The sequence below is a fragment of the Pipistrellus hanaki genome (assembly GCF_964339955.1).
Source record: "Pipistrellus hanaki genome assembly, chromosome: 6".
Classification (NCBI taxonomy): Eukaryota; Metazoa; Chordata; class Mammalia; order Chiroptera; family Vespertilionidae; genus Pipistrellus; species Pipistrellus hanaki.
In genome coordinates this window covers 5,911,137-5,972,084 of record NC_140508.1, presented here as the reverse complement: position 1 = coordinate 5,972,084, position 60,948 = coordinate 5,911,137, and the positions used below count along the sequence as shown (strand labels likewise).

Sequence of the window (60,948 nt, the reverse complement as noted above, 5' to 3'; positions counted from 1 at the left end):
TGCTGCGATCTGGCCTCAGCCACCAGCAGCTGCCACGTCCACTGACCACCCCTAGGGGCCTGATGGTGTGTCCAGAGGAATGCAGAGGCAGGGGCTCCCTGTGGGTGGGGACAGAGAAGAGCTGGAGATGGCGGGTTCCCCAGACCTCTGTGCTGGCCTGGGAGGTGACAGTGGCCACCATGGTTGTCAGCTCCCTCACTGGTCTGGGCTGGGCTGCTTGGTATGGCCACCGGCATGTGGGGGACGAGGGGGAAGCTGGAAGTCTGGGGACAGTGTTCAATACAGAGGTGCTGACAGGACAGCGCCCTGCTTGGCAGCTCACGCTGGCTGCAGGCCTCTCCGGGCTGGAGCTGGGCATCTGTGCACCTGAAATTTTCCACTCTCCTCTGGTTCCTCATTGCTGTCTTGGCAAAGATGGCTTGAACCTGAAAGCTTTCCATCTATTCTATCCTAATAATAAAAGTGTAATACGCAAATCGACCAGATGGCGGAACAGCGGAATGACCACCCGGATGACCATCCCGGACCACGCTATGGCCAGGCCAGCCAATGCGGCCGCGATGTGATTGGCCAGGGGCCCGGCCTTTGCCCACGATTGCCCTGCAGAGGGAGGCCCGGCCACTGGCTGGCGGGCCAGGGCGTGTGGGCGGGGCCTCTGCGAGGGGAGCCCGGGTCCCAGGTGCTGGAGGGAGGCCAAGGCCTACTCTTGCACAAATTTCGTGCAATGGGCCTCTAGTTTTTAAATAAATGGAATTCCTGTCACTTGCATGGAATTCACCCCAACTGAGCATGTTTACGACTTGCTTCACCTGAGCTGCAGGTATGCTGGGGGACACCAGACAGTTGACGATGGACAGGACACAACACTGAAGACGTAGGTGACCAATGTGCCAGCTCACTGGAAGGACATGCAGCAGAGGAGGCAGAGGCTCACACCGGACGCAGGTGGGCCTCCGGAATCTACCAAGTGCCTTTGCAGATGACAGGAGAGAAGGTTCCAGCATTCCCCGCGCCCCCAACTCCCCCCACACACTCAGCCAGTCTTCCTCCGGAGGGGCCTCCATCTCCCCCCTCCCCCAGCATCGCTAGTCTTACAAGGGCTGTCCCGGAAGAGCCTCCCCTGGGAAGGACTGGCCTGTCTCAGGGGACCTTCTGGAGTTTGACATCTCAGTTGCGGTCACTTGGTCCAGCCCTCTGAAGAGTGAGAGTGATGGTCGCCCAGATGCCATCCCTGTGGGCCAGCTGTGCGGGAATGCAGAGCTCCCTCCTCTCCTTTTGGCATCCAGCCCCCCCTCCCCACCCCCATGGACCAGGCTGGCGCCTCCTTCCTCAGCCTGGGCTCTGCAGGGGTGCAGGCCCTGGCACTGGCCACTGGCAAATAGGGGGGAGGGGGGTCAGGATGTGGCCCCTGGGACCTGCCCTATGCACAGTCCAGCCCCAGCATGTTGGATGACTCACAAGTTAGCCCTGTGCATGCAAGGACCACTGTTTTCTGTCGAATTAAAAAGAAAAGCCAGACCACTTGGCTACTAGCTTTGGAGGCCAAAGGGTAGGACTAGAGCTGTTTTTAAGCCAAGTTACCAGTGAGGACAGCGACCCCTGGACAGGCCTTTACTTAGCAGCCCCCGGTGCAGGGCAAATGTGGGAAGAGGTGGGGGCTTCAGCCCCTGCTGCTGCCCTGACCTCTGCCCTTGCCATCACTGCTGCCCCTGCCATGACCTCTGCCCCTGCCATCACCGCTGCCCCTGCCATCACCACTGCCCCTGCCATGACCTCTGCCCCTGCCATAACCGCTGCCCCTGCCATCACTGCTGCCCCTGCCCTGACCGCTGCCCCTGCCATCACCGCTGCCCCTGCCATCACCGCTGCCCCTGCCCTGACCTCTGCCCCTGCCACGGACCTCTGCCCCTGCCCTGACCGCTGCCCCTGCCACGGACCTCTGCCCCTGCCATGACCTCTGCCCCTGCCACCGACCTCTGCCCCTGCCATCACCGCTGCCCCAGCCATGCGCTCCAGCGGGCCTGGGTTCTGGCCCCCCTGACCGGTGGGGTCCTCGCTCTTCAGCCAGGTCTGCAGACACAGCCCAGGCTTCCAGGGACCAGTCTCTCGCTCGGACCACTGTGCCCACGGCCAGCCATCTCCTCCAGGACCCCTCCTCCTAAGAGGTGCAGGCCACCTCTTAGGAATCCTCCCCTGACCTTTCCTGCACTTGCAAGGGTCAGTGTGGTGGGGGTGAGGGTGCCGGTGCAGAGGCGCTAGGCCCGCGCTGGTGTGTGTGCCTGGGCGCCCACCTCCGAGGTGGCCAGGGGTCAGGTGGCCAGGGAGCCGGAGGGGCCGGCACTGGCGCTGGGTCCCCGCCCTCCCGCCCGCGGCTCCGCAGGGGTTAACGGGGCGGGGCGAGGCGGAGGGCGGAGCGCGGCCTCCCCTCCTCCCCGTCTCCCTCCTCCGGCCCCCCGCGAGGCCCGGCCGCCGAGCGGAGCCGCCGCCGCCCCCGCCGCCCTGCCCTGCGGCTCGCGGGCCGGGGGCCTGGGCTCGGGCGCCCCTGGCCGCCCCTGAGCGCGCCGCCGCCCGCACCATGGTGCAGAAGCCGCGCAACGGCGGCGTGTACCCCGGCCCGAGCGCCGAGAAGAAGCTCAAGGTGGGCTTCGTGGGGCTGGACCCCGGCGCGGCCGACAGCACCCGCGATGGCGCGCTGCTCATCGCCGGCGCCGAGGCCTCCAAGCGCGGCAGCATCCTCAGCAAGCCGCGCGCGGGCGCGGGCGCCGGGAAGCCCCCGAAGCGCAACGCCTTCTACCGCAAGCTGCAGAACTTCCTCTACAACGTGCTGGAGCGGCCGCGCGGCTGGGCCTTCGTCTACCACGCCTACGTGTGAGTGCGCCGTCCGGCCTCGGGGGCGCGGGCCGAGAGGTGTCGGGGGCGCCAGGCCGGAAGGAGTTCTGGGGTGCGGGGCGCCTGCCCCCCATCTCCTTCCCCTCCCCCTCCCTCATGCGGCTTGGCTGGGCTGCCTCAGCCCCTCCCCTGCGGGATGGGGTTTGCGTAGCCCAGCCCCCCGCATCGGCCCGGGGAGGCCCCTCCCCACGGCCATTGCACCAAACAAAGGCCTGCGGGGAGGGAGGGCGGCGCTGCCCGCTAGCCTCCGGCCCTGGACTCCGGGGTCCCCCTGGGCTGGGCTCCCCCAAAGAGGGGGATGATGGGGGAAGGTTGGCCTACCTCCCCCAGCCCCCCAAGCACCTCACTCCCTCTGCGGAGAGCTTCTGGGTTGCTGAAATGGGAGGGGTCCTAACATGACTCCCCTCCCCCAACTCGAAGCTCAGAGAAGTTGAGTCCTGCCCCCGGTGCTTGCAGCTGGCCACCCTGCCTGCCACCCTGCCTGCATCCCTGAATCTCCCTCCGCCCTCCCTCCCCCGCCCCCTCCTTCTTATCTCCCCGCCCCCCCCCCCCGGGGGGGGGGTGCTGCTGCAGGGCCTGCCAGCCCTGACCCGGAGGGGTGGCTGGTGCCCAGGCTGGTGCTCAGGGGGTTCCTGCCCTGGGGCAGGGCCAGTGGCCTCTGGCTGGTGTCTGTGCACACGAGTGTCGTGGCGGTGTCTGTGAGAGCGCCTGTGCCTGTGTCCCCGGCAGGGCTCTGGAGCGCAGGCACCTCCATCCCAGCCAGACGGGCCGCTCAGCCATTTTGTGTGAGACGCGTTTTGGGACGGGATGGGGGGCGGTTCTGGGAAGCTGTCTCCACCCGGCCTGGGTGAGGGGGTGTGCTTGTGCGTGAGGCCGAGTGTGACCAGGGGCCTGGCCATGGGAATGGACAATGGACAGACCCTCCGTGGGATGGGACGGTGACCCTGGGAGGGAGGGTGTCCTGGGCACTCTGTCCCAGCCTCAGCACCCAGCTCCTGGGAGTCCCAAGCGTCACGGACTCCTGGCCTGGCGGCTCCCGGCATGGCGAGCGAGCCCAGGGCACAGGCGGCTCTGCTCTTCCTGGGCGGCTGCTCAGAGTGCTCTTCAGCCTCGGGAGGCCCAGGGCCTGCTCCCCAAGGACCTCCGTCTGGCAGGGCCCAGGGCCTCTGGTGGGACAGGCTGTGTTCATCCAGGCCCTGGCCCAGTGGCCTCGGGCCATGCATGGCCCAGCCCCATGCCCGGCAGGTGCCGGAGTTCGCCATGCTTTGGCACAGATGTGCCTGGCTGGCAGCTTTCCTGGGGTCCCCTCCGGGTGGTCTCTCCCTGCTTGGGCCTGAAGTGCAGTGTTCAGAAGGAGGAGCAGGCGTGCGGGGACCCTGGGCCAGGCTCTGCTCCTGCTTCCTCTCTGGGCAGCCCTGGATCAGGACGTGGGGGCCCGCAGCGTGGGGCGTCAGTGGCATTAGCCTCACTGCCAAGGCAGCCCTGCCTGCAGCCTGCTCAGGCCCTCCTCGGCCCCTCCACCGAGGGCACGAGCTTCCGAGCTCCCCTAGCCTCCAGCTCACCAGTGGGGGCTCAGACCAGGGAGAGGCTGCTCAGTGGTAGGCGGTGTCTCCCAGGGAGTGGGATGGCAGGAGGGGTCTGTGGCTGCGGTTGGGGTAGGCGCTGGAGTCTAGTCTTTGTAGGCCTCAGTTATGCTCGCAGTGAAGTGGCCCAGAGGGTCTGGGGGAGAGGAACTCCAGGGCCGGTGCGGTATGCTCTCCCCGCGAGGCCAGGGCCGTTCTGCTGTGGGACTCGTTGCCCATCACCCTGTGCCCAGGTGTGGAATGCCCTCTGCCTGTGCCGCCACCGCAGTCCCAGCCCCCCGACACAGGAGCTTCACTGCCCACTGACCCCGAGGGTGTGGCGCCCGATGCCTGCTCCCTTGCCCAGCTTGGGCTGACAGCCTGACTCATGTTTTGGCTTGTGGATTCCTTAATTAAATGAAGGGCAAGCTCCTCCTCCTCCTCCTCCTCCTCCTCCTCCTCCTTGCCCTCCTCGCTGGTTCTGTGCGGGGGTTCTGCGTCGGGCTTGGAAACTGGTGGAGGGTGGGGACACGGTCTGGGCTGCAGTGCTCCTGGAGTCCCACCTGGGCCTGGGGCAGTACTGAGCCCTCCTTGATCACCCTTTAGCCTTTGGTCTTCACGCCTGGTTTCTGGAAGATGGGAGTGTGAATCTCGGGGGACAGCTGCTGCCAGAGGTGGGAGGGAGGGAGGCGACTGCCCTGTGGACTCTGGGCTTTGTGGGCCTCAGACCAGTTCCCCCTCCCGCCCACCCCCTGCCAAAGGGGCTCTGCAGACGTGCCTCCCTGGCCGCTGAGCTTTGCCAGAGGCACTGAGACAGGAGCCTTCCCTGAGTTGGGGGGGGGGGGGCGGGTATGGGCCAGCCTTGGCAGAAATACTCAGGAGGGTCCTTCCTCTGTGTGCTGGATGGAGAGTGGGCCCCACCCGAGGCGCCCGAGCACACCTGGGCTCGGAGAAGCTGCGGGTCGGGTGGGATTCTGGGAGGGCAGCTTGAGAGTTTCCATGGCTCCCTCAGTGCTGCCTCCCTCAGGTGTGGCCTCAGCAATGACCCCAGCAGTGGCCAGGCCCTCCGTGGGGAGCCAGGAAGTGCTCCGCCCGTGCCCACCTCACACCACGGGCAGGGACTCGGGCCCTGAGTTCTGTGCTCCTGGAAGTGGGGGGTTCTCTCTGTTAGAGGACCTCAGGTCCAGGGTCTGGAGTTTGCAGGGGTTTCCCAAAGGGGGCTCGAGGATGTGCTTGGGAGAGGGCCTGTGAGGGCGGGGACTGCGGGCCCTGGGCCAGCCTGGCCGGGACCCTGCCTCCACTGACGCCCCCAGACTTCAGCCCTGAGTTTCGTCATCTGTAATGTGAGGGTTGATTCTGTGAGTCACTCAGCGCAGTGCTGGGTGCGTGTGACGGGCACGCAGCTCGTCACCTTGACTGGTTCAGCAGGCGAGCCTCGTCCTGAAGGGGTGGAGGGCGCAGCAGGCAGGGCTGGCATGGGCTGACAGCGTCCTCAGCCTCCCGCCCTCGGTCCTGCCTGGGCCAGTTCTCAGCCGGCAGCCAGCACTGGGCCTGAGGGAACGCCTTACTGTGGCACTGTCTTGAAAAAAGAGTCTTTCGTTGTAAGGTCTGCAGGCAAGGAGACAGGAGGGATGCTCACATCCCCCGCCCAGGCCTGCGGCGGATGTGAGGGTTTCAGCACCGGACTTCCTGGACAGCGCACTGCGCTTCTGAAAGGCTCAGGCCCCATCCCGTCCTAGCTCGGTCCTAGCTCGAGGCTCTGGCGCAGCCGCTGAGGTCCGCAGCGTTACCGTGAGGTGTCCGCGGTGTGACTTGTGAGTGGGTTCACAGGTGTGACTCGTGAGTGGTGTAGCCAAGGTTTCACCTTTGGTTTTGGGTTTTGTTGGAAATAGGACAGGGTGGGTTTGAGCTGGCTCTGTGGTTGCCAAGGGGTTCGGGGCTGCTGCTTCCACATGAGGGCGCCCTTGGGCGCGAGGCCTGGGCCTGACCTCGTGCAGGGCCGGGCTGCTCTCCTAAGGAGACTGCGCTCGGCGCTGCCCAGGCCTTGGGAGGCGCTCCTGCTCTGCCGATGGCAGACGTCCTGGCATCCTGAGCCTCCACAGAGGGAAACGCACCGCTGGGGCAGCTTGTTCCGTGACCCCTGGACCGTGAGAAACACCACGGGGGCCCTGGGACACGGGGCTCCCACGAGGCTGTGCTGGGTCGTCGTGTGGGCCGTGAGGCTGAGCCCACTTCGACGGGCCTGTCCCAGGAGCGTGGGAGATGCCGGCCGAGGCTGGCGCTCAGCTGAGCTTTCCGACGACAATCTGCGACGGCGCTGGCAGCCTCTCCCCCGCCTCCTTCGTGGCAGTGCACCGGCACCGCCGGCAGAGGGCGCACCTTCCCGTTGTGACCGCAGGGCCTGTCTAGCCCTCCCTACAGAGCCCAGCAGCGGTTGGGTCCAAGGCAGAAAGAAGAGAAGCAGACCCAAGTTTGTCCCCCAAGAACGCCGCCATCCACGCTGAGAAACCGCGTGCTGCCGCCCGACTCAGGCCCGCCCTGCCCCGGCCCCGCCCCGCCCCCTCTGAGCCCAGACCAGGGTCCGCAGGGTGCGTCCCGCTGACCTGTTCGCTGGCCTCCCTGGCAGCTGGTACGGCAGTGAGCTTGTTCTTGTGAGGTGGGTGCGTGCAGGAGGGGGTCAGTGCAGAGAGAGGACTGTTTCTAAAGCCGGGCATCACTCATGTGAACTGAGAGTCAGGGGGGAGGCTCCGGCCCTCCAGGGAGCACATGGCTGGTCTATTGTTGGGGGGGGGGGGGGGCTGGGGTGTTTGTTATTCGAGCCGGAGACAGACCATGCTGTTTTGTGGTGGTTACTCCTCAGTCGAGGATATCTTCCCATTGATTTTTAGAGAGTGGAAGGGACGGGGAGACAGAGAGAGAAACATCAATGGGAGAGAGACACATCAATTGGTTGCCTCATGCACACGTCCCAACCGGCATCGTGTCCTTGATGGAATCAAGATGCTTCAGTGCATGGGCTGGTGCTCTAACCACTGGGCACGACGACTAGTGTGTAGACCATGCTTTTAATTCCTCCGGGAGAAAATAGGGCTGAAGACCTTGAGGGTCTCGGTGCCCCTGGGATGGGTGCGCCCCGGCCCTGCTCGGGCCTGCACTCCGGAGGTTCTGCTGGACCCCCATGGGAGCTGTGAGGATAACACTGCAGAAGAATAAGGTGCTTCTAACACAGTTTGCCTCGGGAGGTCTGTGTGGCTGTTCCTGCAACCCACTCAGAGTTGTCTCCTGGAGGGCCGGGCTGGTGGCGCCGGAGCCTGCGGAGGAGGGGGCGGAGGAGGAATGCCGGCCCCAGCGGAGGGTTTCCTCCTGGAAAAGCGGGTCTGGGCTCTGGGTAGGTGTGGGTCAGTCCCGGGGTCTGGAAGGCGTTTCTGGCCCCCTGTTCTATAGGGACTGGTGAGAGAGACGTCTCTGGGATGATGGGTGTTGGAGTTGGATGTGATTCCTCAGGCCGCCAGCCCCGAGTCTGAATTTCAGCTCCGGGATGTTGGATGGTGTTCCTTTCTGGATCGTTCTGCAGAGTGTAGACCCCTCCCTCCCCCAGATCCTGTCCACTTGGCTCCAGCTCTACACGGCCCCTCCGTCTTCCCCTAATTAGACAGGACTTCGAGTTTGCTTCCCTATTCTGGTTTGAGAAGAGTACTGGGAGCTTGGTGGGAGGACCAGGCCATTTCCTCCGGGAGCCCAGGTCTGGGGAAGCGGTGAGCAGGTCTGGGGTGTGGTGGTGGGAGAGCCTTTGCCAGCTCCTCCAGAGACGGTGTCTGCTTCCTGTGTGCCGGGCGCTGAGCGGGGCCCTGGTGGGCAGTTTGCCACGGAGCCTGGCTGGGTCCACAGGAGCTGAGAAGTTCGTTCACCCAGAGACCAGCCTTCACGAGGGCGTCCTGAGGGAGAGGCCGAGCCGGGCGCTGGCCGTGGTCCTGAACACGAGCTCATGGCTGTCTCTCCCTCAGACAGCAGCCGCCCTCGCGGAGTGGGCTTGGCCCCCCTCGTGCTGGATCTCATCTGCTCATCTGGATCTCTTGCTCCCATCTCCAGATTCAGCCCTGTGTGCTCACAGGGCCTCCGCTCCCCAGAGGAGACGTGGGCATTTGACAGCTGAGGGCTGAATGACGCCCTGTGGAAGGAGGTCGGTGTTTGGCCCAGGCAGCGGCCCACAGCCACTCTGTCTGAGCAAGGGGATGCTGCGGCCTCTGAACACTTGGTTATGGTTCATTGCCCTTTCTGACCGTAAACATGACAATAACCATCGCAGGAAATTGGAAAGATGCTGGAAAACGCAAGGACGATTGCTGACCCTCCGGAGTGACTCTCAAGCATGTGGGTTGGCTGCACATTTCTTCAACAGGAAAGGACTCAGATTCAGGGACCTGTGTGTTATGGTGTGTGGTGACAGTTTCCTCGAGGAATTCCAGACGGAGGCATATCTGGTGCCTCCTGATGCAGGCGACAAGGTCGCCCTGTCTCCAGCTCCCCTCCATCCTGGGCCCTCCGTCCTGGCCCTCCGTCCTGGCCCCTCCGCCCTGGGCCCTCCGCCCTGGGCCCTCCGTCCTGGCCCTCCGTCCTGGCCCTCCACCCTGGCCCTCCGCCCTGGCCCCTCCATCCTGGCCCTCCGTCCTGGCCCCTCCGTCCTGGCCCCTCCGCCCTGGGCCCTCCGCCCTGGCCCCTCCGCCCTGGGCCCTCCGCCCTGGGCCCTCCGTCCTGGCCCTCCACCCTGGCCCTCCGCCCTGGCCCCTCCACCCTGGCCCTCCACCCTGGCCCCTCCGTCCTGGCCCTCCGTCCTGGCCCCTCCGCCCTGGCCCCTCCGCCCTGGGCCCTCCGCCCTGGGCCCTCCGTCCTGGCCCTCCGTCCTGGCCCTCCGTCCTGGCCCCTCCGCCCTGGGCCCTCCGTCCTGGCCCTCCACCCTGGGCCCTCCGTCCTGGCCCTCCGCCCTGGCCCCTCCATCCTGGCCCTCCGTCCTGGCCCTCCGTCCTGGCCCTCCACCCTGGGCCCTCCGTCCTGGCCCTCCGTCCTGGCCCTCCACCCTGGCCCTCCGCCCTGGCCCCTCCATCCTGGCCCTCCGTCCTGGCCCCTCCGTCCTGGCCCTCCGTCCTGGCCCTCCGTCCTGGCCCTCCGTCCTGGCCCCTCCGTCCTGGCCCCTCCGCCCTGGCCCTCCCTCCTGGGCCCTTCGTCCTGGCCCTCCGCCCTGGCCCTCCACCCTGGCCCTCCACCCTGGCCCTCCACCCTGGCCCCTCCGCCCTGGCCCCTCCGCCCTGGCCCCTCCGTCCTGGCCCCTCCGCCCTGGCCCCTCCGCCCTGGCCCTCCATCCTGGCCCTCCGCCCTGGCCCCTCCGCCCTGGCCCTCCGCCCTGGCCCTCTGTCCTGGCCCTCTGTCCTGGCCCCCCGTTCTGGCCCCCCCGTCCTGGGCGCTTGGTGGCTTAGGGGAGGAGACAGCAGCTGTGGTGCTGTCACAGGATGGATGCTGAGTGGTCACACATCTGGTGCGGATCCAGAAGTCAGGACCAAGGCTGGCCTGGGAGGGCACGTTGAAACGAGGCCTGCTGCCGGAGGCTGCGAGGACACTCACTAGTGACGCTGCAGGGCACGAGGCTGAGGGGCAGCCTGAGAGCTGATTGGAGGGTCTTTAGGATGAGTTTAGGGGAGACTGGCGGAGGGGGGGAGGGAGGCAGGCCTGGCTGTCCTGACAGCCTGGGGGCAGGGGGCAGTGCCCCTCCCACTCCCCCGTCCTGCATGGTGCCTCCGGTGGTGAGGCTGAAGGCTCAGCAGGGCAGGAGTCAGCCTGGTGCCTTCTGCTCAGCCAGCTCCTCGGGCAGAGCAAGGCACTTGCAGGTCCCCAAGGCCAGGCCCGGGGCCACGACGCTGACGGACAGCTCGGGGTAGCGGTGGAAGGAGACACTCCTGTGCAGGGAGCTCCCACACTGGGACGCCACCTCCCTGTGGGTCCCACGCAGTTCGCCCCTCGGCTTCCCCAGCAAGTGTCCTCGGGCTGGTGGCAGGGCTGGGGCCCTTGCCACTGGGTGGGTGCCCATGGCTCTCCCCCCCCAAGTCTGTCCTGTCACAGAGGGAAACTGAGGCACGAGTGGGGAGGGCATGGCCTGGACAGACCAGAGCTTCCCGAGGGCTCAGACCCGCCAGCATGGCCTTGTCTCGCGTTTCCTCTTCGTTTCCTTGCCTCTTTTCTTTAGTTGTGAGATTCACAGAGCACACAAGTAATCATCCCCGACGGAACGATTCCGTGATGTTGAGTGTATTCTCTGGTTTCAGAGTTTCCCATCACCCCATAAAAACGCCAAGCCTGTCCGCTCTGTGTGCCTCCTCAGCCCTCGGGGACAGACTGGCTGCCTGGAGTCACACGTCTGTTCCTCAGGTGGCAGCGCTGTCAGATCATTCCTGTGCGGGGCTGAGAGCATCTGCCCACACGGATGGCCAGCCACCAGTCCCTTCCCACCTGTGAGCCATGTGACATCCATGTGTGTGCCCGCGTGGACACGTGCTGCCATCCCTCAGGAATGGGGCCTTTTTAAAGAGCTGCATTTGCCCCACCGGGGGCTCCTGGGGTAGGCAGTGCCCCTCCCAGACCCCGCCCTCCACCTCGCAGCCTGTCTGAGCGGCTGGGGTGTTGGCTCTCAAGCTGGATCACCACAGTGGGGGCAGTTGTGGGGACCACCCCTGTGTGTGGGTTTTGCGGTGCGCTTAGCCTGGGAGGAGAGCAGTGGACCCCTGCTCACAGGGGTCAGGACCCCGTACCCCTGGAGAGTACACAGGAAAGAGGGTGCTGGGGAGCCTCTTGGAGAAGCTGGTGTTGAAAGGAAGCCTGGGAGACAGGTGGAGGCCCGGGGTGAGGGGTGTGGGGCGGGAGTCCAGGTGGCAGAGGAGAGTGCGCAGGCTCGGGGCAGGGCAGCCCCCGTGAGGCTGAGGATCAGGCGAGGGAGTGGGTGCTTTTCCTCTGGTCTCAGCGGCTGCAGGGGGACTGGAGAGGGGACAGGAGGGCCTCTGGATAGAAGAAGAGCCGAGATGCTGGAGCTCTTGGGAGGGAGAGGGATGTGCAGAAGGCCCCCTGGGGGGCGTTGTCTCTGTGAAGGTGGGGCTGGGAAGGTGAGGAGCCCGGGAGGGTAGGGGAGAGCCGGTGTGTGTGGGCGGTGGGTGGGCTCCGATGTGGATGGGGCGGCGTCAGGTGAGCTGTTGGCCAGCACTGTGGTCTGAGTTTGGACAGTGGCTAATGGGGATCCAGTCTCCGAGGTGCAGCCACGGTCTCTGGGGCCGCCGGGAAGGCGATGGCGGGTGCCCGCCAGGCCGGCTGCCCGGATAGCCTCCACACAACCCGCGGCGCCAGGGCACCTCGCCTCTTCTCAGGCCTCTCTTCCCGAGGCGGGCAGGACGCCCACCTCCACACGTCCGGGACAGAGCCCGCGGCCGAGGCTTGGAGGGATGCTGGCGTCCGGCTGCCCTGAGAGCACTTCCTGCCGCGGCGTAGGAGGGGCTGGCTGAGGGCGGTGTGGAGGCTGTGGACGGAGTGGCTGTCCAGCCAGCTGGCAGGGGCTCCCGGGGGGGCGCCACAGGCCGGCCAGCGCTGCTGGTGGAGGCTTCGAGTGCTGAGGCAGGAGCTGGACTCCCGAGGACCTGGGGCCTCTTGAGCTGTGGTCCGAGTCACTGATTGAGCACGTGCTGTATACAGGGTCCTGGGCGCTTGCCTGCATTCCCTTCCTAGACCCTTAATCTCAGGTGGAAGCTACCAGAACCTCCCACCCTCAGATTAGGTGTCGGGTTGGACAGGAGTGGCCAGGGGGCCACTACTTGTGAGCCTTGGCCCCGAGGCGTGGTCTGTGTGCACTCTCCAGACTCGGCCCCTCCCTCTGACCGTGGCGGGATCACCCAGTGGTTTTTTACGTCCGGTTTCCGCCTGGAGCAGCCGTCAGCGGCTGGGCTCTCCATCACTCCGCAGATTGGAAGTGGCAGCGGGTCCTCCAGGCAGAGCAGTTTATTAGGGGGCAAAATTAGATTCCGGCTGAAGTGCTAGCGAGGTCCTCCCGGCGAGGCGGGCGGGCGGACGGGCGGGGTTCCCCAGGGAGCCTGGCCTCACCCTGGCCCAGTCCCTGCTCTGGCTGGCAGGGACGTCATTCTGGGGAGGGGGCTGGGCTTGGCCCTGCAGCCCCCCCCCCCCCCCCCAGCTCTTCAGAGCGTCCTGTTCTCATCTGTGAAGTGACCAAGGACGCCTTCCAGCCTTCGGGGTTGTCACGTGCCTGGTGCTGCCACCAGTTCCAGCCCGTGGGGAGCTTGATGTTAGGGACCCTCCCATCCGCCTCTTCAGCTCGGCCTGAGAGCAGCCGTCAGGGCTGGGGAGGGGGCTATAATAGCTACCCTGCTATTCACCTGTTAAATGTTTGCTTCACTAAGTGTGTCAAGTGAGGTTACTAACCCAGCCATCTCCCGAGTCCATCTTTGGAGGGAGGGAGGGAGTCTGGGCTGGGGACCCTAGGAGGGGAGTGGGAGGTACTGCACGGAGGTACTGCCCATTGCCCCAGCCCCCCAGTGGAGGAGGGAAGTCAGAAGAGAGGTGGCATTGGCTGTGTCATTTTTTTTTTTTTTTTTAATATTTCCTGCATTCAAATGAGGGATGGGGAGGGGAAAGGAGACAGACGCAGAGGGGCCTCTCTCTGAAGGTAAGGGGGGTCTCCTCCTGAGCATGAGGCAGGCAGAGGCCATGTGCGCCGGGCCTGCAGGCGAGGCCGGGGCCCACCACCTTGCGGGGTGTCCTCAGGCCTTGCCCTGGGCCCTCTGGCTGGTGACTACGCCTCTGTCACCCTGGTGGCTCCCATCGTCCCCACCCGCCCCAGCGCCTCCCTGCACCAGCCTCCCGGCCCTCAGGACTCTGCACCCCCGTTTCATAAGAGGGGTCCTGCCTCTGCTCCGTGCTCAGGCTGCACCTGGAAGTGCCCTGATGTCTGGCTGAGGCGTCTGGAGAATGGCGCCAGCCTCCCTGTGGACGCTTGTGGCTGGGTCACCGCTCGATTCAGGGGGCTGTTCTCCCACCGCCCAGGTGGGCGCTCCCCACCCTGGCCACCCGCCTGCCTTCCATCTTGGCCCCGGAGTCTGGACCAGCTGTTTGAGATGCTTGTCTCCTTGGCAACTGCTGCCAGGATGGACTTTCCACTTCGAATTCATTACCATAATTAGCCTCAGGCGGCGGGAAACAGCTCCCACCTTCCATCTTTTCTTTCCTGCAGCCTGGACCTCACCAGCCGGAGGGCTGGCCCTCCCCGGGCTCCGGGGCCTGGTCCGGGTGTTGGAAAGGCAGCATAGGGCTGTTGGTCGGAAGGGCTGCTCACCTGCCATCTCTCTTGTCTCTGTGTGGGGAGGGGGTGGACCCAGGTCCTCCGGAGCTGCCCTTGGCCTCCGGGACTGGAGGGGGCAGTGCCCTGGGCACACAGGGCTGCTCGGGACACACGGACTCTCCGAGGGCTGGCGGGGGAAGAGGGCGCTTTCTTTCTTCTTTAAGTGTTTTTATTGACTTCAGAGAGGAAGGGAGAGAGGGAGAGAAGTAAAGAAACATCAGTGATGAGAGAGAATCATTGATTGGCTGCCTCCTGCACGCCCCACATTGGGGATCGAGCCCGCAACCCAGGCATGTGCCTTGGTTGGGAATCAAACCGTGACCTCCAGGTTCATAGGTTGATGCTCAACCACTGAGCCACACTGGCCGGGCAAGGGGTGCCTTCTGACTCCAGCTGCCAGCTCCCGGAGCCCAGGGCGCAGGAGCTGGGGAAGGGCTGTGGGAACGGGCGGAAGCACCACCTGCTCCCATCCCGAGCACAGGAGACGCGGCCGCCCACGGGGAGGCCTCCAGCGCACGGCTGCGATGGTCCCACGCCCTCAGCGCAGGAGGGGGAGCTCTGCCTGAGCTCCGGCTCCCAGGGCTGGGCCTCAGCGGAGTGCCCCTCACCGAGGAGGCTGTGCTCAGAGAGCAGGAGGCAGAGGCAGAGCCACCGTCCTCCCAGAGCCTGCTCCTTCCTGGGCCTTCCCTCCGGCCCGGACGCCCTGTGCTGAGTGGGGTGGTGGCGGGTCACCAAGGTGCTCACTGATGGGAAGAGGCCTGCACATAAATGTCTTTTCTCTGCTGCTCAGCTGCTTGGCAGGGGCGGAAGGGGCTTGCAGTCTGCAGGACCGGGCCTGTCTGCAGGACTGGGCCTGTCTGCAGGACCCCGGGCCTGTCTGTAGGACCGGGCCTGTCTGTAGGACCGGGCCTGTCTGTAGGAGCCCGGGCCTGTCTGTAGGAGCCCGGGCCTGTCTGCAGGACCCCGGGCCTGTCTGTAGGACCGGGCCTGTCTGTAGGACCCCGGGCCTGTCTGTAGGACCGGGCCTGTCTGTAGGAGCCCGGGCCTGTCTGCAGGACCCCGGGCCTGTCTGTAGGACCCGGGCCTGTCTGTAGGACCGGGCCTGTCTGCAGGAGCCAGGCCTGTCTGTAGGAGTCCGGGCCTGTGTGTAGGAGCCCGGGCCTGTCTGTAGGACCGGGCCTGTCTGTAGGACCCCGGGCCTGTCTGTAAGAGCCCGGGCCTGTCTGCAGGAGCCAGGCCTGTCTGTAGGAGTCCGGGCCTGTGTGTAGGAGCCCGGGCCTGTCTGTAGGACCGGGCCTGTCTGTAGGACCCCGGGCCTGTCTGTAGGAGCCCGGGCCTGTCTGCAGGAGTCCGGGCCTGTCTGTAGGACTGGGCCTGTCTGTAGGACTGGGCCTGTCTGTAGGAGCCCGGGCCTGTCTGTAGGACTGGGCCTGTCTGTAGGACCGGGCCTGTGGGCATGGCTTGTGGGAATCTGTTGTCTTTGGGGATGTGTCAGGGAGATGCATGAAGATCCCTGTCTGAGCCTCCTTGGGAAGGGTGTCTGGAGCCTCACCCACTGGGTGCCACCTGTACCCGTCTGTTCAAAACTTTAAAAACAAGCCTGGAGCTGTTGCTGGCACTTTCTGGGGTGGGACCACTGGTGAGGCATGGGCTTGTCTTCTCCCTACTCCCTAGCCACTGACGGGACAGGATGTTCTGCAGTGCCCATCGGAGTGACCTCAGGGAGCAGAGCCGAGAGGGCCTGGCCACCTTGGGCCTTCCGAGGAATGGCCTTTGTGGGGGAAGCCCTGCACACGAGGGTGACGGCCGCCTCTCCCTGCCCACTCTCCGCCTGTCAGACCTGCCCGGGCCGGCCTGGCACACACCGTCCTCCCCACATGGCACCTCTTCCCCCTTCAGGAGCACCCTGCCCTTCTCCGCTCTGGGCCCGACAGGAGCACCCTCACGGACGCCTCCACGGGGAAGCCCCTGGGTTATGTGACTCCTGGGCTCCCTCATCCCTGGTGCCCCTTTGTGATGGTGATGCCTCCCGTGCCAAACATCCAGGCCCCAGCCTGGAGCTCCCACCCCACCCCTGGCGGATCCACTCTGGGCACGGGCGCTCCTTTCCCATGGCCAGGTCGGGAGAAAACACCACCAGGCAGACAGATGATTACAATTATAAGACACATGAGATATTTGGACTTTTTTCCAGGGCTCAGTTAATTGAATAAATTGGCTAATGAACGAAGGAAATTAATTGCGGTTTGAAATGTGACTGGTTCTCTTTGGGCACTGTGTCAGCAGGGCTGTCTGTGCCCATCACCCTCTGCCAGTGCCTCTGCCATACTCACCCTCCCAGGGAGGGCTCTGTGTCTCTGGGCATAGTCACCAGGCTGTGTGGCGCATGGGCAGGGCCACCGGGGGCTTCCTGGTGTTAGAAGTATGGTGAGTCATGGGTCCTGGGAGAACACAAAATGCACCCGGGAGCCAGGCAGCAGGCGAATATCTTTACTCCTGCAGGAGGGTGCCACGTGGTCTGGAGGCACCTGCACACCTAGCAGGCGGTCTGCTCAGGATTTATAATCCTGACACACGTGACCTGTCCCTCACTCATGATTGGAGCTCAGATGCACAGTCTTCCGAGATTGGCTAATTCAAAGGGAGGGGTGGGCCTTTGCTGTTTCAAGATGGCGGCCCCCAGGGAGCTATAAGCCAACATGGTGGCTGCCAAGTCACACAGTCCAAAATGGCGGCTGTCTAAACTGTTCTTTGACAGAAAAGATGACTTGTTTCTTCTTACAATTCCCCCCCTTCTCTTTACTTAAACTCTTTTCTTCAATCTCGGCTGACACCCTTGACTCTCCTGCTCTGCAGTGTCCAGGAGGAGACTACTTTGCTGTTTGGTCGCCGCGGTTCCAATTAGCCTTTGGGTAAGACGCCCACACGTGGGGTGAGGTGACACCCCATCACTGTAGCCCCTGATCGAAGGGGTGAGGTGGACACCATCACTCCTTCCACTGTCTGCGGTCCATCCGAATGGGAATGGACCGCTTGGGCCTCTAGCCTTCCTGCTGCACAAGCGTGGAGTCCCTTTTATTCAGGGCGCATATAGAAACTTAATCCATTCCACCCAGGCATTCATTCCCTTATATCCTACTTCTCTTTGCATGGTGGTGGCAGCGGCCTAGGGATCTTGTCCTGTGACATCTACTCCTAAATCTAGTCCTAGCCACTCTTTTGACCTAAAGGCTGAAATATCCAAGTCATTCAAGTTATCTATAACCGATAACTTCACTGGGTGAGCATGATCCGGGTCGTACACATTTCCCCAGCCCACATTGTAAGCCCCTGCAATTTGCCAGATGCCTAAAGCAAAGAGCCCAGTACATGATGGTCATTAAGGCAGCTCACAGTTCTTAGCATCACCGCCAAGGAGACATGTCCTGGTGTGGCTGTTCAAGTTGAGTGTGTCTGCCCTTAACCCGTGTGTGATGGGTCCAACCTCGCTCTGCAGTCCGAACAGCAGCCTCTGTGGTAAGACAGGTAAGAGCCTTCCCAGGAGGGTTCCAACTTGCCTCCCTTCCATGTCTTGATTAGAACAAACATAGTCTTCCGTTCGATGGCGATGAACTGGAAACTCCAGATGGCCTTGGGTCAGGAGGCCTTCTGACCTGAGAGAGACTGAAGTAGAAGAGAGACCCAGTGTACAGTTCTTAAGAAATTGGTCCCTAGTTTCCAGTGTAGGAAGATCTTGAGGCATTCCAGGGCCTATTGGAACCACCTACAGCCAACTCCAGGTAAAAAAAAACTTTTCTTAAAATTCAAACCCTAGGAAGGTTGTCAAACTTGATTTTATCAAAAGATTATATATTAAAGTGTATTAGACAGGAACATAGGCCAGCAAACTTCAGTTCCTACGATTAAAATGTGGTATTTTTATTAAATACCTGGTTAATATAGCATAATTATTTTACTAGAAAAGAACTGACCAAAATAAGGCTTATTTTCTAACTTCATTTGTCCTTGGGTGTGGACAGCAAGCACACTAATTGGATTTCTCCCATCAGTCTTCCTGAGAACTTTGGCATAAGCTATTTGCCTCTGTTTAGGGAGGCAAAATGCAAATCATTGTATTTATCATTGTTTAGGGAAGACAGAGTTTTCTAGATGGCTGCAAACTGCTGTTTAAATATCTCCGTTTCCCTGCTCTGTCCTGGCTTACTGTATCATTTAATCAACTTCCTCTTAACATTTCTCTTTATAAACTTCACGGACATTTTCACAACTTTCAAAAACATTTTTACAATTTCTAGAAATAACCACCTTTAGAAACCACCTTCTTTTTCCTTCAAAATGCATAACCATGCCCCGTTAAGTGTTTCTACTCTGATATTCTTTCTGTCATACCATCAGCAACTTGTAAACCTTAATTTTTCAATGATAACCAAACAGTAAACAGCAGCATTTCTTAGATTGACATTTATGAACACTTTAAATGCACTTTTACTATCAAGAAAGTATACCTTCAATAAAGTACAAGAGACCTTCAGTGATAAAAACTTAGAGCAGGCAAATTAAAATGTGTACTTTTCTGTTAGTTTTCTGTCTTGGCCTTTCTTTATAGGCATTCTGAGCCTCTTAACATCTTTCCTGCACTTCCATCCTTCCAGCTCTCCCTCTGCAGTTTTCTTGAGAGGCCTGGCCATATTGGTGACAAGATGTAATTTTAATATTCCTTGGCCCAACAGGTCCTCAGGGTCCAGCCAGAGCACTTTCTCATTTGGTCTTTTAGTCTTGGTAAATTCGGAAGGCCCTTCTCCCTTGCCCTGCTGAGTATTGAGGGCTTTGTTTAGGTTCCGAGACGGGGAACTGCTCCCCTAACCCCTTTGATTATTATTCCCCGAGAGCTCTCATGTCCCCCATGGGCCTGTTGGTAAGGTCCCACTGGGGCTCCGGGTTTGGAAATTTCACATCTGCTGGAAGCCCACCAGGCAGCCAGGTGCTCCCTTCCCCAGACAGCCACAGCCGACTTCAAATCACTCCCCCTTCTTTTAGTAGCTGGTCAGCTGAGCCACGTGGGTCTTCCAGCAGATTTTAACTTTTTTTTTTACTGCTCCAACTTCTTCCACAGCCTAGAAAAGCTGGTTTCTGATGGCGCAGTGACCTCATGGTGGTTGGAGCCTTATCAAGATAGCTCTCCTCCGAGGGGGAGGCTGGGACTGTAAACTGCCATCGTGGCTGTTCCCTCAGAGCATCCCCGGTCACACAGGGAGGGGAAGGCAGGACAAGGGTCTCATTCCTGTCTGCCCTTGTTCTCTTTTAGGTTTTTACTGAAAAGCTTTATCTAAATTGTTCACATTAGTTACATCTATTTATTATATCTTAACAACTTTAAGATTTTTAAAGCCAATTATTACCTAAAGAATTTTTTTGACTAATTTTGTAACAGGGATAACTCAATATGAAAGTATTATTTTATTTGATATGCTATTAACTATGATTGCCCTTTCTGTTCAGAGAAAGGACACAGTAGTCTGGCTGAGAGTCCCCTGCCTCTAGGACCACCCTTGTGTTCGGTCCATCCTCTTGCTGCCGTGCCCCCAGGTCAACCTTAGTTCCGCCTTGGCTGGCCTGCTCGGGTTTGTGACGTCACAAGCAGGTTTGGGCCACCCACTTCCTGTCTCAGACCAGCCGCTTCCATCCTGGTCCCATCCCGGTTAATACCAACGCTGACAGCTGGATGTTTAAGGACAGGATGCTGGGCAGGGTTTTGCATCTGCCACTGGGAAACCTTGTTTTTTCCTTCCCCTCCCTGCTCGGCCTCAGGTGGGGAAGATAATGGTTCGTTAGGCTTGGAATTAGCTGGCCTTTGTTTTAAATTTCCCTGGGTTGCAATCTTTACAAATTTTACACTTTTAAATTAATCTTAGGATCTTAAAAATTTAAACCAGCACAGCAAAATGATAAATCAGAGAGGAGCAAATTAAAGTCCCTAAAAGTTAGCCAAAATTGCATCACAGACATACAGACAAAAATCTCACTAGCGAAGAGTTTCTGGTGGCCCAACACCCTGCAGGGAGAGCAGGATGAATCCCCAAGAATAGGAATCTTTTTTTTCTTTTTTTAAAAATATATTTTGTTGATTTTCCACAGAGAGGAAAGGAGAGGGATAGAGAGCTAGAAACATCGATGGGAGAGAATCATCGACCAGCTGCCTCCTGCACACCCCCTTCCGGGGATGTGCCTGCAACTCAGGTACATGCCCTTGGCCGGAATCGAACCCGGGACCCTTCAGTCCGCAGGCTGACGCTCTATCCACTGAGCCAACCTGGTTTCGGCAAGAATAAGGATTCTTGGCAGCTGCTGGGACATACTGCAATCTCTATCACAGGTTCAAGCCCACCACACACAACTTGGCTCCCCCAAGGTGGGATTATCTCCATCTTTAAACAAACTAAACAAAAAACAGACATAAAACATCAACACACACGGGTGCACACAACACTAAAAGTTCACACCAAGAGCAATGTCTCTCTCCTGGTTTGGGAACTTGCCTTCTCCCAATGGACTATTCAGGGGAATGTATTTCCTAGGCCTGGAATGTCTGTTTCCCAGCCTCGTCACGTCCCCTGTGACTATGTACGCAACCCCCCATGTTGGAGGCTTCTTGTGCTCCCCGAGATCTGCTTCATCCTTCTCTGTCTGCTTCCCTCCCAAGAGAATGGAACCACAGATCAGAACCCCGCACTTGCTTTATGTCCAAGGCACAACCCAGTCACATATGCCTGACCTCCAAGGACACCCAATCACCAAAGTGGTACTCAGTCCAGTCCCATGATTGCCGCGGGTCTTGCTTGGGCCCTCCTGCATGGCTGGCTGACTCATAGTCGGCCCAGGAGTAATGGCTGTCCCTCCTCACCAAGGCTGCTGCAACTTGGAGCGGAGCGCACCTCTCCGGAGAGGGGTCCAATTTCCCTGTGGCGACAGACTGTATCCTAGACGAGCTTCCAAATGGTTAGAAATAAGGTGAGCCCCTGCAAATCAGGGGTCCTGGTAGAACACAAAACATACTCAGAAGCCAGGCAGCAAGGCAAACATCTTCTGCATAGAAGGGTGTGCACATGGTCTGGAAACCCACACACCAAGCAGGCGTTCTGCTCAGGATTTATAACCCCTGGCGCATGTGTCCTGTCTCTTGCTCTTGATTGGAGCTCAGGTGCAGTCTTTCGTTATTGGCTAATTCAAAGGGAGGGCTTGGCTTTTGCTCTTTCAAGATGGCAGTCTTCAGGGAAATTGCAAGCCATGCGGCCAACATGGCAGCTGCCAAGTCATGCAGTCCAAAATGGCGGCTGTCTAAACTGTTCTTTGACAGAAAAGATGATTTGTTTGTTCTCACATCGGTGCGGAGGGCATGCTGGTGGCAGCCAGGCTTGGGGTCAGGCAGACGCCCAGCAGTAGGGCCCTAGCAGGACCGGGTGAGGCTGGTTCCGGGAGGGTGTTGCTGTGGCCATGCTCAGCTTGGACAATGTAGCATCGGCCCCAGAGGAACACAGCCCTTTCACCCACTGGGACACTCATGGTCTCATCTCCGGGCCTGGGAGCTGGCGCTGGGAAGACGGGGTCTCCAGGTTGTTAGGACATGTGGGAAGGATATGATGTGGGGTCCTGGTCCAGGGTCCCAGGAGCTATGCTTTGTGCCCGTGGAGTGCTGGAGCAGGCCCTCAGCCACCATAGACTCTGCTCTTTGAGCCCCCACCCACCCTCCCTGCCTGCTCTGGCAGGTGCACTGGGTGATCTGGGTGATCTGGGTGCTCTGGGTGCTCTGGGGGCTCTTGGTGCTCTGGGTGCTCTGGGTGCTCTGAGGGCTCTGGGTGCCCTGGGTGCTCTGGGTGCCCTGGGGGCTCTGGGTGCTCTGAGGGCTCTGAGTGCTCTGGGTGCTCTGGGTGCTTTGAGTGCTCTGGGGGCTCTGGGGGCTCTGGGTGCTCTGGGGGCTCTGGGGGCTCTCGGTGCTCTGGGTGCTCTGAGTGCTCTGGGTGCTCTGAGTGCTCTGGGTGCTCTGGGTGCTCTGAGTGCTCTGGATGCTCTGGGTGCTCTGGGTGCTCTGAGGGCTCTGGGTGCTCTGAGTGCTCTGAGTGCTCTGGGTGCTCTGAGTGCTCTGGATGCTCTGGGTGCTCTGAGGGCTCTGGGTGCTCTGGGTGCTCTGAGGGATCTGGGTGCTCTGAGGGCTCTGGGTGCTCTGAGGGATCTGGGTGCTCTGGGTGCTCTGGGTGCTCTGAGGGCTCTGGGTGCTCTGGGGGCTCTCGGTGCTCTGGGTGCTCTGGGTGCTCTGGGTGCTTTGAGGGCTCTGGGTGCTCTGAGGGCTCTGGGTGCTCTGAGGGCTCTGGGTGCTCTGGGGGCTCTGAGGGCTCTGAGGGCTCTGGGTGCTCCGGGGGCTCTGGGTGCTCTGGGTGCTCTGGGGGCTCTGAGGGCTCTGAGGGCTCTGGGTGCTCTGAGGGCTCTGGGTGCTCTGGGGGCTCTGAGGGCTCTGGGTGCTCTGGGGCTCTGAGGACTCTGAGGGCTCTGGGTGCTCTGAGGGCTCTGGGTGCTCTGGGGGCTCTGAGGGCTCTGGGGGCTCTGGGTGCTCTGAGGGCTCTGGGTGCTCTGGGGGCTCTGAGGGCTCTGGGGGCTCTGGGTGCTCTGGGGGCTCTGGGTGCTCTGGGGGCTCTGGGTGCTCTGAGGGCTCTGGGTGCTCTGAGGGCTCTGGGTGCTCTGGGTGCTCTGAGGGCTCTGGGTGCTCTGAGGGCTCTGGGTGCTCTGGGTGCTCTGAGGGCTCTGGGGGCTCTGGGGGCTCTGGGTGCTCTGGGTGCTCTGAGGGCTCTGGGTGCTCTGGGGGCTCTGGGTGCTCTGGGTGCTCTGAGGGCTCTGGGTGCTCTCGGTGCTCTGGGTGCTCTGGGTGCTCTGGGGGCTCTGGGTGCTCTGGGGGCTCTGGGTGCTCTGGGGGCTCTGGGTGCTCCGGGGGCTCTGGCTGGGCTCTGGGCACTCTCGTTGAGGCCCGGGCATCCACACTGCCTGCACAATGGCTCCCGATGCCTGTTAGTCAGGAGCTGGCAGGACAGCCAACACACGGAAGTCCGTGGACAGGACCCCCACTTGGAAGGGCCCCCAGAACAGGAAGGGTCCTGGGCTGGCTGTGCGAGAGGGGCAGTGTTCGCAGGAAGAGAGGAAGGTTTCTGCTCGGCTGGGGGAAGGACACGGGAACAGGGAAGGTGGTGTTTGGAGGCCAGCGGGTCCTGCCGCGGTTCTTCCGTGTCCAGCCAGCAGGGCCTGTCCCCTCTGACTCTGGATTTGAGGCTGGCCAGGCAGATGAGGGGCCGGGGCGAGTGTGGGATGGGGCCTGGGGGCTCCCCCGGGCTTCTGTTTTGTGTCCTGGCTCATGGGCTCCTTCGCTGCCTCTGCTGACCCAGGTTCCTGCTGGTCTTCTCCTGCCTCGTGCTCTCCGTGTTCTCCACCATCAAAGAGTACGAGAAGAGCTCGGAAGGCGCCCTCTACATCCTGGTGAGCCTGCAGGGAAGGGGCTGGCCTCGGACCTGCCTCTCCCCAGCACCCAGCCCCAGCCTGACCTGGCCTGGTCCCCACCCTGTGTCATCACAGTGCCTGGCAACCCCCACTGCCCCTACCTCCCGCTCTCCCAGATCCTGAGGGCCCACCGGGCGCCCTCCACCGTGGAGCAGTGGGCTGTGCCCGGTAGACATGGCTGCGGGTAGGGTGGGGTTTGATGCTCATAGCAGTCCCATGAGGGCCAGAGGCGAAGCTATGGCAACCACTGTAACTGAGGTGCCGCTGTTAGTGACAGAGGGGCCTCCCCAGCCCAGAATGCACCTCTCAGGGCACTCCCACCCCAGCCCTCTCCTGGGGCTGCCCCTAATGACACCAGCTCAGCCAGGCCACCCCGGCCGCTGCCGCAGTCCCTGTGGTGGCTCAGCTGCGCCTCCCCCGCAGGAAATTGTAACCATCGTGGTGTTCGGCGTGGAGTATTTTGTGCGGATCTGGGCCGCGGGCTGCTGCTGCCGGTACCGCGGCTGGAGAGGGCGGCTCAAGTTCGCCCGGAAACCCTTCTGTGTGATCGGTGAGGCCTGGTGGGTACAGGATGGACACGGGCTCTGGAGAGAGTGGGGGAGCCAGGAGAGCGCCCCGCAGAGGTCGTGGTTACCGCGGCCGGGAAGGCGGGCGCAGGCAGCTGTGCCCAGGGCAGGGCTGGCGGATGACAGTCAGGCTCCACACTGGGTGGGTGCTCTGCATGCACGCCTGTCCATCTGTCCATCTTCCTGGAACCCAGGCGGAGGGTCCCGTCCCCCACGCACAGCTGCCTCGAGCCCCCCCTCTCCGCAGACATCATGGTGCTCATTGCCTCCATCGCGGTGCTGGCCGCCGGCTCCCAGGGCAACGTCTTCGCCACGTCCGCGCTCCGCAGCCTGCGCTTCCTGCAGATCCTCAGGATGATCCGCATGGACCGGCGTGGCGGCACCTGGAAGCTCCTGGGCTCTGTGGTCTATGCCCACAGCAAGGTGCGCAGCCTCAGCGAGGGCGCAGGGCTGGCTGGACAGAGCCTGGGAATTCTGGCCGGCTTTCCCGCACAGCCCCAGCCTGCCGGCCCTGCCGGAAGCCACTGGCCCTGAGGCTGGGTGGGAGGGCTGGGATCGATACCTGTCACTGGCTACAGCACTCTGGAGCCGGTGCTGGCCGCCGGCTCCCAAGGTCCCATGTCCCACTACCCACTCTCCCTCCTGTCTGAGCCCTGAGGACCAAGGGTGTTGGTCCCTCAAGGTGCTGAGGTGCTGGACCCCTTAAGGGTGGCAGGCAGTCAGGTGTCTCCCCAGGCTCGGGAAGTTGAGGTAGGATGTCAGGTTCCAACATTCTTGCCTGATGGCCTGTCAGCTGCTTGGGACACTGCCAAACCTGCCTACATGTGTGTGCTGGGCTGTCCTTAGCCACTGTCCTCCCAGGTGTGCAGGGCACAGGTGTGGGGACACCCAGGAAAACAGCCACCCCTGTGTCTGCTCCGAGCCTGGGGCCATGTGGCTGGGAGCTGCTGGCCAGGCCGCTGGGAGCTGTGCACCCACTGCCGGAGCCCTGAGACACGGCCTCCTGGGGGACCAGCCTGGTGCTCTTGGGGGCCGGGTGGCTGACACTGGCCAGGTGCTGTGACGTGGCTGTCTCTTTCAGGAGCTGGTCACCGCCTGGTACATCGGCTTCCTGTGCCTCATCCTGGCCTCGTTTCTGGTATACTTGGCGGAGAAGGGTGAGAACGACCACTTCGACACCTACGCAGACGCGCTCTGGTGGGGCCTGGTGAGTCCCCGCGCTGGGCTCGTCCTTGAATGAGGATGTGCTCCCCGGGGACCCTCGTCTGCACCCTCCTGCGTGCCCTCCATATGGCCACTGCCAGGCTTGGCGTGTGACCTGACTCGCTGTCCTGCAGATCACCCTGACGACCATTGGCTACGGAGACAAGTACCCCCAGACCTGGAACGGGAGGCTCCTGGCGGCAACATTCACCCTCATTGGCGTCTCCTTCTTTGCTCTTCCTGCCGTGAGTCCTCCCCCCTCCTGCCTTTGGTGGAGTGGGTGCTGGGCTCCCAAGGCGGCTATAGGCTGCCGTGGGCACCTGTCCCCTGGGGAGCCTGGGGCAAGAGCGGGGCTCCACGTAGGGCCTCCGGCGCTCTGTGGCAGCTCAGGTGCAAGGAGGCACCCTTCCTGGGAACCCAAGTGGGGCTGCTCGGGCCTGGCCTGGTAGCTTCCAGGACACAGGGTCCCCAAGCTGTGGCTTCTGACCCCATATCTGTTGGTCACTGTCAGCGCCTCCTGGTGGAACTGGCCAGTAGGATCCTCGTGACCAGGATCAGTGCTGTGTGATGTCATGGTTCCCTTGTCGGGTCTCCAGGGGACCAAAGCCCCCTCTCCTCAGAAGGGGCAAGCCTGTTCTGCCCACCTGCCTCCGGGCCAGACAGCCAGCAGGGCAGTGGCAGGCAGCCTCGGAGAGCCTGCCTGCCCTCGCTGCTGTGTGGGCAGACGGGAAGGATGGTTAACCTTTGGCCCAGATGTGCTCAGAGTGGGCACTGCCATGCTCCTGCAGGCCGACGTGTCCTTCACCTCAAGTCCGAGTGTCCCCCAGCCTGGCATCGGGGAATTAGGGACTGAGACGGTGGGAGGTGGAGCCCAAGAGGCAGGTGTGGGGTGGGGTGGGGTGGAGCAGTGCGGTCCAGGGCACTTTCTGACACCAGTGACTTGCAGGGCATTTTGGGGTCTGGCTTTGCCCTGAAAGTTCAGGAGCAACATCGGCAGAAGCACTTTGAGAAGAGGCGGAACCCTGCTGCAGGCCTGATCCAGGTGAGTGCAGTGGCCCCCACTTCGGACCAGTGGAACCCCCCGATCTGGTCCGTTGTGTCCAGGAGCAAAGCCCTGCTTGGAGCGGTCCCTGTCGGTGGACAGGCCTTTGTCCCTCTAGGAGCTGGTTAGCGTGTGCTGAGAACCAGGTAGGAGGCCAAAGGCTGTCCGAGTGCAGCACAGGTGGTGCTGTGCTGGTGGGCTGCTGTCCTGCTTGGCCCCAGGCCCAGGCCAGCTGTCACAGGTGCCATCGAGCTGCTCCTCACAGCGCCCTGGTGGGCAGGGCCACTGTCTCACCGGGCCCGCACACGCGGGGTTCAGAGGCTGCACTCACGCAGCCAGCAGTGCTGAACCACCTCTGTGCTGCCCTCACACAGCCCGCCTGCCGCCAGACACAGCGCCACTCCATGCCCAGCAGCTTCCTGCCTTCGCTTTGTTCACCTGGAAACTCAGAGGCACGTGTGCTCGCTGCAGCACTGGGGCCCGGTGCAGAGGGGTGACCGGCAATGGGCAGACTGAAAAACCAGGTTTGGGAAGGAGACATGGGGAGATTAGGACTCTGGAAAGACCCGTATATGCGGGAACTCGGAGACCACACACAGGTCCAGGGCTGGCTGCAAGTCAGAGGTGACTGGAGAAGACCCCAAGCCTTCCCCGGAGAAGACCCCAAGCCCTCCCCTCAAAGACCGTCGGCTTTGCGAACAGGAAGTACAGGCTAATACAAGTTGTAAGTGGCCTCCCCAAATGTTGAATGAGTGTCCAACACCGATCCAATTGGCAGAGCCTGAGTCTTTGTTTCCTCTTTGGTTCCTTGGGTTTAAGGAAACCTCTGTTAAAGCAGTAGCTGACCACTGAGCGAATGGAGCAGAGACTTGAGTCACTACACACTGCAAAATACTGCGTGTCTGAAATTATTTAGAAAGTCAGTAAACAAACAGCCACAATCAGCAAGCAGTAACGACAAACCCTGAGGAGGGGCAGAATCTGACTTCCAAAAGTTTTTTTGTTACAGCATCCAGAACATCCAGCTTCTTTTTCTTTTCTTTTTAAAAATTTAATATATTTTTATTGATTTCAGAGAGGAAGGGAGAGGGAGAGAGAGAAACATCACTGATGAGAGAGAATCATTGATCACTGCCTCCTGCATACCCCCTACAGAGTCTGCAACTTGGGCATGTGCCCTCACCAGGAATCGAGCCATGACCTCCTGGTCATAGGTTCATGCTCAACCACTAACCCATGCTGGCCAGGCCAGGACATCCTGTTTTCAGCAAAAAGTTATGAGGCATAAGAGGAGAGGGAAAGAAAGGGACAAAAAAAACCACTTTTTTTTTTTTTTTTTTAAGAAATAAGGTTGAAAACTTTCCAACTTTGATGAAAGCTGTGGATCGACACGTCTAAGAAGTTCAATGAACTCCAAGGAGTAAAACAAAGACCCACAAGACACTTTGTGGTCAAACTGCTAAGACCCAAAGACAAAGACAGCATCTGAAGGTAGCAAGAGAAGTGGCTCTTTAGGGGTGAGAATCCCTAAAGCTGTTTTCTCATCAGAAACTATGGAAGCCGAAACCGGTTTGGCTCAGTGGATGGAGCGTCAGCCTGTGGACTGAAGGGTTCCGGGTTCAATTCCGGTCAAGGGCATGTACCTTGGTTGTGGGCACATCCCCAGTGGAGGCAGTGCGGGAGACAGCTGATCGATGTTTCTCATCGATGTTTCTCTCTCATTGATGTTTCTAACTCTCTATCCCTCTCCCACTCTGTAAGAAAAAAAAAAAATCAATAAAATATATTAAAGAAAGAAAGAAACTATGGGAGCCACAAGCAGTGGGATGACATATTTAAAGTCTTGAAGGAGAAATGCTGTCAGACAAGATTCATATTTCTGGCAAAACTATCCTTCAGAAATGAAGGAGAAATGAAGACATTCCCAGGTAAACAAGAGCCGAGGGAGTTTGTCACTGACAGACTTGCCTACAAGAAGTGCTAACAGGCATCCTTCAGACGGGTCAGTACTCAGGCCGTGTGAGCTGGAGAGGTAACCAGAGGCAAGCAGAAGCGAGTAGTATTAAATGTTTGGGCTGTGACTCATTTTTTCCTATATGATTTCAAAGACAAATGCATAAAGCAATAATCACTGATCTCCATTTCTGGGCACACAATGCATGAAGGTGTAATTTGTAACAGTAACAGCATGAGGGGGACTGCAGAGCAGCAGAGTTTTGTATCCTACTGAGGCTGAGTTGGTATACACTTAAGTACACACCCAAAGGGATTGGAAAGGGTGTTTAATGAGGAATGTTCACACCAGTGCTTGCAGCAGCCTTGTTCACAACAGCCAAAAGGTGGAAACAGCCATGTGCTCATCAGCAGATGGAGGATAACGGAACTGCCGTCCCATCACACTGAATGTGATTTATCAGCCTCGAAAGGACGAGGCACGGGGACGGGCCGGGCAGACACGCTGCGTGAAGGACCCAGCGCCAGAGGCCCTGCGCTGCGATTGCAGTGGTGGGACCAGGAGGCTGTGGCGGGGGTTCCGGGGCGGGGATGTGCGGGTGACGGCTAAAGGGGATGGGGCGGTCACCCTGAGGGGATGAGGATGTGGAACCAGAGTGGGGAGGACCACAGGCCATCGTGAGGGCGCTGACTGCTGCTGGTGGGGAGTGTTGTAACTTCCCCACACTTAGGGAAGTTGGGGCCGGAGACCCAGGCCAGGTCAAGGACGATCTAGCCAGCAGGCCAGGACCCCACACTGCTCAGTTTGACGCCCCCACTGTCTGTGGGCCACACGCTGGCAGGATAGAGGCCGGTGTTGCTTGCCCCCCAGCTCCTGAGGTCACACGGGCCATGTATGTCCCTTCAGGACTGGGGAGGCAGGAGGTGACCATGAAACCAGGCTGTAAACTGCCAGGTGTCAGGTAAGACTGACGAGGCGAGGAGCAGTCTGCTGGTGCCCCCACCCCACCGCCGGAGCCCCAGCTGCGGTGGGCAGAGGTGCCCTCCGATCTGCAGGGTGAATCGGGACCTGTGGGGGAGGGACAGGTGCCTGATGCCCTCGGAGAGGTGGCAGGGCTGTGTGGTCCCCACGCCCTGGCCCTGCCCTCGTGGTTGACCGTCGTGTCTCCCGCAGTCTGCCTGGAGGTTCTACGCCACCAACCTGGCGCGCACGGACCTGCACTCCACGTGGCAGTACTACGAGCGCACGGTCACCGTGCCCATGTACAGGTACCGCCCGCCATCACGCTCCTCCGCCTTCATCCATCGTTCCGAAACCCTGCTTTTTATGTTCATTATTTTTATTGATTTTTGTTTCTTTTTTTCTTTAAAATTTATGTACTTTTCAAAATGGAGTTCCGTGTGTGGTTATTTCGCTGTTGATTTTGCTTTGTTTCATAGCTCACAGCTTCTTTCCACCTCTGTCCGCCCACTTGGCCTCTTTGCCAGGTACATGTGTCCTGGGCACTGCGGGGACGGCCCCGAGAGCTCGGCACACGCCCGTGGGGCAGCCCACGCTCCAGGGGACCGGGGTCTGCACGGGAAGAGGGTGACCCCTGACACAGCGAGGCTTTAGGACCGGCAGACACATATCCCCGGGGTCCCAGGCGCCCTTGGCTGGGCCAAAGGGGCGGACGCCCTGTGTAGGCGGCTGGGCGGGGTGCTGCCAGCAGGCCAAGCTTTCCAGGCGAGAGCAGCAAGCAGCCCGGACGAGAGTGGCCGCCCAGGGTTTGTCTGTGCCGGGCTGGGGCTGCCCGGTGCCCGCCCACGCCTCCTGCCCTCTGCCCTGGGCGGTGAAGCTAAGCCTGCCCAGGGCTGGCGCCCATGGATCCCTCACCTGAGAGGCTGGCCTGGCAGGACGGCTGTTCCCGCTGCGCTGGCCTCAGGAGACTTGCCACCTGGGAGCGCCCCGCCGGCAGCGCCAGGCACTGTGCCCCCCGCCGGGCGACAACGCCGCTAATTTTCTCTGTTCTGTTGTTTCCCCACTCTCCTCGACTGTTTTCGTTTTCTTTCCTTACCCCGTTCTTTTAAATGTCCACTCTCTCCCCTTGCGTGTGTGTGAAACACTTGAAAGCTCGCAAGCTCAAACCTACGGGGCCTCCAGGTAGGACATGCATGGGACGAAAGCGTGGTGTGGTCTGTCCCCTGTGTGACTGTCACGGCACCCAGTGTGCAGGCCAGTGGCCGCCCGCCACGCCCCTGCACCCCTCCCAGCCTGGGCCCGGCCGGGCCTGCCCTGTCCCCTGTGTCCACGCCTGGAGTGCACTTTCCTCACCTCCCCATTCCCTCAAAACTGCCCCCCTCCCCAGCTGCTTTCTTGTGTTGGATCTGTCTCCAAGTCTTGTCCTTGTCCTGCTTCTTGCCTGTCTCAGTGGCTGGGTCCCTCCCTGGTCCACCCACCCCACGAGCCTACGTACGCACAGACAGACGTGCTGGAACTGGGCTCCTCGTCCCACTCGGGGCCACCGCACACGTGGTGGCCGGGCAGCTGGCCTGAGCCCTCCCTGTAGATCCCACGCTCCTTCTTCCTGCTGCCACAAGAGGGAGACACAGCCCCGGGAGGACGGCCCGCGTCCGTCCAGTCTGCCGGATCGCTGTGTCTGCGTCTGCACTGGGCTCTCTCCTGCCCGAAGGGAGAGAAATTTCACCCACACAGCACTCCGTGCTTCCCTGCGGAGCGGGTGGGGCAGTGCGGGGTGTCCACAGCCCTGCAGCGCGAGCGGCCGCTCCCCGTGTGGACAGAGCGGGGCCTGGGCAGAAGCTCTCCCGCGCCCTCCAGGGGCCCCTCCTTAGGTGTTAACCGGCAGCCCGCGGGGAGAGCTCGCTGGGCAGGGCAGGGCCAGGCTCCACGGCGGGGGGCCCTGAGCCCCTCGGTCGCATCGCCTCTGTGAGCCCGAGGCTTCACGCTGAGGAGAAGGTGCGGCGGGAGCCGTGTCCTCCCGTCTGGGACCAGGTTCCTGGGGCTCCGGGCCGCCCCGGCATTTCCCCGGTCGCCCTCTGGCCGGCCCGGATCCCCTGGGCTCTGCAGAGCCCCCCACCTCACAGGGGCCTCCGGGCTCCAGTGCCCGGAGCTGGCTGGCCCCCAGACCAGTCGCTGCGCCTCCTGGGAGATGCCCCTGGCATGTGCCCACTCCTGTCCGCACACTGCACCCACCCTCACGGCCACTGCCCTCGGAGATGACCTGTGTGCCTGGCCCTGCGTGCGGTGCCTGCGTGTTCCTGCCCACAGCCTGCCCGCCTGAGTCCCGTCCCCTGTGCTGTGCCCCTCACCCTGGACCTGCATGTGAGGGGGCCGTCCGCTCTCTGCTCCAGGCCTGTGGGCCGTGGCTGGGGCAGCTCTGTCCTGGGGAGGGAAAGGCTCCCAGGGCTTCTCAGCACGCCACGGAACAGGGCTGGGGCCGGGGGGGGGGGGGGGGGGGGCGGACAGAGCTGTGGGCCGGGGGGGCCAGGGGTGTGTGTGTGGGGGGTAGGGCTGTGGGCGGGGGGGGGCGTGCAGGGCTCGGGGGGGAGGGCAGGGCTGGGGGGGAGCGGCAGGCTGCTCCGTGGGCTGTGCCCGGACTGCTGGGCGGTGATGCCGGTGGAGGTATGGCCCCAAACCAGGGTCCTGAGCCCCTGGGAGCGCAGGCCGAGCCCTGAGGGGGGTTCTGGGAGGAGGCCCGCCCAGGTGAGCGGTCCCACAGGGCAGTGCTGGGGGTCGGGGCAGGGCCACTCGGGAGGGTCTTCGCTGCCGAGCGGCAGATCCTGCGCTGAAGTTTCTGGCTGTGCCGTGACTGGCAGGCCGGGAGGAGGGTGACTGGACAGAGGGGCGTGTGAGGGCCAGAGGGAAGCCAGAGATACAGGGCAGCCCTCATAGTCCAGTGTGCAGTGGAATCCATGGCCTTTCTGCTGGTGAGTGACAGGAGCCGTCACCTGGAGGGCTGGCCTCTGAAGGCCTAGGCTGAAGCGTGGGAGGGGAGGAGCAGCCGGGAGGAACGGGCGGAGGGCTGGGTGAGCCCTGTGTGGCTGGACGCCAAGCCAGCTTGCTGAGGTGAGGCTCAGACACAGTCGCAGGGGTGGGGTCAGTGGCCCTGGGGTCCAGAGGGTGGAGGCTGAGGAGAGGGCTGGGCTGGGGCTGGGAGTAGGTCTTGGAGCCTGGTCTTGGGGAAGGACCCGGACTCAGAGGCTGAGGGGTGAGTGGGGTGTCAGTGATGGGGCTGGGGTCACACAGAGTGAGAGGAAATGTGGGGGAGGAGGTGGTGAGGAGCTGAGAGTGGGGTGGGCTGTGGGGCCTGGGACCTCCCCAGGCACCTCCTGGGCCCACAGCGTAGGCCCTGGTGTGAAGCAGGGTGTGTGACCTCTGCTGGACTGCCCTGTGGCCAGCAGGCTGTGGGGGCATGAGCTGTCTGGTGGGCGTGCCTGGGTCTGGGGGAGGGGGCTGGAGGGAGCGAGGCCAGCTGTCCAGGCCTCTCCCTGTCCAAGCAGCCTCTTCACAGCTCACAAAGCTGCCCGAGACCCTGCCTGGCCCGGCTTTGCAGAGGGTTGGGAGCCCAATCTGTCGGGCGCTGTGTTCGTGGCTGTGCTGCCCTGGGGGGTGCAGGGATCGGGAGGGGGCGGGAGGGACCACCTGCCTGAGCCCGGGGCCCTGCTTGACCCGCTCCGTGCGGTCAGGGGTCAGAGTCTCCGGGGATGCGGGCTGGGCTCTGCTCCCTTCCCTCTGAATGCATGCTGGTCACTGGCCGCTTCCAGGGCCACGGCCCCGGGCAGGTGTGGCCAGAGCACGCAGACGGGCTTCTGCCGGCGCCCGCCCGCCACCCCTGCTCCTGTGGTGAGGCGGAGCTGGGCGGTGCCCGGCTCGGGCGAGCTCACTGCCCTCTCTCCCCTCAGACTGATCCCCCCGCTCAACCAGCTGGAGCTGCTGCGGAACCTCAAGAGCAAATCCGGCCTCACGTTCAGGTCAGCAGAGCTGCCGCGCGGCGTGGGGCGGGCTTGGCGTGCCCGTGCTCCTCGCGGGCACTGCTGCCCACGGGCCGGGGACCCCTGGCTGGCCGGCCACAGGGCCTGTGATGTCCGCGGGCCTGACCCAGGGGTGAGGTGGGGAGGAGGGCCCGGGCCCACGTCAAGAGCTCTGAGTGGGCAGAGCAGCTGCAGGTCAGTGCTGCCCCTCCCCCGAGACGGCCGTGGTGGGGCCTGTGAGGGCGGGAGCCGGGGAAAAGCTTGTGGTGAATGAAGGCTGCTCTGGGGCAGCGAGGCCCTGAACCCAGTCACGCGTGTCCTCTTGAGGGACAGGGAAAGGGCCGTGTGTGCAGGTGGAGACAAGCCCGGCCACTGGTCGCTGGCTACAGAATGCGGGGAGAGGCGGATGGGGAGGAGCTGCTGAGCAGAGAAGCCCGCTCCAGAGACGTGGGGGGTCGGCCGGCCAGATTGCGAAGGGCAGTAACCTGGGAGGAAGAACCGCTTCAGGGAGAGGCCGAGTGTGGAGGGGGAGGCCCCGTGGGGGGGTGGGGGGGCTGGGGGGACTGTGGGAGTGGTTCCGGGCCTGGGGGCCCAGCCCGCCCTCCTGCAGGAGCAGTGTGGAGAGGGGCTTCTGGGGGAAGCAAGAGCCCCTGGAGTGGCGACCCCTTTCCCAGGCCCCGCCTCCTCGGGGCTCAGGAGCGGTGGGCTGTGGGCAGGGCACGTGGGGCGTGGTGCCGAGGGAGGCCTCCTGCCCCGGGGGTGTGCCTGGCGGGGTCGGCCTGACAGTCCTCTTGCTTCTGTTTGAAGGAAGGAGCCGCAGCCGGAGCCGTCCCCCAGGTCAGTGTGCGCCCACTCCCGTGTCTGCATGCCGCGCCGGCCAGGGCTGCTCCGTGGGCTGTGCCCGGACTGCTGGGCGGTGATGCCGGTGGAGGTGTGGCCCCAAACCAGGGTCCTGAGCCCCTGGGAGCGCAGGCCGAGCCCTGAGGGGGGTTCTGGGAGGAGGCCCGCCCAGGTGAGCGGTCCCACAGGGCAGTGCTGGGGGTCGGGGCAGGGCCACTCGGGAGGGTCTTCGCTGCCGAGCGGCAGATCCTGGCGTGTTGGAAGCGTCTGGGGAGAATGGGAAGGGTGCCTTCAGCGCAGGCTCTCAGCAGGTGAGAGCCCGGCCCGAGGAGGGCGCGGGGGTGACCTCTGTGCAGGTGGACACGGTGTGGCCCCGTGTCTCCCTCGTGGCCGCGGTGGCTCGCTGGCTGCAGGTGGGGTAGATAGGATTGGCTGAGCTCACCCTCTCCAGCCCAGGGGCAGCCCGTCTGGCCCCGCCGTGCCTGGAGGGAGGGTGGGCGGTGCTTGTCCTGAGCTCCACAGGGCCTCCGCGCAGGGACCCTCCGAGGCTGAGGAAACGCTCTGGACAGGAGCTGGTTCAGCCCGGGTGGGGCCAGTCTGCGCCTCATGGCACCGGTGGGTGGCGGACTCGGTGCCTTGCCCACCGGCCCTCTGCCCCGTGTCTGTGAGGGCTTCCTGTGGGCTCCCACGCTCACAGCTGGCTGTTCTCCCCTCCGGGCACCTCCGGTCTCAGCCTCTCTCTCTCTCTCTCTCTCTCCTCCCTGCCCGCCCCTCCCAATCTGGAACTCTGGCCCCAAGTGCCTTTAGTCTGGCACTGCCCTCTCGGGCCCTTTCCCGCGCTCTGTCTTTGGGGATGAGGCACTGGCCCTGAGAGCAGGACTCCAGGTGAGGACACGGGCACCTCCGGGCTCTGCATATGCTCCCCGCCCTCGCCAGTCCTCGTCCTCCCATGTGTCCTGTGTCCCTGCCTGCCTGCCCAGCAGCTCCCCAGGGCCAGCCCAGCCCCGCCTCCTGGGAACCAAGGGCTTTGCCTCCCCCGAAAGGCACACCTATCCTCCAGGTACTGGCACCGAAGCAGGTGTGTAAGAAACCGCTCTGCACCGCACTTGTCCCCGGGGCCCGGGGCTGTGGGAGCGATCCTGCTCCGTAAGTGCAGGTGGAGGGGTGGACGCAAGGACCCTCGCTCAGCTCAGTGAGCCCAGGCCCGTGGCGGGCACACCGCAGCTGTGGTGGATCAGACAAGGCCGTCTGCACGGGCTGGAGCTGGGGGCCGGGGCAGCCAGGGGCCGCAGGCGGTGCTGCTCTGGGCGTGTCCCTGACTCACCCTCTGACCCTTCCCATTTCTGACTGCCCCCCCATCCATGGAGGAGACCCTGCCCTCACTGCTTCGCCCCGTGTCCACATGGGTCCCTCCTTGTCACAGGCGTGTCTGTCCAGGGCCTTGGTGAGTGTCTGTGGTGGGTCTTCCTCCCTCCTGGGCCTGGCCTCCCTGGAACTGAAGCGGAAGCTGTAAGACAGGAGACAGCCAGGTTGGCTGACGGGCAGGAACACCAGAGCCAGCCTGGACCTCAGAGGGACAGGCAGAGTCGGAGTTCTTGACACCCCAGGCTCAGGATCGGGGTGCCAGCAGCCCACCGTCCTCAGCTCTGGCAGGCTCTGAGGCTGCACGGCCCACAGGAGCCACGGCCACGTGCGCTGTTCAGGTCCCACTGACCTGCATCCAGTGAGCAGCAGCCGCTGCCCGAGTGCTCTGGGCCGGGGGTGGGCGGCCCGCCAGACCGCAGGGAGACGTTTGTGCGGGCGGAGGGGCCTGAAATGCTTGCAGGGCAGCGCTGAGCGGAAGGTTTCCAGCAGCAAACTGGGACCTTCACCGCTGGAAGCTGAGCCACCCCCTGCTCCCACCAGGGGGAGCCCGAGGGGGGCTGCCTGGGCCCCTGGAGGCTCTGGCTGAAGGGGCCCTGCCTCTAGCTGTCAGTGGGCTCTGATGGACTGTGGTGACAGGGAGGGTGCCCTGGGAGAGAATGTTTGCCCCGAATTCAAGGGGCTTCTGGGAGCAGCTGGAGCTGCCAGGTGGGGTCTGGGCCTGGGGAATACTGAGTCACAGGGAGATTTGCCCCGTGTGAGAGCACTTGCCGGACAGCAGGACCCAGCTTCCTCCCACCGGGATAAGTACCTGGCAGGCCCCACAGGGAGGAGGCCGGGGCGCGCAGGTCCTTCTGGGGGGCATGGGGAGGCCCGGGACGCTCTGAGAGCTGGGCTTGCTGGTTCAGAGGCGGTCGGTGGCTGCTCTATGTGGGAGTGGAGAGGGGTGTCGACACCCCCGATGCTTAGACGAACGTGTGTGTGGATGCTGAGCCTCCTCCTGGGAGCGGAGGCCACCAGGCGCAGGTGGGTTCCTCAGGTGCGCAGTTTGAGAACTGCTGTCTCAGGAGCAGCAGCTTTGAAGGTGGAGAAAGAGGGAGAAGCGCTGGGAAAGCCAAGGAGGTCTTGCAGTTCTGGTTTGTTGCTCTCTTGCGCGTTCTGCTGCAGATACCCCCCGGCTTTCAGGAGGTCCTAGGGCGCTGGCCATGGAGGACACCCCAGCTCCCCTCCCCGGCCTGGCGCCCAACCCCCTTCCCCTGAGCCTCCTCCAGGGAGAGGCGGCCTCTGACTGGGCAGCTGGCTTGGCTCGGCAAACCTTACTGATTCATTTGTGAAACCAAACTACACATTTTCCTCCTAAAAACACGTGCCTTCCAGAACCCTGTCTACTAGTGCAAGCCTTTTGCAAAGTCTTAGCCCACGCATTGCTTTTGTTTGTGAATGTAGCAAAAATAACACATCTTCACAAAAGATGTGGCCCCAAGCTCCGACTCCGGAAGGAAAAGGCATTTTGGAGGGAAAAACGGAACTTTTTATTTTCTCCTAAAATAGGGGACTGCTTTCTTCTCCAGGCCAGCAGGATACTTTACGTGCAGCCTCCCTAAGGTCCTTGCTCAGACACAAGCTCTGTGGCTGTGGACCCTGAGCCCAGAGCTACCCTGGGGCGGTCACCTGCCTCAGTTTGCCTGCCAGTTGCCGAGCCCAGGCTCCCTGCCGGGACTAACTGTGCTCTCCTCGTTTCCAGTAAAGGCAGGACGTGCAGAGAGGGCCTGTGCGGATGCTGCCCTGGACGCTCTAGGTACCATGGACGCATGGCACGGACGCCCTGCTGCACGGCTCATCCGCTCCCAGCGCTGCTTGTTAGGATTTCCAGAGGAGCCGGGAGAGGCCCGGCTCCCCAATTCCGATTGGCAGCGAGGCCCACAGCCCGCTAGGGCAGTGCGAGGCGCCCTCTGATTCCAAAACGCTTTCTCCTTAAGCCAAGGAGCCCTGCTCCCAGTAGGAGTGGCCGGCCAGAGGCCTGAGAACCCAGAGAGGGCGCTGGCCCCGGGACCCTGAGGCTCCAGAAGCCCCTCTCCGGGGCCAGTGTACACCCCTGCTCGGCACCTGAGGACAGCCCCCCTCACCGGCCACCTGGCCTCCTGCCGGGCACTCCGTCCCGGGTGTGCCGGCTCCCGTGGTCCTCACACACCAAATACCAGAAAGCCAGAGGCCCATGGCTCCCCTTCCACGCACAGGCCTGGTTGAGGGCAGACTGGACCGGGCCGGCGGAGGGCACACCCGTGACACCATGAGCACCTCAACTGCTCCACGTGCTCCTCGTCTGCTGTCAGGCGGCGGAGCAGACTGTCATCTTTCTGCTTGCTCAGAGTGCACCCCCCGTCTCCCTCCTGCCGGGTGTGGGAGCCACTCACTGGTCGTCCTGTGCGTGTGGTCAGTGCCGAGGGAGCACACAGGGTGCCCAGGCCTCGGAGGGCCGTGCAGCAGGATCAGGCCCGAGGGGCCGCATGCTTGCACCTCTGCATCTGCGCATGCTCCAAACCCTTCTCCACCTGTCCATGCTACCTGTGTGCTCACGGACGTGGGAGCTTGTGGGATGATGTAGCCCCAGGGGAGAGATCTGGGCTGGGCAGAGGCGTCCTGCTTGCCCGGAGCTGGGCCCATGGTGCGTCTAGCCACAGGCTGCTCCCTCAGGCCGGCTGCGTCAGGCAGCGTGGGGACAGAAGGGCCAGGAGGCCAGCGGTGCAGTCCTGCCTTGCACGGAGTCAGAAACCTCCCTCCGTCCTGGGCATCGGGCCCACCACTGTGCGGCCTCTGACCCGCCCATCCCAACTTAACGCTGGCCCCACGACTGAGACTTCCGCCCTGGGTATGGCGGGCAGGGAGGGGCGCTGGGTGCAGTGTTCTCTCCCAGGCTCTCCTGAACGTGCTCAGCCTATGTAAGTGCCAGAGCCTCAAGCCCCTCGCGTGCACGGGGTCTGTCCTTGGCTTGGGAGGGAGGAAGGGAGGGCGGGAGGGAAGGAGGGAGGGAGGGAGGCCACTGGCACTGGGTATCTGGAGTTGGGGCAGGTCCGGGTGGCATCAAGTGGCTGTGGGCGCAGAGCCTCAACGATGGTGGGTCCGGTGTCCATGCTGTGACACTCCCAGCAAGGGACCCTCGGGTCTAAGCAGGCGGACGGGGGGCCAGGCGGGGCCGGGGCGGCTCCTCCCCCCCTCCTTGGGGGGCTGAGTTCCTGGGGCCCATGTGCTGCCTGGGCAGCAGGTCCCGCCAGGGTTCCCCGCTCTCCTGACTGGGGGCCACACTGCTCAGGCTCTCCCTGGACCAGCGGGTAGCCTTGGTTAGGACAGGAACACAGAAGAGTCATGTGTTCAGGGGCCCAGGCTGCCTCGGTCCCCACCTGCCCACTCAGGCCCTGCCTGCCCGCAGTGGCCACCAGCTCGGGGCCAGGGTCCTGAGCAAGCTGACTCCTGGCCTTGTGCTTGCAGGCACTCCGGGGGACTGCCCACAGTGGGCTCCACACCTGGGGCCCTCTGCGCCCTTCTGCCTGCAGAGACCCCTGGCCTAGTGCACGGCCTGCGGGCCAGGGCGAGGAGGGCGCCAGCCAGGCCAGGGGCCAGAGGTGCTGCCTCTCCATGGCCAGTCAGATCGCTGCCTGACCGTGCGTCCAGGCTGTGCGTCTGGTTGGGGCCGAGGGAGGTGGCTACCCCGGGTAGCACGGGGGGGGGGGGGTGTGTGTGTCTGAGGTTAGCAGGCGTGGTGGTTCCCACAGCAGCCCTGGGCAGCAGGGAAATAGTCCCCAGAGCCTGCCGTCCTCTCCAGCGCATGAGGACTGCCAGGGGAAGGAAGGGAGTGGCCGCCAGGCTCCTGGCTGCTGCCCTGGGTATGGGAGCCAGGCACACTCAGTGTCAGACCCATCGCCACGGTTACGAGGTGTGTGGGCAGGGAGGCCTGCGGGGTGCGGCTGGCCGGCCCTGGCCGCCCTCCCTGCCAGCGCTCGACAGCCAAGTGGCCGCAGAGCAGACCGGCCCGCTCCACCCTCTGGGAGCTGACCGTTAGCTCCCGTGCGCCTGGGGTGGGGGGGCCTGGACAGCCCAGGGCGGGGGGAGGTGGACAGGGACCGCCCCCAGGATGCTTGTGTCGTGTCCTCCCTGCTCCCCGGGGCTCTGGGGGAGGGGCAGGCGGAGCCTATGGCTGGTCAGGTCCCACGCTGGTGCCAGGGAGAAGCCGCTGGGGCTGGGCATTGGAGGACTCGTCCGGCTATGCGTGTCACCGTGGGGAGAGAGACCTGGCTGGACAGTGTGGACAGAGCGGGGCCCCTTTTGGTGGTAGACAAAGCAACATACAATCCTGACAAGCCCCTGAGCCAGCCCGGATTCGCTGGTGGAATTGACCTGGTGACCTCCGACCCCCGGGCTCCAGGCCAGGGCAGCGGCCCAGAGGGCACTCCTCTGAGTCTGGGCTGCAGCTGTCCGGTCCACGTAGGAGGATGTCCGCTAAGAGGCGCTGACGGGGGCCAGTGTGCTGTCCAGAGTGACTCCTCCTGTCTCTTTCTGTGTGTCTGTCCGTCTGTCCTGGAGCAGTCAGAAGGTCAGTTTGAAAGACCGTGTCTTCTCCAGCCCCCGAGGTGTGGCTGCCAAGGGGAAGGGGTCCCCGCAGGCTCAGCCCGTCAGGCGGTCGCCCAGCGCGGACCAGAGCCTGGAGGACAGTCCGAGCAAGGTGCCCAAGAGCTGGAGCTTCGGGGACCGCAGCCGCACACGGCAGGCCTTCCGGGTCAAGGGCGCCGCGTCACGGCAGAACTCAGAAGGTGGGTCAGGTCTGCATCGCCCGCCCAGCCCTTCCAGGGCTCGCCCGAGGGCAGCCCGCTCATCGCCGCTGCTTAGCGAGGTGAAAGCACGTCACGTAACATCAGCCATTCTAAAGCGAGCCATGCAGGGGCGCCGGCACGCCCACGCTCTGGCCAGGACACTTCCTCCCCAGAGCCCCCCCCCCGCCGGCGCACCCGCCTCCTCCCGGCGCCCTGTTGGGGTGTCCGGCTCAGTTCCCGGGGTGCCCTCTGGCACACGTTTCTTTTCATGCTGAGCGGTGTCCCCCGATACTGGGTGTGGACATGCCCCACTCTGGCCCTCCATCCGTCCACTCACGGTGATGCCCGCAGGCCGAGGCCGGCAAAGCTGCTGAGAAAGGACAGGTGGCGTCAAGAGCATGTGGGCTGGACGGTGCCCGGGGGTGCCGAGGGGTTCCCTGACGAGGGTGCCAGGCGCCAAGGGGCTGGTCTCTTCGGGGCCTCATGGGCGGCGTCCCCTTCCACCCAGAAGCAAGCCTCCCCGGGGAGGACATCGTGGATGACAACAAGAGCTGTACTTGTGAGTTCGTGACCGAGGACCTGACCCCGGGCCTCAAAGTCAGCATCCGGGCCGTATGGTGAGTGACCCTGGCGTCCGGGGTGAGGATGCCCCCTCACAGGGTCCTGACGGGCAGTCACCGTCCCTGGGATGCAGCTTTGGGGGGGTTGTGTGAGGGCACGCGCTCGGGGCGGGGGAGAGGGAGACACGGCCGACACCCCCTCAGTCCCAGCTCTTGAGGCTCAGAAGGCCCTCGTGTCACGGGGTTTCCTTGCCCACCATCCAGGGGTTAGTGAGCAGCCAGGAGCTGCCCTCGGGGTTCTCGGGTGGGTGCTGGTCTGTCTGAGCAGCTGGGACCAGAGCGGCTGTGTCTTTGGTGGGTGGGCGGCCCAGGAACAGGGACAAGTTGTCCAGAGCACCTTCTCAGAAGCGCTGGGAGGGCCCAGGAAGAGGGCGCTGGGCTGGGCCTGGTGGAGGGGGTCCCGAGGTGGCCTCTGCCCCGGCTCACGGCCCTGCCCAACCCTCAGCGTCATGAGGTTCCTGGTGTCCAAGCGGAAGTTCAAGGAGAGCTTGCGGCCCTACGACGTGATGGACGTGATCGAGCAGTACTCGGCCGGCCACCTGGACATGCTGTCCCGCATCAAAAACCTGCAGTCCAGGCAAGAGCCGCCCTGAGCCCTGGGCCTGAGGCCGGGCCTCCCGGGCCGGGCTGGCACGCCACCAAGTGGGGAGACGGGTGCTGGGGAGGGCTGCCGCGCTCCCGCCAAGCTGGGGGCAGGGACAGGGCTGAGGTGGGCCCCGGCGGCCAGACCTCTGGGCCCTTCCTCTCGGCCCCACATGGACTTTCCGTCATGCTTGTTTAAACACCTCTGTTGTCTGTCCCCTTTCTTCCCCCCGCCCGCTCTATGATGGGAAGCATGCATGTGTGAATGCACGTGTGTGTGAGTGCACAGTACATGCCTATGTGCACGTGTATGGGTGCATGCATGTGTGTGCTCGTGCGTGTGCCATGATGTGCACAGGTGTGTGTGTGTTGAGAGGTGAGGTTGTGGGCATGCCCACCCAGTGTCAGTTATGCACCTTGGCACCTCTTCTGCCGGGACAGAGGGCCTTGTCCCTCCACGCACCTCCTGGGCAGTAAGTGGGGCTAAAGTGCATGTCTGCGGTGCGTGTCTGCGGTGTGGCAATAGCAGGGCACATACTGCTCTCTCCAAGCCCACGTGTATGAGAACTGGCTTACTCACCCAAAAAGGTACCTGTACATGTATGTATTCAGACATGAGCAAGGGCTTGAGGCATACACACACATATGTGAATAGATGTGCACATACTGCACACAAAGGCCTATGCCCATCCTATACGTACACACATGGTAGTGCACACATGTGCACACATATGCTGTTAGTATGGTCCCACGTGTATGTGCCACATAATTCTGCACACAGAAATGCACTGCCAGTACATGTGGGCTCATAGGCACCCACCCTCTACATATAAATGAGCTTGCATACACATGTGTTTGTGGTGCTTGTGAGCAGGTCACAGCTATTGTGGTGGGTCTTTCCTGAGGCGGGTCCCTGCTCCTGCCTGTCAGAGCCCCTGCCCATCCCACCGCAGCCCCTCAAACGGCTGCTGCACTGCCCAGTCCCGGAGGGCAGCCCCGTCCCAGCCCCCGGGCAGCGATGAGTCCTCATTCTGGGAAGTCGGTGCACCCGCTCGGGGGCCTCCCCTGTGCTGCTCCTGGAGGCCAGAAGGGCCTTACCTGCCTCCTGTGGGCGGGGCAGGGTGACACCTCCGTCTGCCTGGGCTCAGGCCTCCTCCCAGAGCACCGACTACGCCTGTGTGTGAGTGTGAACAGATGTGTGTGCACAGGAAGGGAAATGTGTGAGCATGTGAGTGAAAGCATGCGAGTGTGTGCAAACATGTCAGGTGTGTCCCTGTGCAGATGTGCATGCGTGAGCAACACGCGTGATTATGCATATGACTGAGTGTGCATATGTGTGCATAAGCAGATTGTGAATATAAATGAGTGTGAGTCTGCCTGTGTAAACAGACATGTGTAGTGTGCACATGACTGCATGTGCCTGTGTGTGCATAAGCAGGCTGTTAGTATACACATGAGTGTGCGAACCTGTCTTTGTACACATAAGCAGACATGTGTGTGCATGTAGTGTGAGGTGTGTGTGTGTGTGTGTGTGTGTGTGTGTGTGTGTGTTGTGTGCGGGGAGAGAAGAGCCTGCCTGCTGGGCCTCCCGCGCTGCAGCTGTGGTGCTCCCAGTCCTCCTGCCCTGAGCACCCTCTCCTTCCTTCCTGTGGGAAGAGGAAGTGCTCCCCTGGGGAGGGCGAGGGCCACTGGCCACAGCCCCAGTGTTGTCAAAGCGGGCGCTCCCGGTGCTGGGCCGCTGGCCGTCGCCCTGCACACATGCACGCACTCCGACAGGCAGGGCACCACCAGGTGCGGCGGCCGTGCTCCTTGACCGGGGGAGCTTAGACCGGTGGCGCCCGCTGTGTTGGTGCGAGTGGCCGCCTGTGAGAGGTGGCTTCAGCGGCTGCTCCTGTCGGCAAGCCCAGCCGGCCCTCACGTGCTCACGACGCGTTTGCTGGTGTCTCTTCTCTTGTTTACTCGCCAGGATAGATATGATTGTGGGCCCCCCACCCCCTTCAACTCCCCGGCACAAGAAGTACCCCACCAAAGGACCCACGGCCCCTCCGAGAGAGTCACCCCAGTACTCGCCTAGGTCAGGACGCCAGCCCTCTCCTGCCTGTGTCTGTGGAATGGCCAGCCCCCTTCGCTCCAGGCCACATGACGGCAGACCGCACTGCTCTCCGAGGGTGCAGGGACGTTTCTCTGCCGCTGGCCGCCACGCCGGGGGCGGGCGACCCTCTTGGGAGCAGAGGGGCACAGAGCCGGGTGGGCTGTGTCGGGCTCTCCTCTCCGCAGGGCCCATGTGACATCCTCCTGGGGCAGGGCTTCCTGGGCAGAGGCAGAGGCCAGCATCGGGGTGCCCAGATGTGCAGGGAGGACCTCCAGGACTCGGGGACCATGGTGTCCTTGCCACCCAGCCCCCAGCACCCGCACGTCTGCGGGGTTGACCTGTGAGGATCTGAGCAGATCCTGTCACTTCTCTCGCCTTGAGCCTGTGGACCAACTCGGGTCCTCATCACGGGCAGCGTTCCGATGGGCAGAGTGGATGGTGAGTTAGCACATGAGCTCAGGAGCCAGTCCAGACGTTGGAGCCCGCCGGCATCCCTGGGACCCGTCAGCGGATGCTGTGCCCTGTCTGCCCTCTCCGGCAGGTGTGGTCAATCCCAGAGGTGAGGGTGAGGAGAGATGCCCCCGGCAGTGCTGGCAGCTTGGGAGCAGAGGGGCCCAGCGCACCTGGGGGCAAGGTCAGCATGTCAGACATCTCCGCCTGGCATTCTCAGGAGAGCGGGCCTGACCCAGGGCAGCCCCAGACAATATTTTCTGGGTCCCTGCTCTACCATGGCCTCCAGCCCCAAGGATGGGGTACCTGAGACCCAAACCATCCTGGAGCTGCTGCAGGGGCGGAGCTGGAGGCTGAGAGCCAAGAGCTGGGAAAGCCCTGCTGCCTTCAGAGCCCCGGGCTCCAGGCCGCAGCCGGCACTCAGCCACGCAGAGGAGGCAGGAGGACAGTCTTGGCACATGGGGTTAAGGGGCTAAGCCACCTCCTCAGCCTGAGGCCCAGGGCAGGGTGCACAGGCTCCTCAGAGGGCCCCCTCCCAGCCCCCCAGCAGCAGGCCCAGCCCGTGGCCAAGGCTCCCAGGGGACCGGCCAGGCGGGCGGTCATCATGTGGCAGGGGTGAAGGCGCTGAGCCCGGCCTGGCCTGTATGCACATGTGGCAACACCGTGAGCCCCTTCTCCATGTCCATTCCCACGCGCGTGTGCTTGGAGCCCAGTGTCCCTGCCGTCCCTCCCGCCCTGCTGGCCCTTTGGGTGCACGAGTCCAGCATGAAGCCTGTGAGAGCATGGGGAGGCTGCTCCATGGCTGACGCAAGCCTGAACCCCTCTTCTGCTTCCTGCAACAGAAAGAAACCACCCCAATGCCCCACCTGAGGCTGACAGGGTGGTCCTGTGGTCAGGAAGGAAGCCCAGCTGTGACCCCAGCCAGCTCACAAGTTCCCTGCACCCCAAACTTGAGAAGTGAGCTTTGTGCTGGGGGCTCCAGGCCTGAGATGAGGCAGGGACTGTGGGCCTCGGCTTGTCTGCATCCTGGCTCAAGCACCGTTTGCTGGGCAGTTTCGCAGCCGCTGCCCCAGGGCTTGCAGACAGCCAGGCCCTTGATACCAGTCCACGCACTCACCCCCTAAGGCCCCTCCGAGCCCTTCCTGCACAGTGTGGGCAACAAGCCCTCCTCAGCATTCATGGCTGAGGCCTGGTTTGAGAGAAGCTCAGCTGTGATCTGCATCCTGCACATGTGCGCGCACGCGCGCACACACACACACACACACACACACACACACACACACATGTTCTCACCTGTACAAGGCATGTATGATATACATGTGTTCACACAGTGGATACAATGCATACACACACACATGCACAATATACCCCAAACACATGCACACATAGACACACAGTGTACCCTATGCATGCGCATACACGCACATGTGTAAACACACAGACTCCCTCTCTGGTTGTGCGTGGGCAGTTTCCGTGCTGGTCTGTGTCCCCGCTCCCTGTCCTGGTGCATGGAGCCCCAGCTCCCTGTCCCCGCCCTGCTTTGTTGTCCCCCTGCAGACGTTTGACTGCCCGCACCGGACTGGCTGGGCAGAGGGCTGAGGCACATCATGCAGGATGGAAGCTCAGGAGGGGGCAGAGCTTTGGGGTGAATGGCCGCAGGGCCTTCCTGGGCCTCCTCACCGATGTGCCGGCCACCGGGAGGGGTGGACAGGGAGCAGCCCTGGGAGTCCAGAACCAGGCGGGAATAGGTGCCCGGCATCCCTCTGTCCTGGCACCGCTGCCCAGTCAGCTCTGGGTGCGGCCTGGAGCCTGCATCTGGAGGCTGTGGCCTAGCCAGGAAGACAGGGCCACGGCCACCATTCCCACTCGAACCTGTGCCGTGGGCGGGGTCTCTTCCCGGCAGAGTGGACCAGATCGTGGGGCGGGGCCCGGCGATGACGGACAAGGACCGGACCAAGGGCCCGGCGGAAGCAGAGCTGCCGGAGGACCCCAGCATGATGGGCCGGCTGGGCAAGGTGGAGAAGCAGGTGGGCGAAGCCGCGAGAGCCGCCGTGGAGTTAGCCCAGAGCTAGGGACGGACGCTGCAGGAGGGTCCATCACGGCTCAGGCGCTCATGCCCCCTGAGGCCTCCCCAGGCTGGGGCACGTCCCCTCCTTTGGCCAAGGCCCTGGGGACCAGGAGCACCATTTGTGCCCTCCCCCTTGCCTGGGTGGGGGCCTGTGGGTGGCCTCTGTCACCTGGCACTCACCCCAGAGCCCTCTCCTGGACACATAAGGACTTCCACTGGGCTCTGCTCGGGGGGGGGGGGGGGGGGGCATGCGCCCTGTGGGGGCCATGGTGGCAGCCAGGTCAGCAGGAGCGCCCAGGCAGCACTCCGAAGCCTGAGGCCACACAGCAATGGGCTCCGTGGCCGAGCTGGAGGTGGGTCTGCCTCCCTCTGCCTCTGCACCTCTGCAGGGAGCAGCCCGCGCCCCCCCCCCCTTCAGGGAAAAGCTGGGCCTCTTTGCCTTAGGGAGCAGCCTGCCCAGCAGCCCCTCCTGCAGGTCCTGTCCATGGAGAAGAAGCTGGACTTCCTGGTCAGCATCTACACGCAGCGCATGGGGATCCCGCCCTCGGAGACGGAGGCGTACTTCGGGGCCAAGGAGCCCGAGCCCGCCCCGCCCTACCACAGCCCCGAGGACAGCCGCGACCAGGGGGACCGCAGCGGCTGCATCGTCAAGCTCATCCGCTCCACCAGCTCCATCGGCCACAAGAATTTCGCGGCGCCCCCGGCCGCGCCCTCCGCCCAGTGCCCGGCCTCCACTTCGTGGCAGCCTCAGGGCCATCCACGCCAGGGCCACGGAGCCTCGCCCGTGGGGGACCACGGCCCGCTGGTGCGCATCCCGCCGCCGCCCTCCCACGAGCGCTCGCTGTCCGCCCACAACGGCGGCCGGGCGGGCGCCGAGGGCCTGCGGCACGAGGGCGCGCCCGCCGGCAGGCCCCCCGAGGGCGCGCTGCGCGACAGCGACACGTCCATCTCCATCCCGTCCGTGGACCACGAGGAGCTGGAGCGCTCCTTCAGCGGCTTCAGCATCTCCCAGTCCAAGGAGAACCTGGACGGGCTCAACAGCTGCTACGCGGCCGCGGCGCCCTGCGCCAAGGTCAGGCCCTGCATCGCGGAGGGCGAGTCGGACACGGACTCGGACCTCTGCACCCCCTGCGGGCCGCCGCCCCGCTCCGCCACGGGCGAGGGCCCCTTCGGGGACGGGGGCTGGGCCGGGCCCCGGAAATGAGGCCCGTCGCTTCTCCCTGACTCCTGGCCTGGGGGTGCGAGGCGGACCCTCCGCGCCCATGTCTGAAGCGGCGGCGGCAGTGAGGCTCCCGTCTTCACGGTGAAGGTTAACGGAGGTCCTTTCCCAACAACGGCACTCAGGCCGCATGCCCGCTCTGCAGACCCCGGCCCGCGTGTGCGAGGGCGGGTGTCGGCAGAGGACGGCCCCGGTAGAGGCTGGAGGGATGGAGTCAGGGAGCGGGCCAGAGTGAGGGTGCCCGGGCGGGACAGGCCCCTAGCCTCCCAGTGCCACCCGCTGCGCTCTGAGTGCCCGAGAGGAGCGGCCAGGCCTCAGGACACACGGGAGCATGGGGACCGCAGGCCCCCGTCTCGGCTCTGCTCCTCAGGCTTCTGGCAGAGGGTCCTGGGGGCTCTCCCGCCCACGGGAGAACTGGGGGCCGGGCACCCCTTGTCCTCTGGGCTCTGCCCTGTCCGGTGCCGGTCAGCAGGCTGCGGCCAGCACGTTCACAGAGACCCACGAGTGGGCAGTGGCGCTGGCAGGGGAGGCGCCACACGGGGCTGCTGGGTGTGGTGAGCAGACTTCCCTGCCCTTCGCTGCTCCGCCCGTCCCCAGGGCGCCTGGCCCGGCCTGGAAGAGGGTGTCCTGTCGGGGCTGTGCACGTCCTCACAGCCACGAGACAGCAGCTGTGCTGTGGGCTGTCTCTCCGTCCTGCTGGAGCCGCACGCCCCGCCCGCCAGGCTCCACAGCCGGTCCCTTGGCTGTGGCCTGCTGGTGTCACCGTCCCCACCCTGGGCCCCCACACTCTGTGGGCACCCGGCCCGAGAAGCAGCAGCTATGAGCCAGGAGTGGGGCCTCAGCAGGCAGTGTGGGGCACCTGGCATTTGGGGTGATGGGCAGCAAGCCTGGCACCTGGCGCCCTCTGAGGCAGTGACCCTATGGGTGCAGGGCTGAGCCCAGCTAAGGCCACGCGGTAGCGACTGCCCCAAACGCTGGGCGCAGGGAGATGAGCTGTCTCCTCACCCGTGTGAGCACACACTGGCTGGGGGTCTCTGAGGCCGCAGCAGGTGGGGCTCAGGCCATGGCTCTGGGGTCCGGCCTCCTCAGGGCCCCAGGCCCAGTATGAGCAGCACATGTGCCCTCAGCGCCCGCCCACTGTGCGGGGCCCACTTCCCAGAAGCCTTGTGCACTGCCTTGGGCGTGCGAGTGACAAGACAGGAGTGTGGCTGAGGGCAGACGGTCCTGGGACAAGCACACACTCCACGCCACAGGCACATGCCTGTGCTCATCACATGCTCACACGTGGGCACACAAACCACACACACTCACACACACAGAAATTGCACAAGCACACCCACGTACACATGCGTAATACACCTCACGCAGTGCACACACGCACACAGTCACACACACACGCCCTCACGCACACGCGCACATCACATTCTGCCTGGGCTGCCCTTGGCCTCTTGGCTGCTCTCAGGCACGAGGACCCGGGGACTCGGGGAGCCACGGTGGCCTGGATCGGGGAGCGTGGTGCTCTGCCACCCGGGCCCCTGGGAGAAGTGGCAGAAGGTGCCCTGGAGCCACGCAGCCCCATGCTGTCCTCCCACAGAGTGGGTGGGTGGCCAATGGCCTGGGTGGGCCAGGAGGGCCGGCACCTGAGGGGTGTCTGGATGTGATGCTGAGGCTCTGGCCAGCTTCCTGGGCCCCTTGGCCAGGGGCCTGGCCTCATCACCGCCAAGCAGGGTGCCCCTCTCCTTTACTGGCCCAGCATCTCCCTCCTTGGTCCCTGCGGAATTGTGAGCCACAGCCTCACACCAGCCACCTGGGCGGACGGAGGGACCGGGGCTCAGGGGCGCCTGTCCCGACCAGAGACCACAGCTACCCGCTTAGCAACACTGCCCGTCCCGCTCAGTGCGTCTGCAGTGTGAAACTTGTGAGCCCGCTTCTCCTCCGCTAGGCTGTCCCCTCCCTGGCCGTGGATTTGAGATGTGAACACTGGAGAGGGTCATCCTCTTTGTTGCCCCCACATTCAGGGGACACCATATATCAGGTCCCCATCCGCTGTTCTTGGAAAGAAGCCGGTGCCGAGACATTTCGAGATGCTTTCGGAAGCCCAGAGGCGCAGGTCTGGGTGCTCTGGGGCCTCTGGAAACGCTGGTGTTTGTATCTATTCCATGTTTGCCTCGAACTGTAAATAATGTACAGATGACCCTCAGCTGCCCTCTGGGGCGGTGCAGACCTGCCTTGGTGATCCCGCCTTATCACTGACGTGGGCGTGAGCAGAAGGGCGGGGCCTGGCGGGGCCGCCTGCTCCAGAGCGCGGGAGCCTGTGTAGCTGTCCCCGGGCCGCCTCCGCCTGGACCCCACCGAGGACGAAGCAGAAACAACCGAGGAGGGCTTCCTGCAGGGAGAGGGTGGTGCAATCAGGCCTGCGCTTCTTTCTCCCAGGGGCCCGGGGCCTGGGGCTGTGGCCCTGGAGTGGGCAGAGCCCTGGGGTGGCTGCCAGCTGGCCCAGAGCTGCTACGCTGGGGTGGGCGGTAGGAGACAGGGGAAAGGGGGAAAGGAGGCCCTGGGAGGGGAGGGCCCTCTTCACAGCCTTTGAAGCCGTTTGTTGGGCTGGGAGGGGTTGGGTGGTTTGGCTTGGGCACTTGCAAGGGCAACACGCTGACTAGGGCATGAGGACAAGAGGGCAGCCCTGGCCTCTGGGCAGCGAGCGCGGCTGACTGGCTGCAGTCCAGCTCTGACTGGGTCTCAAAGTTGTTGCCTTAATGCACGTTGACCGGAGTCGCTGAGGTCACCCCGTGCCCAGGTGACCTCCAGGCGTCCCTCCCCTCACCCCAGCCCATGGTCCGCAGACCCGCTCCACGGAGGGCACAGAGCAGGCGTCTCGCCGCCTCACGCCCGCTGGCCCGAGGGGCCGCCTGCCTGGGTTCGCTCCACCCGCCGCGCCCATCGGCTGGGCCGCCCGCAGCCCGAGGCGGCTGCCGCTCCCCGCCTGCGCTGTTGCCTTGGCTGCTTGCACTTTGTTCATGCTCCAAAGAATACTTCCGAATGCCTTGGTGTGGCACTACGGGCTCACGTGCGCCGCCCACAGGACGGCCTTCCTCCGTCCGTGTCACCAGCCGCTCTGTCTCGGCCGCACTGACATTCTCCGAGGAGAGATGCCGGGGGTCCAGGATCGCTAGGAGCAGCAGGATGGGTGCTCCGGTGAGAATGGGCTGGCACGGGCTCCCCGGGGACCTTGGTGTGGAATCTGGCGTCAGGGATGCACATGGGAAGTTCTGGAAAGTTCTGTGGCCACAGGGATGAGTCCGGTGCCCAGTGGCCTGCGCACTGAGTAAAACACAGTGATCCAACCTGCCCGGTGCGAGCCTCTTTCCTCTCGCGGTCATCCTCGGGCTGCTGGTGTGGCCCGGACTGCGCTCCCGTGGGAGGGTCTGGCTCTTCGGGGTCAGGGCACTGGGCTCTGTCGGTGCTCTCTGCCACCATCAAGGGCCACAGCGGGTGGCCCACAGAGCAGGCTCCTGCCGGCGGCCTTCGCCACCCAAAGCATCAGCCGGTCCTGGGGCGTGGGCTCTGTGCCCTGTGTCCTCGGAGCCACCTCCCGATGCCCTTGGCACCTCCCCAGTCACTCCCTTCACTCCACTGGCTGACCTTCAGCGACCTGCCAGGCCCCAGCGGGGTGAGGTGCTGGGGCGGGGTGACATCCTATCTCCCACCCGAGGGTCCGGGTGAGGGCCTGGCTGTAAGGGGCTTGTGCTGAGCAGCTATGCTGCCCACCTTCTGGAATGTTCCTCCTGCCAGACCCCCCTGGCCTCTGGGGGTCAGCTGAGCAGGCAGAGCAGGTCAGCAGGGCTCAGGGGCCCAGTGGACTCATGTCTGGCCCCACACAGGTGCCTGGCCCTACTGTGGGGTGGGGTGTGAGGGAGGGTCTGGCAGGTCCAGATGACCAACCAGAGGTTTATCCTGCAAGCCTTGCCTTTTGGCAAACGGGGTTTCCGGGACGCGGCTGGCGGACACCTCTGGGTTCAGTGCCAATGATGGAGGACTGTCCTGTCCGCCAGGCGCGCTCCATCGGGCGAGGCTCTTCGGACCAGCGGGTGGTGCTGCCGGCCAGCTGGGCCGCTGCGCTCACCTGTCCACCCACGGCACTGGCGGCAGCCCTCGGCGGCCCTGCCCATCCCTGCTGGCGGCCAGGACGAGGGCTGCAGCCAGTCACCAGGAGCCGGAGCTGGGCCCCGCACTGGGGGTGCTTGGCCAGCACCGCCCCTGCCCTCGGTTCTCTGCAGCTCCAGGGGCCGGTGAAAACCCGGGCCCCGTGTGCTGGGGTCCCTCGCTGCCCTCGTGTGGGGGCTGCAGTTGGAGGAAGGCGCCCTCGGAGAGACGTTTCCCTGTCTCACCTCGGCGGGGTGACTGCTTGCCTTAGAAAGCTCTGCTTTTCCAGGAACTGTCACAGCATGAGGACGGGCTGTGAAGAACAGAAACTAAAGAACCGAGGGTCCAACAGAAGGGACTCTTATTGTCCTTCACGGTGACCGTCCAGAGGGAGGCTGTCTCGGACTAGTGTGGTGGCCCCTATGGTGCCAGAGGCCCGGTCCCTCCGTCCTGCTTCTCTGTTCTACATGGTTTCTTCCTCAGGATCACCACATGGGCCAGTGTGGCTGCTGGAGGCAAGCCATCACACCTGCATTCCAGCTAGCAGAGGGAGTGTGGGGGAGAAGCACCCTCCCCGACACACACACTAGCACACACACACACACACACACACACACACACTAGCACACACACACACACACACACACTAGCACACACACACTAGCACACACACACTAGCACACACACAAACTAGCACGCACACACACTAGCACACACACACTAGCACACACACACACTAGCACACACACCCCAGTCACGTTCTGTAGGAACGGTTGGGAAATGGGTCTTTAACTGGGTGCCCATGCTTGACTAACGCAGTGGTTTGTCTCTAAGGAAACCGGGGGACAGGCTGCTGGGGACCAGCCCAGCCGAGGCTCTGCTCCCAGCAAGACCGACAGGCCCTGGGTGACACTGGCCGCGGATGACAGAATAAGCAGAGCAGGGCAGGGCAGGTATCTGAGGGTCTGTGTAGTCCTGTGGTCCCCGCTGCTCCCCAACAATGCCCAGAGATTTCGCTGCCCTCTCCGTGCCCGGCCCATGCAGCCACATGCCCACGGGGGCCTGCACCTCATTCTCTGCTCTGTGCATGTAACCCCAATCCCATGAGGGGTACCACCAATCACCCCACTGTGCAGGGGGAGAAACCATGGCACAGAGAGCTCGGGTGCCGCCAGTTTGAGGTAAGAGAGGGGCAGATGTGGCCCCAGATCCTTCCTGGGATGTGGTTGGAGCACACGCCGAGCTGGGCCCCGACTGCCCTCTGGGGTCCCCTGGGGTCCCCTGGACACAGCTGCTTGGTCTCTGGAACATCTGTGCATCCCCCCCCGCCGCCCAGGACCAGAGGGGCCAGCACACCTGGGTCCCATGGGCACCTCGTCCGTACCCGGATGGCGCAGCTGCGCTGTGGAGGTGCAGAGCTGTGATGGCTGGGGCAGCAGGAGCTTGATGGCGGGCAGGTGCATCCCGAACCGTGTCCCCAGCTGCGGGGTGGGGTGCGTGGACAGGGCAGGGGGACTGAGGGCCCCGTGGCTCTGGGCTCAGATGAGGGGCCACTGCAGAGCTCTGGGGGCCGAGCTGTCCCTCCCACAGGTGCTGGCCGAGGGGCACGGATAGAGGGCCTGTTGCCCACCACAGGGGCTGCCTACCACTGAGGCCCCTCCCCCATTCTCTGGACAAGCTCCCCTGAGGGCAGGGAGGTGGTGCTGGTGCATTGCCCACGCTGGTGAGGCTCCCACACAGCAGGGCGCCCCCACGGACACCCTGCCTGCTTGCTGTCACCGCGTCCCACGGCGTTCCACCACGAGGGCAGGTTGCAGGCACCTCTGTGTCCAAGGCTGAGCGGGCACGGGGACGTGTGGGTGCGGTGGCCTCAGGCCTGGAGGGTGTGACTGGACACAGTAGGCAGGAGCCCTGGGCAGGGGCAGGAGGACCAGCTCTGGTCGGGGGGAGGCGAGTACAGAGCCCATACGTGCCGGCTCCTTAGACCCCACCCCAGGTGGACACCCTCCCGCACCCAGAGGAAGCTGCCTGAGGAGCCGGCCCGCGCTCCGAGTGAGCCACCACACCCCCTTTCATCCCGCCGCCCCCTGGAAGGCTGCCTGAGTCCAAGGTTTTCTCTGACTGATGTCCTCAGGCCTGGCCCGGACTCCTGAGCCTGGAAGGGGTCAGAGGAGGACCCCTGTCCGGGGGGAGGGGGCTCCCGCTGGCAGGGGCTGAAGGGGGCTCAGGCCTCAGGCGTGCTGCTCCTGGTGCTCACAGACTTGCCCAGGCCCGTCTTCCAGCTCCTCTTCCTGCTCTGTGCCCTGGGGCTCACATGCCCCCCCAGGACTCTCAGGCCTGCAGCCCCAAATAAAATAAAACCCCCAGGAAACTGCTGTGAGTTCCTGCCAGGAAAGCTCCCCTCTGAGTGGTCATCAGGCCCACACCTACTGTGTGCATGTGTGTGTGTTTGTATAATACATGTATGCACACATGTGTACACACGTGTGCATGTGTGTGCGTGGGGGGGGCCTGGAGCTATCAGCCCATGAAGGAGCTCGCAGGGAGAGGGCCTCGAGGAGGCTGTGGCACGCCAGCGCTGGGTCTCCGGCCGGCCTGGCCAGCACCTGGGAGCTTTTTTCCAGGTAGACCTCCACCCACCTAGGCCAGCATTTCGGGGGAGCCCGGAGGCAAGCCTGGAGCCTGGCTCTCTGGGGTCCACAGTGGGCTGGGACAGTGAGTGCCAGTGCGGGATCCCCTCAAAAAGTAGAAACGCAGGGAGAGAACTGCGGGCAGGAGGCTGGCCGGCCCCAAACTGAAGTTCATCTGGGGGCCTGCGTCCCCGCCCCCCGCCAAGGCCGAAGCTGCCCAAAGCAGCGCCTCTGTGGCATGGTCTCACTTTCTGGAAGCCCGTGCCCCCACCTCCCGACCTCCCCCTGCAGCACAGCCGTCCCTGACCCGCAGTGAGGGCGTGAAGGACGCGGGAGCGGGGGGATTGCTTGCAAACCTTGGCTGCATCCTCTCACCAGGCTCCCCTCGCCCTCCTCTCCGGTGGGCCTTCTCCCAGCCTCCAGCAGGGCTCTGTCCTTCACCCGCTTGTCCCTGCCCGGGCAGCTGTCCTGGAGGACTCCTTGGGGAGGACATCAACAAAGTCCCAGGATCTGGATACCAGTGGGTCCTCAGGAACCCCTACCTGGTTGCAGCCGTCACTACTTTTATAAGATGCGGAAAGGGGGTTTCTTTCCACCTGAAAGTAAATGCTTAGCTCAAGAAGCTGGCGTTACTTCTGCCCACGCAGCAGAGGTGACTGGAGACCCTGGCTCGTGGGTCCTCTGGCACCTTCCTGCCCGCTAGTCTGCAAGGACAGCCGTGAGCGGCGGCGGCTGGGCAGGAGAGCCAGAGACCACGTGGCCAAGTGCATCTATGGAGCACCTGCTGTATACTCCCACTGTGAGAAGCCAGGAGAAGGCATGGCCACGCCCTTGAGCCCTCAGAGCCTGCTGGACAAGGGACAGTGGGGCTCTGGAGGGCTGAGGGGCCGCTCTCTGCTGCCCTGGCTACAGTCTCTGTCACCCTCCCTCCGATGTCCCCTAGCTCTTCCCTGACCAGTGCGTGGGCAGTCCTGAAGCCCCATGACGATGGTCACTCAACCTTGGTTTGCCCCAGCCTGTCCACTGCCCTCAGATGGCCTGTGTCACACCTGCTGCGGCTGCGTGCTGGCAACCCAGGCACCCAGACTCCTCTCTGCATGCAGCCTCAACGGGGCACGGAGCTCAGGGCCCTCTCCCCTCCCACATCCCAGACCAGAGAGCGGTGGAACAGCCAAACTGTGTCCCGGCAGTTTGTGGGCCACTAATGCCTCCGCCTTCCCACGGGGCCCGGACAGAGAAATGCAGGCCTCAGTTTGGCAGCTCCGGGTCCGATATTTCCTCCTGTTCCGTTTCCTCTCCCTCCCCAGCCCTCCTGCCAGAGTCAGAGCCCTGTGCTGCCTCCCTCCTGTGCTCGGCTTCACACCAGCCCGTGGCCAACGTGTGCCCCACGGAGGCCCCACTCCGGCCGCCACCTCCTCCCACAGCTGCAGCCCGGGAGCTGGAGATGGCTGAGCCCTCCCCCAACCCCGCCCCCCCTCCTGCCATTCAGAGCTGCTGAGTTTCAGGCAGGCTTGGCATTTGCATTGGAATCAGTGTACTGACTTCTCCCTGTGCTCACGTGGACTCCAAGGCCTCCTGGCCACTCCGAAGTGAGCCCTCAGTGCCGGGGCAGACCTGGTGTGGGCAATCCCACCAGTGGGCCCTCCCTGGGGCCAGTGCCTCATAATTTTAGTGCCTCACTCCCGTCACCTCCCAGGGGTCAGGGGCTGACGCTTCTTTCAATCTCAGTGCTGACACAGAATGTGTATACACTCAGTGCCCAGTCATCCCGCACAGGGTGTGTATATACTCGGTGCCCAGGCAGGCAGAGAAGCATCGGTGACTACCATGTGCCACTCTGTCCTCTGCCTCCTGGGCTGCAGGGCTAGCTGACACAGATGGCTACAGGTGTTCAGGCTCCCCTCGGCCACAGATAAATGCAGCCTCGAGTGGGAGCTGAGAGGACCCGGGGGAGGCGAGGGGAGGAGGCAGCCCAGCCTGGTCCCTCCCCAGGCTTGTGCTGGTGTGGAGGTTGGGGCTCAGGCTCTGGTGTGTGGGGGCGGGGAGCTGGCTGTGAGCACAGGCCAAGTGGTTAACGGAGGACAAACGCCAGACCGGGTCCTCGTCCCGGGAGAGAATCTTGTGAGTTTGTTAGAGCCAACTGTCAACAATTGCCAGGAAGCAGAACCTCAGTGGATTCAGACAACGCTCCGGAGAAAGGTGGGCTTTACCTATTTTATAAATTACATCAAAGGTGAAGACATGGTGGTGACATGAACTCCATTGGTGGTGGATGGGGAAGGCGGGAGAAAGCAAAGCAGGAGACCTGGGATTGGATAGAAAATAAAATGATGGACACTTGCTTCTTTTACACAGGCCGGTGCAGGACAGTTAAGTCAGCAATTAACACCATAATGATAATGAGGGACTCCGCCCTGCACCCTGGCATATTGGCTGTGCCCTGAGGGTTACCCTGACAGTCCACAGGCATGTTATCTTAGATGCAAACAGACAAGAGGCTGGAAATTAATCTTTGTCAGGAAGTACTGGCCTAGGATGTGACGCTGCTGCACTGCTTTCAGTTGGAAGGCTGTATGTAGCCCGCCCTGTGTGGCTGCAGGCCTCCCCTGAGTTAGGTAGCTGGTGGTCCCCGTCCACACCAGCCAGTCTGGGCCAGCACAGCCCGTTCCCTGGGCGGCTCCTGGTATGCAGCTCCTGTGAGCTCTGCGGTGTGCTTGGTCTTCCCAGGGGCTTCCCAATGGTGCTCCCCACAGGCCAGGCAGAGGTGGGTGGCCAGGTGCTGGGAGAGGGGCCCTTAGACTCAGACCTCCTTGGCCGCTGAGTCAGGGAACACGCGGTGAGAGCTTGGCCCCGTGAACAGGCTGAGAGCCACCTGAGGGTTCAAGGTGCTAGCAGTCCTCACAGCGGAAGGGCGCCGCGCCCACCCCCCCCGCCCCCCGGAAAGGCCGCGGCCAGGTGAGGCCCTGGCTGCTGCCAGCTGCTGCTCTCTGCGTCTGCGCCCTCCACTGTGTCTGTACTTGTGCCCAGGAGGACATGCTGGCCCTGAGCCGTGCTGGCAGCCAGGGCCGTCCTGGGGGAGCCCGCTTCCCAGCATAGGATGGGGGGTAGCTGGTCGGGGCCCACGGACTCAGGGAGGCCGAGGTCCGACAGCACCCAAGCTCGCCCTGCTCCAGTGGAACCCTCACAGAGGCTCAGTGGGGAGCCACCCACCCATGGCCATGTGGCAGCAGGAGCCAGGTGGCTGCAGACCCTGCCCTGCTCTCTGCACCCCCCATTTGTGTTCTGGCCACAGCAGACTATTGGGGTGCAGGTGGGCTCATTTGCCAGGAGCAGCGGTGCCTCAGGAGCCTTGGTGTCTCCCAGTGATGTGGGACACGGGGTGCAGGATGGGGTGGGCAGCGGTGAGAGCGTCTCCTTGATCCAGTTCTCTACGGAAATGGTTACACTCACAGCACATTAGTTTTGTGATTTAAAACATTGAGCCAATCTCCAGTCAGTTCACACTAAGGAAATAAAACAATAGGAAGGTCAAGGTAGATCAGGCAGTGAAACCCGAGCGGGGGTCCCAGGCACCAAGGCGGGGCGCCTACAGACACAGCCCCCAGGGCCTGTGGCCATGACCTCCCAGGCCACGGGCCTGCAGGTGAAAGTGAGGTGAGTCCCTTTCTTCAGGCAGCGAGCAAGGATCAGTCCCTAGCTGACGTGCCCTTTCAGAAGCCAGGCCCCTGCCGGCACCGACAAGCCAACCACGCCGAAGCCCACCGGCACATCAGCAACTGGACGGTTGGACGCCACAGCTCCAAGTCCTGCCTGTCACCCGCCCTGAGGGCCAGGAGGGAGGGCACCTGCCATCTGTTTGAGCAGCTGTGGCCTGGAAAGAGAGTGCCTTCGACTGCAGGCCGCTGACTCGTAATGGGGGGCAGATGGGCTGCCCAGTGGGAGAGCCGCCCTGGTTGAAGCTCCACACAGGATGGTGGCGGGCCCGCTTGTCCCCATAAGGCAGAAGCCAGGTTGCAGGGGTGTCTGAGGTGCTGGAGCCCCTCATGGGAATCACCTTCTGGGGGGAAAGGAGCAAATGGGGTTTTCTTAGTCTCACTGAGCCTCCTCTGCCCGATGCCACCCTAAGACTGGCCAGGCCAGGGCATGGTGGGCCAAGCTGCCTGCCCCCTGCCAGTGGGGCCTGAGTCTGGACCAGGGACAGCCCCAGTGCCGGGAGGGTCCCCCCTCTCTCCTGTGTTTATCTTTCTTTCCAGTGTCCCCTAGGCTGTCCAACACATGCTCCACAATACAAGGATGCAGACTTCTACAGCTGCAAATACCTGGGGTGCTGGCAACCCTATGTTCAAGCTCAAATGGAGGAGTCAAGATCTTGTCACCCCCAGGCCCCAGTCACCAGCCACACTCCAGGCCCGGGCTGACCCTTAGTCAGCATTTGCTCAGTGCTCAGCTCAGTCTCTGCAACATCATGATCTTTCCAAGGTGGGTGCTACCGTAGAATGCGAGCCCTTCCTGTGAGAGGGGAGCACCCACCAGGACAGTGGTGCTGCCACGGAGCCCCACTGAGAAGCCATCACCACTCCCAGGCGTCAGCGTCCCCAAGGCGGGGGCATCAGGAGAGCAGAATGAGGGGTCTAGTGGGAAGGAGGGAAGGAGACCAGCAGACCACCACCTCTCCCGGGACTCCCCCAGGGGCACTCTTCTCCTTGGAGTTCTATATTCTGGGCTCTCCTAGAAGGGGGTGAGCTGGTGACACATCTGCATGACCCCCTCTCACTGGAGCTGCATGGAAAGGTTCTGTGGGGAGCACAGGAGACTTGGTTGGAAAGTTTGTAAGGAGAAAATTCTGGAGAAAGGAGTGGGCTGAAGGTGGAATGTTAATTGGAATTCTGACGTAGGGGAGCTTGGCGACGGCGGTGCCCCTAATTGTTCCTTGCCCTTTCCAAACAAGTCTGCACAGTGCAGACCCTCGGTGTTTACTGGAGTCTTTATGCTCAGTCTTTGGGTGTCCGTGCTCAAAGGACACACAAGAAAAGCCTGAAGAGGCAGGCGATCGGGGCTGTCTGGTTCCTCTAGCTAGGCAGTCCCTTAGCCCTCTCTTTCACTGCGAACCTGCGTCAGGGTAATCATTCACCCGTTTCTCAGGGTCTGCTGGTCAGCCCCGGCAAGGCTCTCTTCTGAGCCTCAGTTTCCCTGTCTTCGAGATGTGCTCCAGAATAAATGAGGTCGTGGACACAGCACCCCTGCTCACTCCTCTACCCTCTTGGGAGCTGAGCTAGTGTCCCCTCTGCTCCCAATCTCACAGCAATCCCAGGTCAGGCCAGAGCCTTCAAAGAACTCACAGGCATGGCTCGGTGGTAGAATGTGGATCTATGATCTGGGAGGTCACGGTTCGATGCCTGGTCAAGGCACAGGCTTGAGCTGTGGGCTCGATCCCCAGTGTGGGTGGTGCGGGAGACAGCTGATCAATGATCCTTTCTCATCAGTTATGTTTCTATCTCTCTCTCCCTTCCTCTCTGAAATCAATAAAAATGTTTTAAAAAAAACCAAAACCCACAACCAAAATACAAAGAGCTCACAGCCAGAAAGATGTGAGCAGCAGAGGCACATTCAGGTTGCTATGGAAACGTGCAGGCTGCGGGCTGGGGCTGGGCCCCAGGTCTCCGCTGAGGTGTTGAAAGATGAATGGGTTCTGAGCAGATCAGGGGGAAGAGGCGGCGTGGGGACGTGTGCTCTGAATGATGACGAAGCGGCTGGGATACTGCAGAGGAGGCGCCCGGTGCACACAGGTGCAGATGGCTCTGTAGGAACCTCTCGCAGAACCAACAGCAGGCCTCACGGTCGTCTCCCTGGCGTGGTGTGTGCAGAGGCCCCGCGAATGCCAATTCCTCCTTCTGTAAGCACGTGCTCCCACACCGCGCTCCTGTGACGCTCCAGGCAGACCCAGGCCGGTGTGGGCGTCCCCGACTGTCAGCTAGGCCAGGGGCCAGGGTCCCTCCGGTGGGCACATGAGTCCCCTGCTCGGTCTGCACTCAAGGTTCCCTAAGTGTCCCGAAGCGCCTGGCCTCAGCCTGGCCCTTGGCAAGTGCTGGGAGCAGGTGGCTGTCCTGCCGGGGAGTGGGCACCAATAGAGCTGCGATTGGAATAGGGAGTCTCAGGCGATCACAAGGCCTCAGCCCTGCACAGAACCCCTCCCCGGGAGCGCCTGGGGGTGGAGCCAGCGGCAGCACCGGTGCGGTGCGGGCTGTATGCTGTGGCCCCTCTTTGGAGAGGCAGGCGCCGGGCACCTGGTCTGCGGGAGCAGCAGGAGGGGTAGCTTTGTTCTCAGGCTCACTTAGGCAGCCAGTGCTGGCCGGATGTTTGTCCTCTGGGTGCCGCCTCGGACCTCCCTCCCCGTTTTCTTCCTTCTCTGTCTGACCCACGGTGGCCTGCCCCACGGTGGCCATCATTTCTCCCTCCTGCCTGCAAGTGCAGAGCAGCCCAAACACCTGGATCCTCCCGGCCTGAGTGCACGGGGTCCTGGGAGGGTGGGGTTGATATGTGGGGCCTGTGAGCTTGGCCTCCCTGGTGCCCACTTACAGGCCTCTATCCATCCATTACCCCCAGTCATCCACCCGCGCCCCCCCCCCACACACACACACATTCTCTCGGTAAACACATGTGCACAGCCACTGCTAAGAGCAGTCACTCTGTGCAAAACCCTCATGAACTCACATTTCGGGGGTGGGGAGGGAAGAGACCCCTGGGAGACATGCAGTATGATGCCTGGGGTGAAGAGTCCTAGGGAGGGAGAGGAAAGGTGGTGATGGAGCAGAAGTGAGGGGCTGGAGAAAACACATCTGGAAAGCTGTTGTGAGGGAGCCCACGCTTTGCCTGTGTCCCCCCTCAGGGTATTTGGGTTTTAAAGGCTGTGGCTGACCCAGGGAAGAAATGGCAGTGCCATCGGTGGGCCGAAGGTTTGGGCGGGGCGGGAGGGACCGCCTGCCCTGTAACTGAGGCCTGGGTGGAAGGTGAAAGGACATCACAGAAGCCCCCCTG

General features: G+C 62.9%; 1 protein-coding gene across 6 annotated transcripts; it reads left to right on the top strand.

The window, feature by feature from the left end:
* Nucleotides 1-2,461: 2,461 nt before the first annotated feature.
* Nucleotides 2,462-47,394, top strand: KCNQ2 (potassium voltage-gated channel subfamily Q member 2). Of its 6 annotated transcripts, none has more exons than XM_084887070.1 (18): nucleotides 2,462-2,868; nucleotides 23,259-23,349; nucleotides 23,794-23,920; nucleotides 24,184-24,359; nucleotides 25,018-25,143; nucleotides 25,274-25,384; nucleotides 26,086-26,181; nucleotides 29,309-29,403; nucleotides 30,248-30,277; nucleotides 33,037-33,105; nucleotides 33,913-33,942; nucleotides 37,052-37,105; nucleotides 39,889-40,112; nucleotides 40,624-40,729; nucleotides 41,178-41,309; nucleotides 43,281-43,388; nucleotides 45,760-45,883; nucleotides 46,400-47,394. In XM_084887070.1, exons 1-18 carry the CDS (start codon nucleotides 2,576-2,578, stop codon nucleotides 47,126-47,128), a joined length of 2,721 nt encoding a protein of 906 aa, XP_084743196.1. In that variant the 5' UTR covers nucleotides 2,462-2,575; the 3' UTR covers nucleotides 47,129-47,394. The 6 variants fall into 6 exon arrangements, with proteins under 6 accessions (XP_084743196.1, XP_084743195.1, XP_084743200.1 ...); XM_084887069.1 differs by having other exon boundaries at nucleotides 40,621-40,729; XM_084887074.1 differs by lacking the exon at nucleotides 30,248-30,277.
* Nucleotides 47,395-60,948: the final 13,554 nt, after the last annotated feature.

Bases quoted from the DNA above. Each gene is read 5' to 3' on its own strand.
- KCNQ2 (XM_084887069.1), top strand. From the start codon at position 2,576: ATGGTGCAGAAGCCGCGCAACGGCGGCGTGTACCCCGGCCCGAGCGCC. The intron at 24,360-25,017 runs GTGCGCAGCCTC...TGTCTCTTTCAG, and splicing joins TGGTCTATGCCCACAGCAAG to GAGCTGGTCACCGCCTGGTA. The intron at 40,730-41,177 runs GTGAGTGACCCT...CCCAACCCTCAG, and splicing joins GTCAGCATCCGGGCCGTATG to CGTCATGAGGTTCCTGGTGT.